The 59,911-nt window shown below is 43.8% G+C and overlaps 1 protein-coding gene across 1 annotated transcript; it reads right to left on the bottom strand.

The window, feature by feature from the left end:
* Window positions 1-16,104: 16,104 nt before the first annotated feature.
* LOC125545864 lies at window positions 16,105-27,525 on the bottom strand. The gene is made up of 5 exons (XM_048709914.1): window positions 27,015-27,525; window positions 26,609-26,718; window positions 23,775-23,921; window positions 17,338-17,491; window positions 16,105-16,579 (listed from the first exon to the last, which is right to left on the bottom strand). Exons 1-3 carry the CDS (start codon window positions 27,523-27,525, stop codon window positions 23,817-23,819), a joined length of 726 nt encoding a protein of 241 aa, XP_048565871.1. The 3' UTR covers window positions 16,105-16,579; window positions 17,338-17,491; window positions 23,775-23,816.
* Between the last annotated feature and the right edge of the window lie 32,386 nt (window positions 27,526-59,911).

Genomic DNA, 59,911 nt, shown 5'->3' with positions numbered 1-59,911 from the left:
AACTTCCTATTCAACAGATGTAGGCGCCACAGAAAACATCTTTCTGTGTTGCATCACTTTCTGGTTGAAATAAAAGTTCGACAACCTCATCAAGTTCTATCTTCCTCCCACTCAATTCTTTCGAGAGAAACTCCTTCTTGAGAAAGGACCCGTTCTTAGCGACAAACAATTTGCCCTCGGATCTGAGATAGAAGGTGTACCCAACTGTCACCTTTGGGTATTCTATGAAGATGTGTTTGTCCGCTTTGGGTTCGAGCTTCTCCGGCTGAAGCCTTAAGCATCGCAGCCCCAAACATTAAGAAACGACAACTTTGGTTTCTTGCCAAACCAATGTTCATACGGCGTCGTCTCAACAGACTTAGATGGTGTCCTATCTAAAGTGAATGCAGCTGTCTCTAACGCATAACCTCAAAATGAAAACGGTAGATTGATAAGAGACATCATAGATCGCACCATATCTCATAGTGTTCGATTACGACGTCCGGATACACCATTACCTTGTGGTGTTCCAAGTGGCTTCAACTGTGAAACAATTCCACAATGTCTTAAGTGATTGCCAAACTCATAACTCAGAAAATCCCCTTTTGATCAGATCGTAGGAACATGATCTTATTGTTATGATGATTCCTAACTTCACTCTGAAATCGCTTGAACTTTTCAAACGTTTCAGACTTGTGCTTCATTAAGTAGATATACCTATATCTACCCAAATCGTCAGTGAAGATGAGAAAATAGCGATATCCACCGCACGCTTCAATTCTCATTGGATCACACGCATCAGCATGTATGATTTCCAACAAGTCACTTGCCCGTTTCATTGTACCTGAAAACGGGGTCTTAGTCATCCTGCACATGAGGCATGGCTCGCATGTGTCAAGTGATTCAAAATCAAGTGACTCCAAACATCCATCGATATGGAGTTTCTTCATGCATCTTACGCCAATATGACCTAAGCGGCAGTGCCACAAGAAAGTGGTACTATCATTATTAACTCTACATCTTTTGGCATGAACATGTGTATTACCACGACCGAGATTCAATGAACCATTCACATAGGGTGCATGACCATGAAAGGTATTATTCATGTAAACAGAATAACCATTACTCTCTAATTTAAATGAATAACCGTATTGCAATGAACATGATCTAATCATATTCATTCTCAACGTAGACACCCGATAACATTTATCTAGGTTCAATACTAATCCCGAAGGCAGATGGAGCGTGCGATGGTGATCTCATCAACTTTGGAAACACTTCCACCACACATCGTCACCTCACCCTTAGCCAGTCTCCGTTTAGTCCGTAGCTTTTGCTTCAAGTTACCAATAATAGTAACTGAACCGGTATCCAATACCCAGGTGCTACCAGGAGTACTAGTGAGGTACACATTAATAACACGTATATACTTTGTTGAAGTTTCCAGCCTTCTTATCTACCATGCATTTGGGGTAATTCCGCTACCAGTGATCGTTCCCCTTACAATAGAAGCACTTAGTCTCGGGTTTGGGTTCAACCTTGGGTTCCTTCACTGGAGCGGCAACTGGTTTGCCATCCATGAAGTTTCCCTTCTAGCCCTTGCCCTTCTTGAAACCAGTGGTCTTGTTAAACCATCAACACTTGATGCTCCTTCTTGATTTCTACTTTTTGCGGTCTTAAGCACCGCGAACAGCTTTGGGATCAACTCCATCCCTTGCATGTCATAGTTCATCACGAAGATCTAGTAGCTTAGTGATAGTGGCTAGAGAATTCTATCAATCATCTATCAATCACTATCTTATCTGGAAGTTTAACTCCCACTTGATTTAAGTGATTGTAGCACCCAGACATTCGAGCACATGCTCACTAGCTGAGCTATTCTCCTCCATCTTGTTGGCAAAAGAACTTGTCAGAGGTCTCACACCTCTCAACACGGGCATGAGCCTGAAATCCCAATTTCAGCTCTTGGAACATCTCATATGTTCTATGGCGTTCAAAACGTCATTGGAATCCCGATTCTAAGCCGTAAAGTATGGTGCACTAAACTATCAAGTAGTCATCAGGATGTGTCTGTCAGGTGTTCACAACATCCACAGACGACGTTGTAGGGGTTTGCACATCGAGCGGTGCATCAAAGACGTAAGCCTTCTGTGTAGCAGTGAGGACACTCCTCGGACTACGGACCTAGTCCGCATCATTGCTTACAATATCTTTCAACTTAATCTTTCTCTAGGAACGTATTGAAACAGGGAGCTACAACGTGAGCTATTTATCTACAACATATTTGCAAAGACAATTTAGACTATGTTCATGATAATTGAGTTCATCTAATCAAATTATTTAATGAACTCCCACTCAGATAGACATCCCTCTAGTCATCTAAGTGAAACATGATCCGAGTCAACTAGGCCGTGTCCGATCATCACGTGAGACGGACTAGTCAATCATCGGTGAACATCTTCATGTTGATCGTATCTTCTATACGACTCATGCTCGACCTTTCGGTCTTCCGTGTTCCGAGGCCATGTCTGTACATGCTAGGCTCGTCAAGTCAACCTAAGTGTATTGCGTGTGTAAATCTGGCTTACACCCGTTGTATTCGAACGTTAGAATCTATCACACCCGATCATCACGTGGTGCTTCGAAACAACGAACCTTCGCAACGGTGCACAGTTAGGGGGAACACTTTCTTGAAATTATTACTGAGGGATCATCTTATTTAAGCTACCGCTCGTTCTAAGCAAATAAGATGTAAAACATGATAAACATCACATGCAATCAAATAGTGACATGATATGGCCAATATCATTTTGCTCCTTTGATCTCCATCTTCGGGGCTCCATGATCATCGTTGTCACCGGCATGACCATGATCTCCATCATCGTGTCTTCTTGAAGTTGTCTCGTCATCTATTACTTCTACTACTATGGCTAACGCTTTAGCAATAAAGTAAAGTAATTACATGACGTTTATGTTGACACGCAGGTCATAAATAAATTAAGACAACTCCTATGGCTCCTGCCGGTTGTCATACTCATCGACATGCAAGTCGTGATTCCTATTACAAGAACATGATCAATCTCATACATCACATATATCATTCATCACATCCTTTTGGCCATATCACATCACAAGGCATATGCTGCAAAAACAAGTTAGACGTCCTCTAATTGTTGTTGCAAGTTTTTTACGTGGCTGCTATAGGTTTCTAGCAAGAACGTTTCTTACCTACGCGAAAACCACAACGTGATATGCCAATTTCTATTTACCCTTCATAAGGACCCTTTTCATCGAATCCGATCCGACTAAAGTGGGAGAGACAGACACCCGCTAGCCACCTTATGCAACTAGTGCATGTCAGTCGGTGGAACCAGTCTCACGTAAGAGTACGTGTAAGGTCGGTCCGGGCCGCTTCATCCCGCGATGCCGCCGAATCAAGATAAGACAAGTAACGGCAAGTAAATTGACAAAATCGATGCCCACAACTGCTTTGTGTTCTACTCGTGCATAGAAAGTACGCATAGACCTAGCTCTGATACCACTGTTGGGGATCATAGCAGAAATTTAAAAAATTTCTACGCATCACGAAGATCAATCTATGGAGTAATCTAGCAACGAGGGGAAAGAGAGTGCATCTACATACCCTTGTAGATCGCTAAGCGGAAGCGTTCAAGTGAGCGGGGTTGATGGACTCGTACTCGTCGTGATCCAAATCACCGATGATCCTAGCGCCGAACGGACGGCACCTCCGCGTTCAACACACGTACGGTTGTGAGACGTCTCCTCCCTCTTGACCCAGCAAGGTGAGAGGAGAAGTTGATGGAAAACTCCGATAGCACGACGGTGTGGTGGTGATGGAGCTCGTGGTTCTCCGGTAGGGCTTCGCCAAGCACTACGGAGGAGGACGAGGTGTTGGATGAGGGAGAGGGCTGCGCCAGGGGAAGGGTGCGGCTGCCCTCTCTCTCCCTCACTATATATAGGGGGAAGGGAGGAGGGGGAGGCGCCCTAGGGTTCCCTAGGGGAGGGGCGGCGGCCACAGGGGAAACCCTAGATGGGTTTGGGCGCCCCCACCCCCTAGGAAACTTGCCCCCCAAGCCGGGAGGGGCGGCTGCCCTAGGGGTGGCGCCCCCACCTCTCCTGGTTACGTGAGATGGGGTGGGAGGGGCGCTCAGCCCCTTAGTGGGCTGATGTGCCCTCTCCCCTTGGCCCATAAGGCCCCCCAACGCTTGTGGGGCCTCCGAAACCCCTTTCGGACACGCTGGTCATCACCTGGTACCCCCGGAACAATTCCGGACTCCAATACCCTTCGTCCAATATACCGATCTTCACCTCCGGACCATTCCGGAGCTCCTCGTCATGTCCGGGATCTCATCCGGGACTCCGAACAACCTTCGGTAACCACATACTATTTCCCATAACAACTCTAGCGTCACCGAACCTTAAGTGTGTAGACCCTACGGGTTCGGGAACCATGCAGACATGACCGAGACACTCTCCGGCCAATAACCAACAGCGGGATCTGGATACCCATGTTGGCTCCCACATGTCACGATGATCTCATCGGATGAACCACGATGTCAAGGATTCAATCAATCCCGTATACAATTCCCTTTGTCCAGCGGTACGATACTTGCCCGAGATTCGATCGTCGGTATCCCGATACCTTGTTCAATCTCGTTACCGGCAAGTCTCTTACTCGTTCCTCGTTCCGTAACACATCATCCCGTGATCAACTCCTTGGTCACATTGCGCACATTATGATGATGTCCTACCGAGTGGGCCCAGAGATACCTCTCCGTTTACACGGAGTGAAAAATCCCAGTCTCGATTCGCACCAACCCAATAGACACTTTAGGAGATACCTGTAGTGAACCTTTATAGCCACCCATTTACATTGTGACGTTTGGCACACCCAAAGCACTCCTACGGTATCCGGGAGTTGCACAATCTCATGGTCTAAGGAAATGATACTTGACATTAGAAAAGCTTTAGCATACGAACTACACGATCTTGTGTTAGGCTTAGGATTGGGTCTTGTCCATCACATCATTCTCCTAATGATGTGATCCCATTATCAGCGACATCCAATGTCCATGGTCAGGAAACTGTAACCATCTATTGATCAACGAGCTAGTCAACTAGAGGCTTACTAGGGACATGGTGTTGTCTATGTATCCATACATGTATCTGAGTTTCCTATCAATACAATTCTAGCATGGATAATAAACGACTATCATGAACAATGAAATATAATATAATAATAACTAATTTATTATTGCCTCTAGGGCATATTTCCAACAGGGCTTGCTCCAGTGATTTTAGTCGTAGCTAGGTGATCCATGGACATGGTTGTCATTTTTCACCCTGATTTTTTTTGTATTATCATGATTGATTATGAATAGATAAGGAATTTCTTCCCAAAGAAAAATCATACCACTTGGTTCTAAAAAAACACTCAATACTTTTCGAAAAAAAGTATATTTTTTATCCCTCAACCTTATCAGTAGTTAGAAATGATTCGTTAAGTGAAAAACTTATTTTCTCAATTATGAAACTAGATATCTTTCGCCTCTTGGGTTGCTTTGGATGGTTTTTGCACCGATGTGGTTTGATTTTGATTGTTGACCTCGCCACATCATCGTCCACCTCACCTCTCTCTCTCTCTCTCTACATCATCGACGCTGACCTTGACATCCTCCTATAGGAAGGGAGAAGGAGGAGGGCAGAGTCAATGCACCCATTTTATGTCAATGTCGCTGAGTGCGCTTGCCAAGCGTGACATCGTCACGGATGCCTTCGTGCCGAAGGGTGCCGATGTGACTAGTATCACTACCTTGGGAGGGGGGGGGGTACTTACGACTTCATCAAAGTGTAAACTCCGCGTCATTGAACCACTTCTCGTTGAGATGTCGAGGCTCATCCCTTCCTCGTTTGGAGTTTAGGGATCTTTTCTAAACAATCAGTAAACTGAGACACAAAAAATACCAGCTTTTAGGAGACAACCAGTCCTAAGTCTAGTGGTCGCTACATTGCAGTCTATGTGCCAAAATGCGGCGGGCCCATTTAACTAGTTCGGTGCGCTCGACCAACACCAAAGGTGAGAAAAATTAGCATCAACGTCAGTGATTAGGCACGCAAATCCGCCATTCCTATTCAGCGTGTAGGTCGTTGTCTAGCGACCTAACGCATAGTCGCATACCCACGTCCACAGCATGGGCTGGCCCAGTCTGGTTTTCTCCCACTCGGCTTTCAAAGAACCGGTTTATTTTTTTTCCTTCTAATTTTTCTTTCTTTATATTTCATTTTTTCCTTTTAATTGTTTCTAAAACCGAAAACATTTTTGAAATTGGCAAACATCTTCGGAAAAAATGAAATTTTGTGAACATTTTTTAAAGTGTGAATTTTTTTAAACTTATGAAACTTTTTAAAATTGTGAACTTTCTTTTCAATCAGACAACATATTTTGAATCCATTAAGATTTAATGAATCGGCGAATATTTTTTAAATCAATAAATTTTTTTGAGATCGATGTATATATTTTTAAATGCTTAATTTTTTTGAAACAACGATCTTTTTTTTTGAATCATTGAACTATTTTTGTAATTCACGATCATATTTGAATTTTGTGAACATGTTTAAAAAATTCATGAAGATTTTCTTAATTCAAAAAAAATTGTTCAAATTCATAAACATTCTTTCTATACGGGAACATTTTTCCAAAATCATGAACTTTTTTTAATCCAAAGTTTTTTTATTTCCAGAATTTTTTTGTAATTTTATTTAAATTTGGTTGCTTTTGGAATAAAATTACGAGGCAAAAAAAACAAAACAGAAAAACAGGGGGCTTGCTGCCCTGCTCTTGAGCTGGCTCAATAGGGCGTACTGGAAGGGAGGGGGTGCGCGCTGGCTAGTTCACCAGCGCATCATGTGCTAAATATGAGCCCTCCTTAAATCCTATTCCGTATGTAGCGCGTTGGCAGTCAATAAAAGGCATACACCGAGACGTTATATGAGCCGGCCAAGTGCATGCTTTTTCTTTTCTTTTTTCTCGGCTGGTTTGATCGGTTTTCTGTCCTTTTTTCTGTTTTTATTTTTATTTTTCTCATATTCAGGTTATTTTTTATTTTACTTTTTCTTTTTTACCATTTTATAATTTTTATCTGTTAGCACTTTCTATAAATGACTACACATTTTTCAAAAATGTGATTTTTTAAATTCCAAATACAAGAACGTATTTAGTTTGCTATTTTTTCCAAATTCATGAATATTTTGAAATTAGGGGAAATTTGTTTTCCAAATTTATGAACATTTGTTTTATAAAAATTATTGACATTTTACAATTCTAAACCATTTTTAAAATATATTCAACATGTTTTAAATTTCAGAAACATTTTCTTCAAATCTGGCACATTTTTGAAAGTTTGCACACTAGCCGGTTTTCCTAGCCAGTTTTTTTAAAGCTCTAAAAAGGTCGGTCCAGTCACTTGTAGTAGTAGCACGCTATACCGAATTGAATACAAACCGGTCTGCCCTAAAAAAAGAATAAAAAGTGGTCAATGTGCCGGCCCACTAGCACGTGCCGGTTTATCTAGCGTGCTTTGTTGTCGTTGAGCGCGAAGTCACGATCAAGGTATGCCTGGTGAACAGTGCGCGCGGACGCGAGTCCGAGTTCGAACCGAACTGCCGGCTTCATATGCTGCCAAGTGCCAACCTCGACGTCCAGCCAAAACCTCCCAAACCCCATTGCTCCAACAATGGCGATGGGATCGCAGCGCGAGTCACCTTCCACGGTGCAAGTTCACTCGAGGATGACGCGGTTCAAGATGCACGCCACGGCCAGGGCGACGCCGTCGCGCGCAGTACACGGCGAGCCGCGCCCGTGCCTCGTCGTGCGCATCCGGTGCTCCGTGCGCCTGTCCACCAAGACGCACCTCGTGGGCGGGACCACCCTGCGGCAGGGCCACCGCAAGGCCGCCAACGCGAGGCGCCAGGAGAAGGCGGCCGCGCGCCGGTTCACCGTCCACGACCCCGCCGTCCTCCGGAGCGAGCCCGCCTGCCGCGCCGCCGTCCGCCGGATGCTGACGGACCTGCCGCAGCTCGCGGGGTACTACGGCTACCGTGCCGCCGACGTCGAGCTCTGGGACCGGCTCGTGCCCCCTGGGCTTGTCGCCCGTATCGTCGCCCGCGTGGCGCGTGAAGATGGTCTAGTTGTGGCCGGCGGGGGTGCTCGCCGGCGTCGGAGCTACGTGTGCGACGTCTGGATGCGCGTGCACGTGACCAGCGTGTACAGCGAGCCGAAGGCGCTGCTGCTGTCGTGCGAGGACGCGGCCGCCGGGGCACGGGCTGGTTCTGGCACTCTCGGCGGTTGCGCTGGCGCGGCTCAGTGCGCGATCTGCATGGAGGAGATGGCGGCCGGCTGTGCCGGCGTCGTGGCTTTGCCCGGCTGCTCGCACGCGTTCCACAGAGGATGCATCCTCAAATGGTCCACAGGGCGGCGTCGTGCCCGTCGTGCCGGCGCGACATGACGCACCATGTTCCCGACATGTGCCGTCTATGGCACATGTTGAAGTAAGTGTACATCTTCGGATCAACTTGCAATGAATCCACAAGATGCTCCAGATGATATGAATGAACTTTAAATCGATGTTGCTAAATCTCAGTCGGCTAAGACTAAATAATGTTTCAGTCAATGCTATATTTTATGAGATCTTGCATGAAGATTAATGCAAAATCTCCTTTTTCTTTTTATATGTTAAGTCACTCGACTGGGACTTGTAAGTCTAAGTCGATTGAAACCTACCCACATCCAATTTTAATAGCCATATGCACGTATGTGTGTGCTCCAGTAAAACAAGCATGGATGAAAAGGTAATGTGTTTAGCGATAGAAAACAAACACGCTGTAAGGACATCTCTAGTAGACCCCCAAAAGTCATATGCACGAAGATTCTTTTTCATTTGGGATTCTCTAGTTAGCAAATCTTTCCAAATTTATTTATTTTCTCCTTAAAAGGTCACCACTAGCCTATTTTTGCTTCAAGAAGAACAACTCTCAACAAATTTAGGCAGCCCGTGTTGTTCCACTCTCCTCCTCTTTCCGCTCCCTCCTCCTCCTCCAGCTCTCTCACCTTCTCTCTCTCTCTCTCTCTCGTATGTTGGCCACCATGAGCGCCACCTTGGAGCTCCGGTCTGGCGCGTCCCGTCACCGTCCGTCACAGCCCACCCCAGAGGCTGCAGTCAGATGTTTGCCTTCTTCAGACGCTGCACGAGCCACGCCGCCGTGAAGCCTCTGCGCAACCCCCGTGTTGACTAGAGCCGACGCCTCGTGCGGAAGTTGCATCACGCACGCAGCCTTGCCTGGGCTGCCCGTAGCCCATTTTGCTATGTGAAATGGTAAGATTACTGCCATACGTGATTTTTTTTCAGAGTGATTCGTGAGACATACCTGATTGTTCTACGGTCCTTGTTCTGTACCTTTACTTGTTAGAAATGATTTTGTCGAATTGAGGTTCTATGAGATACAATGGTAACTAAAATTATGTCCACATGACAATGGATTCTAGAAAAAATAAAAAAAATTGAGTTCATGCTAGAAATATATGTCCTTTTTTCTGTTCATACGGCTTCTGCAATGAATGTAAAATGGTGTGTGTTTGTTAGACTTGCAGGTTTTGATAATGACCATATTAATTGTTTGCTATTGTATCCCCCCATGGTAGCAATTTTTCCATGTGAATTAATTTGAAGTATAGTGATGCCATGGCAATTTTTATGTCATGGCCAAAACTTTGCACTCTTCCGATTCGTTTTTACACATCATGGCAAAAAATTGCATTCTTCCAATTCATTTTTACATGGCAAGTTTTGGCACACATTTCTGCTTTACAAACCATGGCAAGTTCTAGATTTTTGTTTGTAATAGTCATACACGTAATGTAGGCAAACTTACTTCATGCACCATGGCAGTTTCATTTTTTAATACCATGGGTAATTTTAATTCATGGACCATGGCAAACTTTATTCCTCGTATCATGGTAATACTACTTCAAGGGAAGTTGTAATTTTACTGAAGAATAATTTTCATATATTTTCTCTAACATGGCAAACTTATTTTCATGGACCACAGCAAGTTTAATTCAATTACCATGTCAAATTTCCTTTTTTTTCTTATCATGGCAAAAAATTAGTTTTTTTATTGCCATGGCAACTTTACCATGTCTCTTTTTCTTGTCATGGCAAATTTCTCTTTTTTCCGTATCCTGGCAAAATTTACTTTATTATTGCCATGGCAATTTTACCATGTCTCTTTGTTTCAATTACCATGTCTCTTTTTCGTATCATGGAAAATTTCTTTTCTTCGTATCATGGCAAAATTTACATTTTTATTTCCATGTCAAATTTACCATGTTTCTTTGTTTCAATAACCATGTCACTTTCGTATCATGGCAAAAATAATAATAATTCGCATCATGGCAAAATTTACCTTTTAGTGCCATGCCAACTTTACCATTTCTCTTTTTCGTATCATGGCAAATTTTACCTTTTTATTGCCATGGCAACTTTAACCATGTCTCTTTTTCATATCACGGCAAATTTCTTTTTTTTCGTATCATGACAAATTTTACCTTTTTAGTGCCATGGCAACTTTACCATGTCTATTTTCGGTATCATGGAAAATTTTACCTTTTTATTGCCATGGCAACTTTAACCATGTCTCTTTTTCTATCATGACAAAAATTACTAAAATGGTACTTACATGTGATAGAAAAAAAACCATATGCCTGGTGCGACATTGCAATATATTCTTTAGATAGAAAAAAAATCTCCCACTTGCCATGTACATGAAACAAAGTCTACACTCATGGCAACTTTTAAACCTTAATGTGTTGACATGGAACATGGCTATCTTTTTCCTTACTTATATTGCAAATTTATTCCACAACCCATGGCAATTCTATTTTTTAAGTAACATGGCAAATTTAATATACATTTTTATCATGGTGATTTGATCCTCATAACATTTTACAATTTAAGAACATGGCAAGTTTTATTTTTGCTTGCCATGGCAATTTTACCTTCATTGACATGCAACTTTTTTACATGTTTTTGCCATGCCAAAATCTACCTTCATTGCCATGGAAAATTTACTTTCACATGCATGGCAAATTTACTTTATCATACATGGCATTTTTAGTTCAATCGTTCATGGAAATTATAGTTTTTTTGCCCATGGCAAATTCACTTTACGGACTATGGCAAATTTCCTTTGTTTTGCCACGACAAAGTTTACTTTACATCCATGGCAATTTAGTTTTATGATTTCTTTTTTTTACCATCATGGAAATGGGGAGTATGTAGCATGGTGATTTTTCCATCATTTTTTGACACTAAAATTTCCATCATCACAAACTTTTGCACTTTTTTTGCATTTAATGTTGTATCTCTATCCATCACGTCAAGCATCACATATGCATCATGGCAAATTTGCCCCACTTTTTGTCACCATGGTAAACTTATTCATTTTTTGCCATTAATGCGTGTTTTTAGGACCATGGCAAATTTCTCTCTTTTTTTGCAACATGGCAATATTAGTTTTCTATGGGACAGTGGCAAATTTAGTTAATGATCATTTTTATCAAGTAATCCATGGCATTCTTTATACATATATGAATTTCTAGATTTTCTCTGGAATTCTATATATTGTAAGACTTTTCTCTGTTTTTGTATGGTTTTTTCTATTTTCTTCATTCTTTCTTATTGGTTTTTGGGCTTTTTTTATGCAACAGTAGGCAAACTGGGTTGTGCTCGAGTTTTTTTGGTATTGACCTACCTGGGTCCATTCTAGATGGGCAGGAGACATCATTCGGTCCGGGCTTCCTCCCACACTGAATGTTTTCGTGTGATTCCTTCGATCGTTCCCAGCGAATGATTCGTTCGGTCTGAGAGGTCCCAACACCGAACATTAGGTACTTATATCCCCGTCCTTTTATTTAGTTGAGATTTTTGTGATTTGATTGAGTTAATGTGCTTGTAGGATTGTATATGTAGGGAGGGTGAGGATAAATTTGATGGGAGGGAATGCAGTAACCTGCGGTAGGGGAGAAAACCGGTGGGAGGGGACCTAAGCCCGGAAGCGAAACGAACGTACCAACTACTGTGGTGGGAGGGGACCTAAGACCGGAAGCGAAGTGAACGTACCAACTACCCTTTATTAATACTAAATGATAAAGTGTAATGGGGTTCTCCTCGCTTGTGGTGGAAAGAAATTTGCAATCTTCGTGAATCGGCCATTTATCTAAATAGTAAATACTTGTGTACAATTGTGCAACCCATATTTGCACAGTTGTAAATTATTTTTAATTGGAGCTGTAATTTTATCTTTGTACAAATACAAATACTAAATTCTCAAGTACGCTAACCATATAATAATAAATAGGTGTGTCTAGGGCACATCTAGATGTGCCCTAGTTATTGCACATCTAAGTGAGTGAATCAAGCACAAAGAAGAAAAAGAAAAAATAAAAATAAAATATCTACACAAATCTCGACGTAAGATCAATAACATAGGACTTAGATGTGCAATACTTATGGCACATCTAGATGTGCTTTAGCAAAACTGATAATAAAATAGGAATAATAGAATACTCCACACACATTGTTGATGAGTTAACATAACTCCGAAGGCAGGAGCCACATGCAACCATTACCATTATCATCTTTGTAATGGTATCCCTCCGAGGTGATCCTCTCCATGCGTTGATTCATACCTTGGTTTTCCCGATAGATGTTGCAGCTGCCGAGGCCCAACTTCATCAAGCACTCCTTGTGTCTAGCAAGGCTGTCCTGTTGTCGCATATGATAGTAGATGCGGTTTTCCTCCAACCTACCATGCCGGCCCGCCGTCGACGCGTGCACCAACTTAGAGGACTGTGGCCCCAAGAACAAGGCATGTTCCCCCAATGTGGTTACCTCTGCCCATATATTTCTGCCCGGTGTATCCTCGAGCTCAAACACCTTAAAACAGCAAGCTTTATAGCCTTTGGGTGCCGCATTGGCCTCTGACACCACTGCTAGCTTGCCGCACAGCTCAAAAATGTATCTAGGGCAATAGTCCCACCCAGGCACATGTACAAAGGGGATTCGTTGCATTTGGTGAGCCGAGGTGATCACCGGAGCGCCATTTTCGTTGAGGTCGATGACGTACTTGTACAGATCACAGCCACCGACCGTGAGCCCGAAGAGTTGGCCGTTGCAGAAAGCGATGTCCACGAGCTCCCTCTCCGCGTACAGGCCACACCCTCGTGTCGTCCAGATGTTTTCGGGACAGCCAACCCGGCAAAGCGCTAATTTGCACCTCTTGGTGATGGCGGCGAGGATGCATCCGCTCGAGGTAGGGTCGTCGGAGAAGATGACTTTTACAACCGGCGCCCGACTGATGCGAGCATTGTCTGGCTCCTCGAAGGCATCCGGGCACGCACAGACGATGCTCCTTTGATTGTCGGAGAGTGCCACCTGGGCACTAGAGAAGAGATTGACGATCAGGAGTTGGGAGTGGCGCTCGCGCCTTGACGTGGCGGCGACCCAGCCGCCGTCGTAGGACCCGACGAACTTCTTGCCCCTCAGGATCTTGGGCAGCAGGACGCGCAAGGCCCTGCCGTCCACGGGATTGTACGCTCGTATATTCCGGTCACGCTTGCGGTCGCCGGTCCAGGAGAAGAGCAGCGGGAGAGGGGGCCGCGCCGGGTGCCACGACGCGGCGGCTCGCCATGACCTGCAGACGGCCGCGAAGCGCGCGCGGTCGTACGGCGGGGGGCACCTGAGGTGGATGGCGGCGAGGAGGTCGGCCGGGAGATCAGACCACGCCCGCCGCTTGACGGCGCCGCGACGGGCCATAGTTTGTTTTCTCGATGAATTTGGGAGACTGTTCGGATTCGCGTGGTGGCAAATCTGGATACGTGGAATCGATCGGCGTTATATATACGATCACGGAACAACGGGATCTCCTTACCTCTTCTGATTTCATCAGCTTTTTTCGAGTAGGACTAGGACTCCGATAGGAACTCTTATTCGGATCGGCCGGCTTCATATAACCTAACCTCCAGTTCGACGTCGAGCCATCACGAGTTCACCACTGGATCCCAAACTTTGGGTAGCTGCAACAATGGCGGTAGGATCGCAGCCGCAGCGCGAGCAGCCTTTCATGGAAATCATAGACTCAAAGATGACGCGACCGGTTGAGTTGGAGGCCATGCCGCGCGACCAGGCGTGCACCGTGCGCTTCCGGTGGTGCTCTGTGCTCATCGCCAACGAGGATCTCGTCATAGGGGGACGAAGGACGAGGAGGACTGTGCACTACGACGAACTGGACGGGAAGGAGCTCACGCTCCCCGTCGACGGCGGCCCCGCCGTGCTCCAGAGCGAGGGCGCCTGCCGCGGCGCCATCCGCCGGATGCTAATGGCGGTGCTGCCGCGCCTCATGCTGTACAACGGCGGACACCGTACCGAGGAATGCCAGTGGGACGAGTTCGTGCCCGCGGGTCTCGTGGAGAGCATCGTGGCCGGCGCGGCGGGCGGCGGGAGCTACGCCTGCCATGTGTGGATGCATGTGAACCTGACGAGCGTGTACGACGAGGCCAAGGCGCTGTTGCTGTCGTGCGAGGCCGCCGAGGCGACGACGGATGCTGCCGTCCGGCGTGCTTCTGAGGGTGGCGCGGCGATGTGCCCGATCTGCATGGAGGAGCTGGCTGGCGGCGGCCGCCGCGTCACCGGGCTGGCCGGCTGCTCGCACGCCTTCCACAGAGGCTGCATCCTCGAGTGGTTTCACACGGCGCCGTCGTGCCCGTCCTGCCGGCGTGACATGATGCAGTACCTCGATCCGAGAGCCCGCGCGTACATGACGGCGGTGCCAGCAATCAACGCGTACGAGGGAACAGGAAGCGGGGTGCCGCGGCTCGCCGTGGACGACGGCGTGGCGGCGCGGCGGCGTGCTGCGGGGGCTGGAGGCCTAGGTGTTGGACTTCATAGCAGAGGGGTCCGAAGGAGGAGGAGGAGCGGGCGACGCGGCGCGGACGTGCTCGATGCACTGGTTGAGCCGTTGTTCCGTGGCCAAGGTGGGCCCGGCATGTAAGGTCTATCCATAGGCCCGGTGTGCCCATTTTTTCGCCGCCTCGGACCCCACGGGCGGGTCCCACATATCTGTTTCCCAGTAATGAGCACCAAGGTGTCGTGGGTAAAACCGATCGCTCTCGAAGTGGTTTTGTATAATGAGCAATGCTGTTCTCGCTCTTGCAATGGTTTTGTATAATGAGCAATGACATTTTCGCTTTTGCAATGGTTTTGTATAACGAGCAACAATTTGTTGCATATATTCTCCATCATATAAAACCAATTCCCAAAAATTATGAAAGAAATCAAGACTTGAAAAGTACAGCTACAAATTCCGATCAAAGGAGCTACCCAGTTTATAGGGGTACGATTGAGTACCCTGTGGGCTCTCAGCTAGGGTTTCCTCCACCTCTTGCCGGCCGGCACCCCCACCGGTCCGTCTCTTCTCCTATGGTTGTAGGATCATCGAGGCACGATGGATCCCGATCCTTGCCAGCGAGAGGGCTTCGTTTTTAGGTGTTTCTTTCAGTTTTGTTAGGGTTTGTGCCGTGCTCAAGAAAATGATGGAGATGCGGCTTCTTGAAGATAGAATAAGGTTGTTGTTCTGTTGCACTGGTCGTATGGTGTATTAGCACGACGATTTTCTGACTATCTACCACAACAAGTTTTGCCCGACTTCGATGTGGGAGGGGCAAGGACGGCGGCACGCCTTCGACTCGGTCCAGTGCTTGTAGTTGTCGCTAGGTGGACCTAGATGTAATTTACTCGCAAAAAACATTAACACACCTTATATTTTGGAACTGGCGGATTAGATTGGCGGATTGTCATGGAGAAATTCTCGCGACGGGGAGTTATAGCCTAGCTGCGGGAATCATCGCGCTTCAACATTTGTTTTATTTCCAATGCGTTCTAGTTGGTGAGATTGACCATTGTCCGTCTCTTCATAGTGTTTTGGGTGTGGTCATGTGTGGCGATTTCTTTTATTGATGGTACATGGAAGACATATTTCAACATCAAAACGGGTAAGTTTGCATATACTAGCTTGATAAGCATCCATTAAAATTTCTATGAAAGTTTTCACAATTTGTCTAGTGGGGAAAGAGGAGAAAGAAAACGAAGATGGAACGTGTCTTGGACTCTGGATACAATTTCCGAGTTTTTTGACAACCCATGGCCGAAGGAGGGAACCGGGGCTTCTATACTTCTATTCTTCTATTCTATATCTATATCTATATCTATATCTATACTTACTATTAAAAGACCAAACATTATTTTCCCTCGGCCATCAGCCCCGCCTCGCTCGGCCAGCCGCCCCGCCGTCCTCGCCCCTGGTCTCCGCGACGTCCTCGACCCGCTGGACATCCTCCACCCAACTTGCTGCCTCTCCTCACCCCGGCATCTTCGCGATGCCGCCCTCGCCCCAGGCGCCCGCGACGTCCTCCACCCGGTGGACGGCCTCCAGCCGGCGTGCTGCCCTACCTCCGGTGTCATCACCCCTGCCAGTGCACAGGTTAGATCAGATTAATTTGCAAGGTGGAAGATGAGGCAAAAGATAGATGTAATTGCTCTTTTAATCTGACATTCTATAATTTGTACTCTGAAATGTCATACTTAAAGTACAATCATGATCAGCATGTCAAACTGAGTTGCCGAAGGGTTGAAATTCACAAAAAAATCATTGAGAAGACAATATGGCATCTTCTCAGCGTAGTGGAGTACGTACTCCCTTTCAGGATGTGACAAACAATAGCAATTCAGGTAAATATACAGTTATCACCTACTCTTGCCTACTTATATCTTGTAAATCTAGCATATGTCATTGCCCCGCAGGTCAGCCAACAGATCCAAAAGAGCGGAAGAGACAAAGGGAAAGGGAGAGGTATGCACTAAATAGGGATGCAATATTAAAAAAACGACAGGAGGCAAGGGATCATAAGAAGGCTACCACCGCTATTGTAACTGGAACCAACACTCCATCAAAGCCATCCGGGGCCATGTCACCTGGTTACTCCATTTTACCTGTCCTTTATCATGCATGTCGTGAATGACAAGTAAAATCATGTTGATTAAGTGTTATTTCTGACAGATTTAGACACTGTGGAGAGGCCAAGTGTGCAGTCTGCTGTCACCCACCAACAACACACAACAGCCGCTGAAGGTCATGTGTTGTCCTACAACTGATATTTGTGTGTCACCCACCGGCGTTTGTGTGTCAACAACTGATATTGTACATACCATTATGATGCAGGCATACCTGTTGATGTGATAATGAGTGATCTAACTCCACTTCATGGTCCAGCTTCATTAAGAACACCAGATACAGCCGTTTCTAACAAAGAAAATGTCAACAATTTTGACTCTGGCGTTGGGTCCTCCCAACTGACTGTGTTACGACCGCCACTTCAAGCCTACAGAGGAAGCAATTCATATGGTAGTCAATTGTGGCTCATATTAACTATCATACCGAGTAAAAAACAACGGTTGTTCAATTTGTCTTGTACCTAATTATCACTTGATATACAGAAGCAAAACAAGCACTCAAGAGGCAGAGGGAAAATGCCAGGTATGAGCAACATAAGCAAGGAATATTGCAAAGCCTACGTGACAAGCGGAGGCGAGCCAAATCGTCAACAATAGTCCTTACAGCTGGAGAACAAAATCAATACGAAACAGGTGATGCACAGTACATAAAACACTTTTTATCCAAACTTTGATTTCCTAACTGACAGCCACTCAATGTTTCTGTAGCTGATGAAGATTGTGATTGGCTACACACAAATGATACGTATCGGATACAAAACTCTCGAAGGAGGATGAGCCCAGACAACATACTTACTGCGCCGTCATGTGGACACAATCCCATCGACACTTATAATGGTGCTTTAATTGACTACTACTTGGTTCATTCCTTTCATTCATCGCTCAGTCTTTCCCATTTTACAAGCTGAATATTCTGTCAGGCAACGGCCACGGCAATGATGCATATGGAATACTGGAGCCGGATGGCAACACAAACAATATTGATGGTTCGCATTAATGCATACATGGTTCTGTCTTTAATATACGATATCTTCTACAAACTAATATTTGCCTACTACAGAATGTTGTGGAGACGGAAACCTTCTACAAGCTGAATACCTTGAGCCTGATGAAGAAGCTAGGATGTTCGCCCACCAAGGTACATTATTGCTATGATGAGTTACCATATAATATAATATTGTCATTTCTGTAACAAATGGTGCCTGAATATTCAAATTTTGTTCCAGATATTGAGTTTGAATCCTACCGAGTTGAACAACGTCACACTGATGGAACACACACAAATGATCCTCATGCTATGGTGTACATGAACCTATCCAAAAATCACCACGTCCTTAGAAAAGTTAGGGACTGCCTCCACTGTGGAGCATTGCGGTTTCAGTATGAGGGACCTGCATTTTGTTGCAGAAAGGGGAAAGTAGGTTTGTTTACACCTGAGGTTCCGGATGAGTTGAAACGGCTGTTCACAAGTCAAGGTGATGACGATGCTAAATATTTTCGAGACAACATACGGTATTCGAACTCTCACTTCTCATTCACAAGTCTTGGAGTCACCCTTGATCGTCGAGTAAGCACTGCGGCAGGAACCGGCGTATATACCTTTCGTGCATGTGGGGGGTTGTACCACGCTCTTGATGATCTGGTGCCGGCTGATAATGGTCCTAGGCATTTGCAGCTCTATATTTATGATACAGATCATAACTTGGTGCACAGGGCTAAGAGGTCTCCAGATCTGAATATAGAACTCATACGTAAAACTCTGCTAATACTAGAGCCGAACCCTTATGCACGGGCTTTCAAGAGCCTTGGGTCCGTTCCAAATCTAGATGAGTACAAGATCTCACTAAACATAGATATCAAGTTGGATCAACGTAGGTATAATGCCCCAACGACTTCTCAGGTGGCAGCTATATGGGTTGAAGGGAGCGACCCACAAAATTGTTTTGACAGGAGTGTTGTTGTGCATGGCAAAAAAGGCGACCGGGCCCTGTACATTAGAGCATACTATGGGTGCTATGATCCATTGTCATATCCACTGTTTTTCCCACGTGGGGAGATAGGTTGGAATCGCTGGATGCCGTATGTTCAGGAACACAATGACACAAACCAATATCCGGCGCATTATTCAGATCCGCAAGAAAACCGGGCCTCTGAATTACATACAGGTATTCTATTCATTATTGTTGTGTTATCTACATACTATCTTTATAAATATAATAACATTTGTCTTCATCCACCTATCGAGCAGATGAAAACTTGATGGGTGGAAGGGAACAAGTTGGCAACTTTGGGCCAGATGAAGACCGAGTCACTGATTTACATGCAGGTATGATGTTCATTATTAAATTGTTATGGCATTATCTACTTACTGTGTTGGTGAATAAAAACTTGTGTCTTGCTCCCCCAACAAAACAGAAGATAATTTGATTAATGAAAGGGAACAAGTTGGGAATTTTGTGCCAGATGAAGACCATGCCAATGATTTACATGCAGGTGCCGGTCATTATAGTGTACCACTTATTCTTAATAAACAAATCTTATGTTGTCAATCATTATGATTCCAGCCATTATACTTGTATTTATATTCGATATTGTAGATGATAATGAGGATAACCAAGATGAGGATTTTGGTGACAATGAGGTGAATGCAACACAATCCAGGAAATTTGTTAGTGCGAGGGAGTACTACTGCTTCAAGCTACAGGTCAGGAAGAAGCTTTTTAACATCGTCTTGTTCGGTGGACGCCTTTTCCAACAGTGGGCTGTTGACATGTATATCAAGATTGAGACTATGAGGCTGGACTGGTACTCAAAGCCAGAGAATCAAAAGGTTATACGAGCTGACCTCTACCAGGTATCGTGCTTGCGTTTATACTAATACATCCTACTACATCAACATTTTGAAAAACATGCCTTTTCCATGACCAAGTATACTGTTACAGGGTCTTGTTGACACCATCGTTGCCGGCGAGTCACGTGGTGATCGGATTGGTAAGAGAATCGTGCTTCCATGCACGTTTCCTGGTGGTGATCGCGACATGCAGCGAAGGTTCCTCAATGCAATGGCAATAGTCCAACGGTGGGGTAAACCGGATTATTTTATCACGATGACTTGCAATCCCTACTGGGAGGAGATAACACTTAATCTGATGCCTGGACAACTGCCACAAGACCGTCCAGACCTGGTGGCAAGGGTATACAGGGCTAAACAGCGAGATATGGACTTGCTAATTAAGGGTAAGCATTTCGGACAAGTCGCAGCTCATGTACATGTCACAGAGTTTCAGAAACGAGGCCTCCCTCATGAGCATATACTTTTAATCATGAAAGCAAATAGCAAGTTGGCAACCCCGGATGACTATGATCGGGTGATATCCGCAGAGATACCTGACAAAGAGAAACACCCAGTTCTGCATGAGCTGGTCGTCAAACACATTCTACACGGACCCTGTGGTGAGTTGAAAAAAAGTTGTCCGTGCATGATTGATGGACAATGTAGGTTCCATTATCCGCGAGATTTTTGTGATGCCACACAACAAGGGAGAGACTCTTATCCCATCTATCGGAGGAGGGACGATGGGCATGGAGTTAGGATCAGAGGAGCCAATTTGGACAATAGATGGGTGGTCCCTTACAACCCTTGTCTGCTTATGCGATACAACTGCCACATTAATGTTGAAGCATGCTCGAGCATCAAGGCAGTGAAGTATTTGTTCAAGTACATCTATAAAGGCCATGATCGGACGTCATTTGCTTTTGAGCAGGACATAATCAATGATGGTGGAATCATCAATGAAATCCGACAATATAGGGATGCACGCTATGTATCTCCTCGAGAGGCTATTTACAGGATTTTTGGTTTTAAAATGTTTGGTGTCAGTCCATCAGTGCTGCAGCTCCAACTTCATTTGCCAAATATGCATACAATTGCACTTAAATCTGGTGAAAATCTAGAAGATGTTGTCGCTCGACCATCTTCATCTAGGTCCATGCTTACCGAGTACTTTGAGATGAACCGGAAGATTCCGCAAGCACGGAAATTGTTGTACAGAGAGTTTCCAGAGCATTATAGATGGATGGCTGGAAAAAAGAAGTGGCAGAAGAGAAGAAATAACAGATCGCAGATTGGAAGACCTGTCTACGCACACCCTGCTGAAGGAGAGAGGTACTACTTGCGTGTGCTGCTAAGTCATGTCCGAGGTGCCACTTCATTTGATGATTTAAAAACAGTAAATGGCAACATGTGCACTTCCTTTAGAGAGGCATGTGAACACTTAGGCCTCATTGAGCACGACAAGACTCTTGATGATTGCATGACAGAGGCGGCCACATTTCAGATGCCTTGTGCCCTAAGACGGTTGTTTGCGGCTATATTGGTTTTTTGCGAGCAACAGAAATCCGACAATTGTGGGAGAAACATCTACCATCAATGTGTGAGGATTACCGTCTTAATGAATCAAATGAGTCAATACTGGAGCAGATGGTCCTTAGAGATATTAGGGATATGTTGCAATCCATGGGAAAGGATATTAAAAACTATGGACTTCCGGATCTGATAGAGACCGATGGTTCTTATGACGGTGAGTACAGAGAGGTAACAGAAGAGAGGCAAATCACCGCGGACATAGAACATCTAGATCTATTTAGCAGTTTGAACAATGAGCAGTTGGCTGGTTTCAATGACATAATGGATCATGTGATGAACAAAAAAAGCCAGATATTCTTTGTTGATGGTCCAGGAGGCACTGGGAAGACGTACCTGTACAAGGCATTGCTTGCTAAGGTGCGTTCCATGGGCCAAATGGCGATTGCAACTGCTACATCTCGTATTGCAGCATCGATAATGCCTGGAGGACGGACAGCACACTCTCGGTTCAAAATACCAATCAAGCTCACTGACAATAGTATGTGCAGTTTCACAAAACAAAGTGGTACAGCGGAGTTGCTTAGACAGGCGTCCTTGATAATTTGGGACGAAGTCGCTATGACAAAACGTCAAGCAGTTGAGACGCTTGATAGATCACTACAGGATATAATGGAATGTTCTTTGCCGTTTGGAGGAAAGGTTGTCGTCTTTGGTGGTGATTTCAGGCAGGTCCTACCTGTTGTGACACGTGGGACAAGAGCGCAGATCACGGATGCTACACTTCTGAGATCCTATCTTTGGGAGAAGACCCGCAAGATACGTCTCACACGCAATATGCGGGCACAGGCTGATCCTTGGTTCTCGGAATACCTCCTAAGGATAGGCAATGGAACGCGACGACTATGTCCGTCTCCCTGACGACATTGTCATTGGCTATACCGAGGATGAAAAAGCTATTAACATGCTCATCGAAGATGTCTTCCCATCGTTGCATGCCAATGCTACATCCAGAGAGTACATGAGTGCACGTGCTATTCTATCGACCAAGAACGATCATGTCGATGACCTGAATGACAAGATGATCTCCAGGTTTCCAGGTGAAGAAAAGTTATACCATAGTTTTGACTCAATCGAGGATGACCTACAGAATAATTACACAATTGATTTTTTGAACTCGATCACACCAAATGGCTTGCCCCCACATGTTTTGAAATTAAAGGTCAACTGCCCGGTCATTCTGCTACGGAACCTCGACCCTCATAATGGTCTATGCAATGGAACACGGCTTATGATCAGAGCCTTTCAGGATAATGCAATCGATGCAGAGATTGTTGGTGGTCAGCATGCTGGAAAGAGCGTGTTTATACCTAGGATCCCTATGTCGCCCTCGGAGGACATCTCACTTCCTTTCAAACTTAAGAGAAAACAGTTCCCCATCCGTCTGAGTTTTGCGATGACAATTAACAAGGCACAGGGTCAGACCATCCCAAATGTTGGCATTTACCTTCCCGAGCCAGTATTCTCACATGGTCAGCTATATGTTGCATTGTCAAGAGGAGTGTCGAGAGAGACAACATGGATTTTGGCCAAGCCAAACAAGGATGTCGATAAATCCGGGAAAAGCACCAAGAACATTGTCTACAAAGATGTTTTGGAGAGATGAGGCAAGTGCATTATTCCAATATTTCTTTTCCCCTACTATGTTTGTGTTGAAAACCAACTTATGAAAGAAGCTCCTTAGAAGTTTATCATTTTAGTAGCCGTAAGTCCTGCCATGCACGAATCACTTCATAATTTCTGCTGATTCAGGGTTGACAAATATTTCGTGTTCAGGAGAATTGAGGCTTTAATGTGGTTATATTGGTCTCCAAATGTGCCAACTTGTAAACCTATTTCAAATAGAAGAAGATGGTGGAATGATGCCACGTCATGGTGTCAGATCATCCATAATAAGGAACACTTTGTGTTGTATATTCTGTACTATCTAAATTTAGCAGCCAGAATTCTGTTCTATTAAAGATGTTCTTGAACGCCTAAGTGCTATGCTCTCTGATATATTTGTAATGAAAACTGGAAGAATCTATGACATTCATGGAATATATTGAAGTTAAAAGGCGTTATTACTACTATGTTGCACATATGTTGTTCCCGAATCTATAGCAGATGAGCTCACATGCTTTGTTTTTACAGAAAAAAATCGAAAGAATATACTATATAGAATTCAGAAAAGAAGATAAGGCATGTAACAGGCTAAAATGCTGGATAACCACAGTGGGCGAGAATACCTCCTCCAACATGCGACAAACTAGTTGAAAATATTCCTCCTATTAGGATTCCAGCTTCTTCATCGATTCACTATGCTGCCCCTTGGCTAGCTTGCTCATCACCAACACGTAGCAGGTACGCCGCCTGTTGGTAGTCCCCGCAGTTGCCTTAATTTCAAAAACAAAAAATTAAGTTTGACAAATATTTAAAGGGTGTGCCTTCTCTGAATTATTACACAGCCTGTAGTTACAGAAGGAAGGTGGGCCACACCCAATATTTATGCAGATAAAATGCACTACGGAAATAACTCCAGTAATTTTGGCAAACTGGGGTATAAAAAAAGCACAAGATAAGATTCTGGGCGTCAGATAAATCCGGGGATGATAGCAATCAGGAGTCCCCAATTATCGCGATAGTAGTTTCCTTTCTCCCACGATTCTGCCTTATTTCCTTTCTCTCACGATTCTGCCTTATATTTCCTGATACCATTACTTTAGACCCCTCCTCCACCCCCCTCACGATCTCTCAGCCGCATCCCAACAAACCGCCACAACAAGTCTCTCCACCGCGCCGCACACATTAGCCCTTGGTGAAGCACCGTCATCGTCCATGTCGGCGCCATCGTCATCGGTGCCCCATGCGGGTCAATCTCCAACCAGATCCGGTACTACTGCCGATGCCATCGACACGGTAATGACATATTATATCTCTCTTCTTCCTATACAAGGTTTTCTATCTAGAAATGTCATGCTTGGGTTTTCAGGAAAACATCAATAAGGTAGCAAAGGATGAGGATATAGATAATATGCAGATTGAAGATGTAAAGAAAGACGAGGATACAAACACCGAGGCGGCAGAGGTGATACAAGAAGAATCTACTATGGAGGATACAAAGAATATGCAGGTTGAAGAGGTGATAACCGTACAAGAGGATACAGATCCCGACTCCACAAAGGCTACACAAGAGTCCATTAGGGAGGGTCCACTAAACATGCTTTTTGATGCTGTGATAACACAGGATGGATTACAATCCCCGAATCAACAGAGGCAAGTTTTCTTTCCACATGTCTAACGCCAAAGATCAGTTTGTAATTATCTTAGTACAATATCATTACAAAAATATATTCACGCTCTTATAATATTATACTACCATGGGTTTCAGCTACCTAGCGATGACGAAACAAGTGAGATACTCAACAATAATGAAGTGGAGGAAAATAATTGCATGGATAGCCCAGAATATACACCTATTCTTGAAGAAAACATAGCAAACAGAGAGGATGAAGATTCTGAGCATACACATGTGACTTTCCTTTTCCAACTATATCTTCCCAAATTATTCTAATTATATTATATCCTACACACGGGTAATTCATTCAATATTGTTCTCAGAAACTAACCCACAACGAAACAAGTCAACAAATGGTGGCAGCTCAGGATGAGGAATTAGCACAAACACGGGACACGGAAGGGCTTCAGACTATAGAGGACGAGCTAACAATGCCCGTGCATATAAATAAACATAAACGACGGCATAACAAGCCTAAGAAGGCACAAGACTATGTTGTTTCTCCACAAGGCACGGAACAAAACATTCAATGTCCTTGTACTGCTACATTATTGTTTTTGTGTTATTATCATTACATGTTATCATTGCCATCGTGACAGATTATGCCTGCAGTGGCGATGATTGGTCTGTTATAGAAAATATCCGGTCTGAACCAAGCAAAGAAAGAAATTTAGTGAGCATCGGCGACGCATTTTTGAAAAAAAGACATTTACTATCTCTTCTAACTCCCGGAGAATGGGTTGGCGACGAAGTGAGTATATTATTATTATTATCGCATTACGACTAGAAGATGCTATTTGATTATCAGTATGTGTCATCTAATATACTATGTATGCTTTTAATTGTAGGTCATAAATACGTACATAAATTGCATGACTGCTACGGAGCATCTACAAGTAAGGTCAGGTGGAAGTGTGTTCTTAGAGAATGCATGCATCTCAAAGATGATAAAGATCGGTAGCTATCTGCCCTCAGATGACATGGATGCTGCACCAGCATGGGTACTAAACAGAGCCAAAACGTATTTGGAAAATGATATGGTTAGTCTTTGTGTCCTACATAATTGGATGAATTACAGCTACAATGACCGATTCATCCACGTACAAGTACAACTAAAATAATCATTTTCTTCAGGTATACTTTCCAATAAACATGGAGGACGTTCACTGGTACCTATGTGTTATAAATGCCAGAAAAAAATGTGTCCAGGTGCTCGACTCGCTAGGCCCATACATGAGCCGCAAGGACCTCACTGATACGGTCTGCACTTCATCCTACTGCCCCATCTTTTCTAATAAGCTTTTTTTTTTCTTATTTCTCACTTGTGATGCTTATACTTTTTCCATTTTTTGGTACACCAGCTAGAAGGACTGGAGGATTTATTCAAATATGCATCCAAGCACATGGAATTAAAATCCGATAAGTGGACTGATCTAGATGTTACAACATGGAAAAGAGAAGAATATATTAAGAGCAGTCTTCAGAATGATGGGTATGCCTCCTAATATAACTCAGAGCATTTATGCTTAACAGGGTACATTTGGTATGCTATTATTTTTATTTTTACCCTGCATAGCATTCCTAAAGCACATTTGATCAACAGATTTGGTATGCCAATGCAATTCTTTACCTTATTGTATGACAATGCAATTCACACAGCACCTCTCATTAGATCTGGCCTATATAATGGTGCTCAAGGCGATACATTTCATTAGGCTGCATATTATACATTTGAACAACGAATATGTTACTACACATATGGAAAGAAGCAGATATATAGCATACCTGTATATGTGTTCCGCTAACAATCTTCCAAATCTCTATATCCAATGCATCCATGCCAACATAGAGAAACAGAAACATCTCACAAATGAATGACAATGTGGTGAAGGTGCCTGTTGTGCATACAATGGCATAAGCATCAGCAAAGTTCAGATGTCAAAGAATGGACTCACATGTATTTCTGATAGAAACAGTGCAGATACCAACTTGGTTGCGACACTACAACGTCTCAAAAAGCAAAGACTCAACATCAATTAGAGCTAGCTGATAGTGAAAAATTAAGCCACCCAATATTCAAATCCACAAATTAAGAAGCTTTATCACAACATGGTTGCCTAAAAAATGTCACCTGACTAAATCCCCACTGATAATTGTAGGTGCGTTAACAACATCTAATCGAACAACATACCTTCAGCAACCGAACACCTACGCGAGCTGCGAACTCCTTCCCGGAGAGACTGTGTGAGGTCGACGCACTGGATCTCGGTCCAATTCAAGATGCCTGCTCCCGCATCGTGTCCAGCATCTCGCATCTCGATCTGCTCTGCGGCAGTATGATGGCGGCGGCAGAGTCGATCTAGGGAAGATCCACGGGGTTGGCGGCGAGACAAGTCCGCGGTGGTGAGAGGAGGCGGCGGGGCGAGGCCGTGGTGGGGATAAGAGCCGGCGAGGCGAGGCCGTCGTGGGGATAGGAGACGGGGTGAGGCCGTGGTGGTGGTGGTGGTGGTGCGGGGAGGGGGAGGGGGGGCAGAAGACGTCGTGGCGGGAGAGGATGCGCCCTGCTCGAGAGAAGGCAGCCGGCGGCGTGCGCCCTGCTCCACACAAGGCGGCCGGCGGCGTGCGGCGGAGAAAGCAAAGTGAGTGTCTCTCACCGTCTCACCACGCACACATACTGTTGTGACAAAACGACTGCTCCACATTAGTGTGCAGGGAGACTGAGATACTTTGCACCAGCTGCTCTTTTTTTTAATTTTCTTTTCGCCCGAAGCTCCTCATTAGTGTTCCTCTGGTTGCTCTCTTTCCTTTTGCAATGCAACCTCTGGTTTCTTTTGCGTGGCCAAATTATGTCGCCGAATGGATCATCGGCCGTGTCCCTTTTGTTTTATTTTTAATATCTATGATCGACAACCCATTCGATGAAGGAATAATTATATGGGTTCCTCTCAAAGAAATTATGCATTGACAAATTCATTTTTTTATTGATAGCCTTTTTGTTCAGTTGATTTATAATAAAAAATATGTGTTGACAAATTCAATTATTTTATTGATAGCCCTTTTGGTCATTTGATTTAAATTAGCGGCAAACGTTGTTCAATTCCTTTTTAATCGAGCGTGTCTGATATGACTTGTGGTTCGGTCAACATCATTTTATAATACTAATATTTTAGTATTAATATAATATTTTTGTTATTAATCATATCAAAAATTTGTAATCATCCAGGTCATCTTGTGGTCTCTGGATGTTAAATTACATGGAGTACTTCACGGGAGATAGTCTGTCTGACACTCCCGAACAGGTATAATTTGCATCATATCATGATACTAATTATTTCGTATTTTATCATTATTTGAAAATTAAGTCTTGTTACTACTTCACTTTAGGTTCATATGACAGATTTTAGAATAAAATTAGCTGTCATTTTAGTCGACTCGGAATTCAATGATGATGATATAAGAAACCGAGACTTGATGATGATGAAACCAACACGGATCCCACCGATTGTATGATCGTCGAAAGACCTCCTAACAAACCCAAAGCATCCAACTCATCATCACAAGTTGAGCTCATCTCGCAATCATTTATCCTTTCGCCGTTTCTCACTCCAACAAACGACGACTTAATGGATGAACTTTGCTTGTTCATCAGCATGGTTGATGATATCCCTTTGCTAGAGTAAGACACATTTTTCCAATTCTTTTTTTCTAATAAATTATTACTCATGTATAATTATAATTGACAGAATTCCCATTTCACAGGAGCGAATGGGTGAAAAGCTCTCAACCTTATCCTATTAGTTTGAACTTGAGACAATTAAAGAACATATTAAAGAATGATGAGTACATGGATGCTGATTGTTTTAACATGGCTGTGAGGATACTAGCATGCCACGACGTCCAGCTTGCTAGAGACGTCCCAACACACTATATGGATCTACGATTCTGTGTAAGTTATTATAATCACATTTTACAGTTTGCCTCATTCTACTCATGTTTTCTTACATTACTGTAGTCCATGTCCCAGTATGCACGAGTCCCCAAGTCATCATGATGGTATGGACATTGCTATGTTGGCACAACTATTTGATAGCTGGCCTAATAGCAACGAGTATCATATCTCAAAATGTGATACGGTAAGATTTCAATTCAAAGTCATTGTTTATTTGGTCCTAATAAATGATAATGATTGATGCGTCATTGCAGATTTTATTGCCTTGTGATATTCTTGGACTATTTTTGTTGTTCATCTTGGACCAACAAAAAAAAGTTGTTTCTATTTTGGACCCGCTTTCAATACCTATTTTTGGAAAGCATATACTTAAAACTATGGTCAACGATCTAAACCTTGCACTTCAAACTGCAAACCCTGCCTTTAAGGACGACATTTTGAAATGGGGATGCAAAGTTCCTGTTGTTCCCACAAATCCATACGGGTAAGAATATTGTCAATACATCACACTCTTAATTGATTCATTCAACTCACATGTAACATTTTATACATGCAGTCCCCTATCTGGTTATTTGATTTTCAATTTAATGCACTCATGGCATGATGGAACACTACATTTTCCAGTACCCAAGGTAAGTATTTCACACCATGCTCATTTCTACACACGTTACTCATGTTTTTTTTTCTAATAACAATGTTATATAATGCATATGTAGGATGATTTTGAACTGAGGAAGCGCTTTTTGGTTCATATTTTGAAGTATGAAGAAAATGAAGTTCTAAACAATATCCCAGTCTTAGAACGAAGCATTATAGATCGAATCAAAAGATGGCCTTCTAGAGAGGATCATCATCAAATGATGATTACTAGATAATGTTGCTTAGTTGTTATTTTTAAGTATTTTTGTAATAAGTAACAATTACAATACATTTATGTGATCGTTAATTTTATGTGAAGACATGTGTATTGGTCGTGTGTTACATGCACGAGTTTTTTCATTTTTGTATTTTGAATTTTGGAATCACAACATTTCAACAATGAAAATCTTTCACCGTCAAACAAGACCTATGACTTAATCTAAAATAAATTATTACATTAAAAATTGAGTATGACAGCACATTTAAATGTTTCGGTACAACAATACAAAAGTTCATGTTTTTATTTTAGTTTATTAGGATACGTGCGTTGCACGTGCACGCTTACTAGTATAGGTATATGACACATTTTATGTCATGTAGGAGCGCATCGCATAGGAGTCCACACGACTGGGCTGGCCCATTGGGGCTAAGCGAGCTGTGTTTTGTAGCAGCGAGATAAAAATCCCAAAAATGCAGTGCACATGCTAGGAATAAAACTCGACCTCCAATACTAAACGCGTGCTACCAGCCACTGGAACTAATAGCTACTGGTGATTGATGGGAAGCCCAAAATATTTAAGAAAGCACTGCATCGTCAAAATTTGCCACAGTTTTGGAAAATTCGAAACCTTTCCTTGAAAATGGTGAACAATTTTGAAATGCCCAATATTTTTTGAAAACCCAGATTTTTTTAAATATGAAAAAATTGGAAACATGATTTTTTAAATGCTGGACAGATTTTTAATGCAATTAAAAAAAACACGAATAGGTTTTGAAAACACAAACAATTTTTGAAAGCATGAATTGCATTGAAAATATGAACGTTGTTTGAAACTCCAAGGAACATTTGGAAAAAAAGCAAATATAGTTCGGACCTATGAACAATTTTTGAAACTCTGAACAAAAATTTGAAAACACAATCATTTTTTCAAATACACAAATTTTTTTTGAAGTTGTGAACATATTTATGAAATCAAAAATAAATTGAAATGGGTGAAGTTTTTTAAAAAGGAAAAAAATAAATAAAATGAAAAAAGCAGAAAAACGAAAAATAAAGAAATGAAAGACTAAAAGAAATCCATACAAGAACATATAAAAACGTATAAGAGAAAAGATATAGATAATACCCAGTTCTAGGAGACAGTTCGACACAACCAGCGATGAATATATGCCAATCTTTATTTTCGGCTAGCTTTGTTTCTGGCTAGAAATCGGTTTGGTGAGTCCGACTCCGGCCCGAATCCGTCCACTTGCGTGTTTATAAATCAGCCCCCCATCCATCATCACAATTCACAAGCGAGAAGGCGAGCGGAACGAGTTGGAGACGGCAGATCTTCTGGAAGGCATCGTCCACCGAAAGCTGCACCTGGGACGTGAACTCGATGGCTTCTGGCGGCGATGACGCGGCGGCGGCGCAGTGCCCGATCTGCATGGAGGAGCTGGTGGCCGACGCCGGCGCCGCGGCCAACAGAAGCGGAATCGTCACGAGATTGCCCGGCTGTTCACACGCTTTCCACGAAAGATGCATCACGGAGTGGCTCCGCGGGGCGGCGACGTGCCCATGCTGCCGGCGCGACATGACGGCGTACAAGGTGACCACGGCCGCGTCCTCGCCGGAGACAGCCGCGGCGGTTGCGCGGCCCATCCGGCGCCGTCCTCGACAACGCCGTACGGCCCCGTACACGCCCCCGGGGGTCACTTACATCCCCGTAGTACTGAATCGGGTGCGCGATGGACCGTTGTTCCGGCGTGTGGCCTCTGTCGACACCCACTGATGAGATCGGCACGAGCATGTTGGTGCACTGTCCCTGTACTGCACAGCACGGCAGTATGTTTCTCGTGGCCAGCTACATCTTCCGGTGGAGAAGGATGATTTCAGGTCTCGACAATGTAATGTGGTGTAGTTGAAACATTGTTCAGAATCAAACTGAATTCGTGAAAGTGTCATATGTCGCTCTGCTTTTTTGAACTGAATAAACACATTGTACAGATGATGGCCGATCTGTTTTGCTACGGACAAGTTCCTTTCCTTGGATAGTGATGAATGTGGATTTGCGGTATTTTTCTTTAAATGACATACTTGGCAATTTTTAAGAGAGCCTGTAGACGGACCACGGCCTGCATCATTTGTAGTGTAGAAAAGAAAAGGAAACAAAACAATTCCCAAACGATGGTACTAACAGAAAATTATGCCGCCTGCCTCCCTTTTTCTGCTTTCTTTTTCCATTCGGGGTGTAATCTATCTGTTTTTTTCTTTGTATTTTCTACTTATACATAATTACTTTGGTCCAAGAGTGTACGTACGTAGCATGTATGGACGATCAGCTCACTCACGGACAGAGTATCAGCAGTCGGTCTTCACCAAGACAGGATCACTCGGTTTATTCTTCCAGCCATAGATCCTCAAGAATTATGAGCTAAAAGAACCTATAATGGGTATTGTTGTTGTTGTCTTTGCAAAGAATCATGTATATTGCGCACATAGCTCACATCTATGAAAACAATAATAAATCAAGATAAGAGAAAGAGCAAAAAAAAAAAGGAAAGCTTATTCTAAAATGATCAGGTTGGAGAAAGACTATTATAGAGTAACATGAAAATCATCGCATGACATTTCAAAAGACCCCCTCAATCTCCGTACGAGAGCAAAACCCGGAGGCCCTACATATTTGGTATGCAGGAGAAGAAATTTACTTGTGAAAGATAATGAAAATGATCAGTCCCGCACTTTAGTGTACCAACTCCTATGAAAACATATACTACATGAATGAGGGTAGAATACCCCTTATGGTCTATCAAATTTGTACTTTGCTACCGAGAAAATGATGATTCACTAACGAACAGGAATAAACATCACTGTGCTGCTTGTCGACAATTTGGCTCTTTGGTCAAAGTGTTTGTCTCAACCACCGACGATCAAAGTATCCACTCTTAAGTAATAGGTTGTTGTTAGAACTCATGATATGTAAGTATTTAAGTACTTCGTTCTGCATTGTACGCCCTATAAGGCTAATCTGGAAGGTTCATACCATAACCATTTCAACATCCACATATGCTTGCAAAAGAAGAAGTTCTCCTGGTATTTGTTTTTTGCTCTTCATGGCATGTATTGCATAGAATTCCATGAGTATATGTCCTACACCATTTTATTTTGCTACTAAATCAAATATTAAAGATCTGAATATTAACTCACATGTTTATGCTGTGTGCAGCGTCATGTCGCGCCTTGCTAAGACACTATGTTAGAGTCATGCGAATTCCTTGGCTAATTGGTTGGTTACTACTTGCTCATTTATCTCTTTGCATTGTTGTGTATGTAAGATAATAAAAATTTGAATGGGATACTTTGTATGAACATCAAGCTATTGTTCTTGTTTGAAATAGTGAACATTTTTCAAATACATAAACACTTTGTTGTATCACAAACATTTTATAAATTTGTGAACTTTTTTACAAATTTACAAACATTTTTTTTAACATTTGCGACCAGCTATTTTGAATGGCGAACATTTTTCTGAAATTTGGGAACATTTTTTGAAATGCAGGAACTTTTTATGAATATTCTTTTAAGGCCATGAATACTTTTTTGAATCAAGGCACATTTTTGAATTTTGTGAAGTGTTTCTAAAATTTGGGAACAATTTTCGAAATTTCCCCCAAAAAATTGAATATTGTGGACAGTTTATAGAAATTCATGAAGGTTTTTAGGAATTAAAGAACTTTTTTTGAAATTTTGAATATTTATGAAAATAGATGAACATTATTTAATCTGTGGGCATTAATTTGTTTCGAACATACCCACGTTTTTCAAGATCATGAATATTTTAGGATTTTCCTAACATTTTTTGAATTCACGAACATTTTATGATTTTAAACCTTTTTTCAAAATTCATATTTTTGAATTTTTTTAAATCCTAAATTATTTTGAAAAAGAATAACGCAAAAACAATAAAAAGCAAAATGAAAAAAAGGTGGGCATCTCGCCCGGTACATGGGCCGGCCCAAAAGGGCACAAGGGGAGCCGGGGTGCGCGCTCGCTGTCTTTGCAGCGCGTTGTGCGCCAAATAGGAGGTCCCCATGCCCGGTTGGTTCACTGAAATGGGAAGCGTGACGCGGTACGTGGAGTGGGCCGCATTTTTAGTTCGTGACACCGAGGGAGCCTGCTAGGCTGGGATTAGTAAAATTCTGAACGCACCCTCACCGATGATGTCCAGTTTTGGATTTCGCCCAAAAAAATTAATTTTGGCCAAAATTCATCCTTCTTGTTTGGGCCCGGTATTAGTACAAACCGGGCCAAGAATTTTGGCCATATTTGAATTTTCAGGTCGAGCCCCAGTTCAAAATAGCCCACAGACATCGCAGTGGTATATAAACCGCAACCAACCTTTTGTAACCCTAACTTTCATCCCCTCTCCAAATCTCCACCCCTAGCGCGGCGGCCTTGGCAACCAGCAGAGGGAAGCAGCGCCGATCCGCCTCCGCCCTCCCTCCTACAGTGCTCTAGGTGCGTCAAGCCTCCTTTCCTCCGGTGCTCCACCTCCTCGAGCACTCCTCCCCATTCTTCTCTTTCCCATGGAGGGCGAAGGTTGCGACTGTCACTGCTCCGTGTACGGGGCGACTCTGTTGATGAGCATGCCCACATGAGGTTGAGGCTAATAAATTTTTGGGTCAAGGCTATCTCACGCCCACTTGACCACGGTCGATTTTCGAGAGGAGCATCTTTCCTTCTGTGGCATCTGTTGTTTATTCCTTTTCTAATCTGCACAAAAATTCATATGTGACTGGTTCACCTTTCCTCCGTAACATCTGTCCCTGGCTTAACATAGATGGAATGTTTAGAGAAAGACAACGGCCCCACGATTGAATTTAGGAGAGAGGGATTTATTAGAGGAAAGGCACCGAGCCCCACAGTTGAATTCAAGGTGGGGGATACTTATTAGTAGAAGAAAGGCACCGCGCATGCAACCATCCAATTTTTTTTCCTGCATGAACTGTATAAATTTTACACGTATATTTGCTAAAGATTCTACATACACTTCTGCTCTGGTTTATGTCAAAATTTTGGGAAATTTCGGTCAATTTTCATTCTTGGTTTGTCACTTTTGTATGAAATGTACTGAAAAAAACAGATTTTGCCCATTTCCCGCAGGCCCCCGATGGCACCGGCGCATGCTCCTGGAGGCGGCGATGACGTGACCGTGGCAGAGTGCCCAATCTGCATGGAGGAGCTGGTGGACAACAACAACCGTGGACTTGTCACAAGATTGCCCGGCTGCTTGCACTCCTTCCACGAAAGCTGCATCGCACAATGGTTCTGCAGGGCGGCCACGTGTCCGTGCTGCCGGCGCGACATGCCAACGTACAGTATGTGCACGTACCCGCTGCCATCTTACTACCCGGAGAGGGTCATTACGATTGCGCTGCCCATTCCGCGCCGTCCTCAACAATGATGAGATCGTTCCCCTGTACTGCACAGCAGGGCAGTATGAACATTGCTCAGAATCAACCTATTTCAACAATGTATTATTGTGGTGTAATTGAACATTGCTCAGAATCAAACTATTTTTCGACAATGTAATATGTCTCTGTGCTTTTTTGAATTGAATGAAGACACACATTTGGTTGTTTAAACCGGACGACTGAATTCACAGATGGTGATGGTTGATATATTTTTGATAGTTCCTTGGATACTGAGGAGGTGTTTGTTTCAGAAGTCCTAGAACTTTTTCTAGTCTCAGGTACTAGTCAAAAAAGACTCTTCAATAGAGTCTTTTTCTAGTCCCTGTAGAAAAAGTCCCTCCCGTTTGGTTCCTAGGGACTTTTTCTAGTCTCTGGGACTAAAAAGTCCCTGAACCAAACACCCCCTGAATGTGGATTTGCGGTATTTTTCTTTAAATGCCATACTTGGCAATTTTTAAGAGAGCCAATTGAAAGACCACAAGATGCATCATAAAGGAAATTTGCCCATACACCTGAGGACTACAAAAATAGAAACATTGATAAGGGAAGATGATCATACTACTGAGAGTAAAATACACCTATATGTGCTTGGGCATCAATGAGCGGACATTTTATCAGTTTAAGAAAGAATTGACAGAAGTACAATAGCTACCTGTGTGGTTTATATCTGGGTTTTCTGTGACCCGTGATGCCTTGATATACTAGTTTCCTAGAACCTTGCGCACAGTCCTTTCAACAAAGTCCATTTCTAAAAAAATCCTTTCAACAAAGTTCTTAATAGGTAGAGTCCCCATGGTTTCAATGAGGCACGCGTGGCAGAAATCATCAGTAGTGCCAGCCAAAGTGCGAAGGGCCCAAGCCCGAGGTAATTGGTTTATGTCAGATAATCCTTGTGGGATAACTTGATAGAAAGCATTTGATGCCTGCAGCAACAGCAAGAATTATTTACAATCACTTCGAACAGCAAATGCCAATTGATCAAGGAAAGAAATAAGCTTCTTATTCAAAATCCAGTGGTTCCAAGGCCAGAGATTTCTTGCAGTCTGAACTAGTGGAGAACTCGAGATGCAGCACCCATTTATATGGACTGTGGTTTTTACAAGGATGCTGAGCATGCCTTACGTCACTTCATTAGTCTTGTTTTCATGTTGAGATGTACGTAATGAACAACCATCTTTCCGGCATTTTTGTCGGGAGGGAAATTTCGAGTGGAACCAAACCAAACCTGTGGGATGAGCAACAACAAGAATTTTCTTACAATCACTTCCAACAGCAAATGCCCATCGACTAAGAAAAGAAATGAGCTTCTTATTCAAAATTCCGTACTTTACTCGAAGATTGAAACTTATGCAGTACCATCGGTTCGTCCTTCACGACCTCCCATGCTTCAATCTTCCCGGCCGAACCACTCAATTGCGGTCATCTTGTCCGGTGACGCGACCTGCATATGATGCGGTTAGCTCATAACGTAACTTGGGCACGATGCGGTGCGCCGACCACAGTGCAGGGGCCAAGGAAAACGCCATGTACAAAGCTAACCTTCCAAGAGGGTTAATCGATTTTGTCCAGGTGCTCTAGCTTGCCCGTCTGTATTTTCTTATTCAGTCAATGCCGATGAGCGATCATGAATGACTTCCATAGTTGATGCAGTCATAAACTCGTAATGCATGATGCCACTTCTCCTAACTGACTTTCTGTTTTCTAACTAACCACTTATCTTTTTTTTGAAAAGAAGGTTATCCCCTGCCTCTGCATTAGAATGATGCATGCGGCCATTTTATTAATAAGCAAATAGTCCAACAAAGTGTCCAAGTCTCAAAAAGCAAAAGGGTTTTCAAAGAGCTAAAAATATAAAAACGGGATAGCCACAACCAGCAGAATAAAAATAGATAGGAAACTAAACTATCATATTACATGACCGTTATCCAAACCGGTTGAAGATAGCTTGCGCTACCGTCTCCCAACGGATAGACCCAATAACCATACGCTCCCTGTCATCCGTTTGAGTGAGTAGCGGCCACATACGGATGACAACTAGAACATCAAGCCATGGTAAACTGCCAAAGCTTCTGCTGTAGTGTAGCACCAGGGTTCAGCCTTCTCCTTGCCGAGTTGCATCGCCCGCATCGTGTTCAATTGGAAAGTCTGGCAAAGGCGCTTCCAACTCCTGGTTCAGGGTCTGAGGTTACCAAACAAAGATGAATCCTGCGCAATCAGAGATTAAGCCATAAGATCCCACCCAGAAACTGGAAGAGTCGGGGCAATATAGTGGCCCGAAAAATTACCTGCAAGAAATGAATATGTGTTGTTCTGTTAAAAACCAAATTGTTCTTGCAGTTCCATATAGCCCATAATAAAGCACATATTCCTACACGGATATGTTTCGCTATTTCTGACTCAACTCCATCTAGCCACGTCCCAAATAACGTGTGGATGGTATTTCGAGATCCTGTCCAGTTACGTTTTGTCAAATTGTCCTTAGTGAGAATGACTTGTTTGTGGACAAACCACATGAACACTTTAAATATTAAAGGTACTTTGACTTTCCAAATATGCATAGATCAAGGGATAGAGCCAGAGTTGATGATATTCAAATACATAGATTCTACCGAAAACACTCCATTCTTGAAACTAACCACTTATCTATTGGATCAATTTATTATGTGTAACTTGTAGCATGTCCCAATAACAATATTTACAGAACGTACAAATAGCTGAAGACGTGGATATGAATATATAAAGAGTAAGGAGCTATCGTCATGACACAGGTCAGGTATAAGAAGTATCGCCTTCATTTCTAGAGCAGTGAGCTCATACACAAGGAGACTACTTGCAAAGAAATCCCATTGTATTTACTTAGCTATCTCCAAGGCCTTCAACTTTACCCTGAAGGTCTGCGTCCATTTTAACATTCATGGACCATTTAGAGCACCGATCACATGTGCAAACAAGGGTGCCAACATTACCTGTGGATTTATAGTATTTCCTTTTCTTTAAATTTCAGACCTGGCAATTTTTAAGAGAGCCAGTTGGTGGACCGCAGCTTGCATCATGAACGAAATTTGTAGTGTAGAAAAGGAAACAAACTAATTCCCAAACAATGGTACTGATAAAAAATTATGCGGCATTCATCAAATATAACATAGAAAAGGGTTTGCAGTTATTCTACGAAGTATTTAACAAAAAACTACCACAATTCACCAAACCATGCTCATAAGTTATCACCTTACAAATTTATGCCAAAAACTACCATTTTTCTCTTATCTTTAACTAAATACTACCACATCAACTTAATGACTGATTAGCCAAAAATTAAACCTGATTAGTGCCAGGTGGTGGTAACTTCTCCCTGCCCGCTCACCCTCAATCGGGACCACGCGGCCAGCCGGAGCTAGCTAGCTAGCTCACGCGTTTACCGCGGCCAGCCGAAGCTAGCTAGTTCACGACGGACGCAACACTACTAGGAAAAGACTTACTAGTGGCGCACCAGTTTTGCCTACTAATGGCGCACTACTGGTGTGTCACTAGTACCACACCACTAGTATTTTTTACTAATGGCGTATCATTGGTGCGTCATTAGTATCTGATATACTAATGACGCACCACGCCATGCATCATTAGTATAGACCACCATGCGCTATTAGTATGCCTCCCAGGGGGGCATATTTACCCACGTGCTTTGGCATACTAATGGCGCACTGTGGGGTGATGCGCCATTAGTATCCTTTGGCATACTAATGGCGCACTGTGTAGTGATGCGCCATTAATATCCTTTGGCATACTAATTGCGCACTTTGAGATGATGCGCCATTAGTATAAATATTAGGTTTTATTTTTTTTACTTTTCTGATTTTTGCACAGGTTATAAAATATATTATTGGACAGAATATAGACAGCAGCACACAGCAACAGCAGATTCATCGAATACAATAGAAGATTAGTCTCCGAATACAATTCATCATATTAGTCTCCGAATTCAAAAGACCGAACAAAGATAAAACATTACAAGTCTCGAGACCGCGAGTAGCGAGTTTGTCTTTACATTACAAGTCGACATCGATCATCTAAACTACCATCACATAGAAGAGAGCTGCGGTCATCACGATGAGCATCATCGCGATAAAACTGGTCTTCATCCGGTTCCTCCAACGCTCCATCCTCTCTCCCGCTAGATAGTGGGCGTATCTAGATTCCGCCTCCGCCCTAGTGGTGTATCCTTTGTAACTGTTACCGCTGAAACGGTGAAACTGTCTCCGACACTCCTCCTAGTCGTCGTAGACTCCGGGAACCTTACCCTTGTACACGACATACGACTACATCTCTATGCACAAGCCAAACAACAGACAATACATAAGCAATATATAAGTATGCAACAAAAGGATCGGAAGAGAAAATCAAGACATTAATAGCACGATTCATGGTCCTACTAATAAATAGCATCGATTACATCTAAGTTGAACGACTGTCCAAACCAAAGAGACATACAATTCATTGAAGTTTAATTACAACATGAGCCAATCAATGTTTCAGAACTACACGTAGCATCACTACTTTCGACTCGACTCATGGGACCGGAGCGTGGATGAAGCCGCCGTCTGTCGTGATGGTCATGAAATCGCGGGCGTTGTCAGCCTGCATTTGTAGCGTTGTGTCTATCTCACTGTTGGACGGTTGATATCTGAGGTAGAACTGCTCCGAGGTATGAAGGACATCTTGATGGATGATTTCCGCTAACTCCGACTGGATGCGAAAGAATTCTTGTCTGATGTCCGCGTCCTGGATTGCCGAAAAGCTCGTGGCCCAATCTTTGAGATTATCTGGTAGCAGAAGGTGATGATGATCCCGTACGATCGCCTGCATGTGATGGAGGGTGTAGTAGGCATCCTTCTGACCGCCAGGCGGCTGCTTGACGCAGCAGAACTTAGTATTGTGGGCGAACACGTGCCTGTCGTACCTACGAACTGGCCTGGTGAAGGTGCCTCCAGATTTGGCGTAGCCGGGGAGAACATCATCAAGAACTTTATTGATATTTGTGTAGTCTATCTTGGAGTCACGGTTCGGGTCGAAATACGTGGCCATGGAATATTTCGGGCTTAAGAGGATGAGTGTGCAATGTGTGTCACTGCATAGAACACAAAATGTTAGAAAAAAGAAAGAACGATCGAAATCTAAGAAATCATTTGTTTCAGGGTGGTTAAGGGATGACTTACTCGGGAAAGTAAGACACGAGGAAGTTATCCTTATCTGGGTTTGCTAGAATGACGCCTTCGAGGTGTGAACTCGCGACTTGGCGGTCCCCAGCGCTGCCCAAGAGCTTGGCACGAAGGGGTCGACTATCACAATGTCCGGGGTCTTGTCTCAAATGATCCGCATCTCCATACTCAGCAAAAACAGCCGAACGAAGGTGTAGTGCAGCGGATGAAGGTTAAACATAGCAAAGATGTCATCAAACCGCAGGACGATCGTACCCCCGATGGCGCCATCCACAAAGCCCTTGCCCTCTGGCACCTTGGCCACGAAAACCGGGTATGCCACATCATTCTCTCTGAAACGCCGCTTCTCCAAAGAAAGAACACTGTCATGCAGACTCCGCATAGCACCGGTTGCAGCATTGAGCATATTTGTCGGTAGCATCGCCCTACCCACCACATGCACCCTCCTCGAGATATCCTTAGGTGAAGGTGGCCCGTCCTGAGCACGGATCGTACTCGGTGCCGGCTGGCTCGCACCGGCGCCCTTTTTAGCCTTTCGTTTCCGTCCCTTCTTCTTGATCTGCTGTAATGGGACCGAGTTCTGCTCACAGACCACCTTCTTGAGCGTGTTGGGGCTGATAATATTTGGCACCTCAGCTATTTGAGGCTCGGTGAAGGCGGCAGCTGGAGGCGTCTCCTGAGAACTGAATGCCAGATGACGCCTGTTGCAATTGGGTTTCTCCGCCGTACCAGCTAGATCGCGGTCGTCTTGGTTGGGTTCTTGAGAAGGAGGCCCGCAGAACTCATCACCGTACCCATGTTCGGCAAAGTACTTATCAACGTTGGTAAATGTACCGTCGTCGTTGTCGTCGTCATCCGGATCCTGTGCCATATGCATGTCCGGATCCTGTGCCATAGGGATGTCCGGCATGTCCGGTAGCGTTGCGGCGTTCTTGCCATGGCTTGGCGCCGGCACGACTGGCGGTCTTGTCTGTGGGGTGGTGTCCCCCGTCCCCAAACGAATCTGGCTCTTCGGCCAAAGCAGGGGCCAGCTTACGCAGGCGCTGAGGGTCATCTCATCTTCTTTGTCAGCCCCAGCGGGTCGAATCGGAGGTAACAGCCTGTCGCAGCCTGGCAGCACCCGAACCACTTCAACCCTATATACTGTGGGTGGCATCGGATTACCGTGGAACACAGGGTTGCCCGGTTGAACGATTCTGCCTTTGGCGACATCGACCAACTCGCCGCCCACGAAGTGCAGTAGAGTGCAAGGAACGTCGGCGGCACCCTGCGAAAACATGTAGGGCGTCAGGGATGCCCAGTCAAAGGCAAGGAGATGAAGTCATCGACCGAGAGGCTTAGTTACCGTGATGCCGTCGAGCTCGGCTAATGTCGAGGCACCGCCAACGGCGGGCGTGCAACTGACGGAGGGGCCACTTGCTGGTGAGGTGCCGGCCGGCGTACACCCGGGTGCATTAAGCTCCAATGCTCGTGCCGGCGTCGGAGACACGAATACCGCCTCCGCCGGAGACACCAATGGCGCCGCCTGCGCGTTGTGCGAGTTGCTGGCCGTGAAGCTGGGAATCGGGGGAGGCCCCTGTTGGCCACCCGCAATCCATGTCGTCAGCCGATGAATCAACGTAGACACCATGGCGTTGAGCGTCGTTCCCAGTTGTTGTTGCACTTGCTCTTGGACAATCTCCGGAATCCGCGCCACTTGTGCCTTGAGTGCTTCAACCTCGCATGACTAGCTTTCCGAGCTGGTCTTTTTCTCCTTTCGCCCACCAGCGGTATAGTATGACGACCATTTTGTGGACAAGCCTTTACCGGCCACACGACCAGCTGACGTCGGCTTACTGAGCTTATCCTTGTTTTTCATTACGTTCAACGCCCTATTTAAAGGGGTGTCGAAAGGGGAGTTCTGAGACGACCCCGTGCTACTGCTTTCATTGTCCTGCGGAAGGAACGTGAACCATTTAGAAATATTGGGGATTAATTAGAATGCAACCATATGGAGCTAATTACGCGGGGGTGTATTCCTTACCAGAACAAGCTCAAGCGCCTTGGTCTTCGGATCCATGGTAACCTCCTTTGTTACCGGGTCCTCCTTGTACCGGGCCCTGAGAAAGTTCCTGGTCTGCTTGTCACGGTATTTCTCGAAGCGGGGCGGTAGGCCTTGCTCGGCACGCTCCGCGTCCTCCTTGTCCCATATAGGTTCCGCCACTCTGTAACCGTCGCGACCGAGTTGGTGGACCCCTAAGTTCAACTTCCGCATTTCTTTCCCCCACTGACTTGATTCGGAGGTTGCGCTGCTCTCGCACTTGATCTTGAACTCCTTGTAGTCATCTTTGCTCATCAAAGGATATTTCGCCTTGATCTTCTCATAACTATCACCTTTTTCAATCATTGCCTTCACCGTGCTTTTCCAAGTAGACAGGGCCATGCTCATCCTTGTGAGGGCGGCACCGTTCACTTTATTCCCTAAGAGACGTGTGTTTGCAAACTCAGCGGGGAACTTGTATCGTTCGTGCAGCTTCGTGAAGAGGAGGCTGCGCAAATTCCCTCGGTCCTTATGCCTTAGGTTCTCGGTGTTGATCGAGACGGTGCTCCGGAGAATGCACCCGAGCTGAACCGAGTACCCCTTGACTACGTGTTTGGGCGCCGTCGGATGCCTGTCGGAGTTCACTTCAGTAAATTCCTCCCTGACGGTGCCGAGCACGCTCGGGCACCGGTCCTTCCGTTGCCTCTTCGGTTGGCTGCCATCTGTGCATGCGCCACCATCATCAGTGGTGGCATCCGCGGCGCCATCATCAGTGGTGTCATCCCCGACGCCACTAGGGGTTGTGTAGTCAGGATCGGTGTCTTCCGCGGCGCCCTCATAGCGGTGAGGTTCTTCCTCCAACTCCTGGGACAGCTCCCAGAATTGCTTGCCGCCCAAACCGACGGCCTCATCGTTGTGGGCCATGTTTCGCTCTAAATAGGGAGGGACGAGGGAGGGAGCGGCGCGGTGGAGGGAGAGGGACGAAGTGTCTGGCGAGAGGGAGGGACAAGGGAGGGACGAAGTGTATGGATGGGAGAAGATTACTAATGGCGCACCCCCTGGCGGTGCGCCATTAGAATGTTTTTTTCATAGCAATGGCACACCAGCGGGACCGTGCACTATAAGTATTGTTTTTTTAGATAGCAATGGCGCACCAGCCAGCCGTGCGCCATAAGTATTCTTTTTTTAGACAGCAATGGCGCACGAGCCAGCCGTGCGCCATAAGTAAGATTTTTTTATTATTATTTTGTTGCATCTAATAATTTTTTAGAAAATGAATATGAATATGAATATGAAATAGTAATAATTTTTTATAGAAACAGTAATAATTTTTTAAAAAATATCATCAGATTTGTTATATGAAAATATTTATGAATATAAAAAATATCATCAAATTTGTTATTTGAAAATATAATCAAATTTGTTTTTTGAAAATATAATCAAATTTGTTTTTTTGGATTTTTAGTTGCATTCATTTGTGACGGTGGAGCGGGGGAGGGTGCGGGGGTCGTCGGCGGTGGTGGAGCGGGGGAGGGTGCGGGGGGTGCTCGGCGGCGAGGGGGGATAGCGATCGAGATGGAGGGGGATCGAGATCGAGTGTCCTCATGAATATTCAATATTTTTTCATGAATTCAAAAAGTGCCCATGAAATTTAAATATATTCATGATAGTTCAAAAAGTGCCCATGAAATACAATCGAGAAATGAAGACTACAATTTAAATACAATCGATCTTAGCTAGCTAGCTAGCTATCTGTTCACAATCTTCTTGCCCTTCTTTTTCGCAAATGGAGTTCTTCTGTGGAACGGACGTCCTTTAGGTAGGGTGGTCCTGCTTCTTTTTGTGGTGTATGCTGCTACTTCATCGTCGTCGTCATGTTCGATCTTCGGGTCGCCATACTTGTCGAAGTCTTGCTCATTAGCTACTCCATCCATTCCGATGATCTTCCTTTTGCCTCTCCTCACAACAACACGACTGGGCTTTGACGGGTCGGTAATGAAGAAGCATTGGTCCACTTGGGAAGCCAGTACCCATGGCTCATTTTTTGCGGTGACGTTTGCGCCCGCGGTCTTGGATTTGGCTTCGGGTATAACCATGGTGGTGAAATACCGATCTTCTTTTAGGACACTCTTGGCCCATCTGACACGGAACATCGGGACCTTCTCTCCAGTGTAGCTCAGCTCCCAGATCTCCTCGATCCTTCCGTAGTATCTGTCCTTGTTGTTACCGGTGTAGGATTCCATCGTTACCCCGGAGTTCTGATAACCATCGCTCTTCATGTCCTTGTCCTCGGTGTAGAATGTGTAGCCGTTGATATCGTACGCCTCATAGGTCAGCAGGTTGTGCTCGGCGCCCTGTGACAAGGCGAATATGAGTTGTTCTTCCGCGGAAGAATCCTCATGTAAAGGGTACGACAGAAGCTTCTGCTTGAACCAACGCGTGAAACATGAGTTGTGCTCTTTGATTATATCTCCGTCTGTCCTCTGTTGGCCTCGGTCATTGTACGTCTTCTCAATAAAGGTTTTGTGCTCTACCACCCAAGGATCGACCACGTCTATGTGTTGTAGCACGACTAGGTTTTCTCTTTCAAAGTCGGCGATTCGACCCTCGAAGTCGGCATGCATTTCGCGGCGACCCTCACGGTGACCCCATCCAGCGAGCCTGCCGTGGTGCCTGTTGACGGGCAGACCAACGGGGTTCTCGATGCCTAGATAATTCGTGCAGTAGGAGATGCACTCTTCGGTCAGAAAGCCCCTGGCTATACTTCCCTCTGGACGTGACATGTTGCGAACGTATCCTTTGATGACACCATTCATCCTTTCAAACGGCATCATGCTATGTAGGAACGTCGGCCCGAGTTGGATGACATCCTCCACGATATGGACCAGCAGATGCACCATAACGTCGAAGAATGCGGGCGGGAAGTACATCTCAAGCTCGCATAGTATCACCACGATCTCTTCCTGTAGCCTTCTGAGATGCCTCACGCCAACCGACTTTCGAGAGATGACGTCGAAAAAGTTGCATAGGCCAAATAGCGTTTCACGGACGTGCGCGTCCATGATCCCACGAATTGCAAGTGGAAGTATCTGCGTCATCAGCACGTGACAGTCGTGAGACTTCATCCCGCTGAACTTCTGCTTCGCTGGGTCTAGGCATCTCCTTATCTTCCCCGCGTAACCGTAAGGAAGTTTTACTCCTACGAGGCAGGTGAAAAACTGCCCGATCTCCTCCTGACTTAGAGTGAAGCACGCGGGAGGGTAGTCATTTCCGGTCTTCTTGCCCTTTTTGCCTTTGCGACGACTTTCTGTGTCCTGCTTCGCCTCATCATCATCATCATCATCATCATCATCATCATTAGCGTGAAGCTCCTGCCTGATCCCCATTGATTTCAAGTCTGCCCTTGCTTTTGGCCCATCTTTGGTCCTCTCTGGCATGTTGAGCAGGGTACCAAGCAGACTCTCGCACACGTTCTTTGTGATATGCATGACATCAAGGCTGTGAGGCACACGGTGGATCTTCCAGTACGGCAAGTCCCAGAAAACAGACCTTGTTTTCCATACCTTCAGCAGCGGCTCCGGCGCCTTTCGCTTCTTTCCCGGCTCTGGCGCCTTCTGCTTCTTTCCCGGCAGTGGGCAATCTTTCCAATTTTTCAACAGCTCGTCTATTTCCGCGCCGCTCCTCGTACGCGGGCGTCTTCGGGGTTCGGTTTCACCATCGAACAGATCCTTGCGTTTCCTCCATGGGTCATCGTCGCGAAGCCACCTTCAATGTCCCATGAACACGGTTTTCGAAGACCCGGGATCTCTATCTAGCTGGCGATACGTTGTGTCATCCATGCACCTGACGCATCCAGAAAATCCGTGGACCACCTGCCCCGCGAGATATCCGTAACCGAGATAGTCGTGCACCGACGTGAGCAGTGCGGCTCTCATAGGGAAATATTCTTTCTCTGCGGCGTCTCACGTATTGGCTGGCGTTTTCCACAACGTGTCTAGCTCCTCTTTCAGTAGCCCCAGATACAGATTGATGTCGTTCCCTGGTTGTTTCGGCCCTTCAATTAGCATACTCATATGAATGTACTTCCTCTTCATGCACAACCAGGGGGGAGGTTGTACATCCACACAAACACAGGCCAGGTGCTATGTGTGCTTCTCTGGCTGCCAAACAGATTGACTCCATCAGTGCTCGCGCCCAGCACGATGTTCCTTGGATTGTTCCCAAATTCTGGGTCTTCGAAGTTCAACGCTTGCCACTGGCTCGCATCCTTAGGGTGACTCAGCATCTTGTCTTTTTTATTTATCTCCGGATCATTTCCATCATCTTCCCTCTTCTTCTCCTCCCTATCCGCGTGCCAACGCAGGAGCTTTGCTACCTTAGGGTCCGCGAAATACCGCTACAGACGAGGAGTGATCGGAAAGTACCACAGTACTTTTCGAGGAGCTTTCTTCCTGTTCTTGTATCGAATGACGCCGCACACCGGACATATGGTAGACTCCGCGTGCTCGTCCCGATAAACGATGCAATTGTTCATGCACACATGGTATTTCACGTGCGGTAAATCTAGAGGACACACGATTTTCTTCGCCTCCTCAAAACTGGTAGGGCACTTGTTCCCCTTGGGAAGACGTTCGTGCCAGAATGACATGTTCTCGTCGAAGCATGCGTCGGTCATTTTGTGTTTTACCTTCATCTCCAGAGCCATGAGCGTTACTTTCAGGCGGGTATCCTCGGGCCTGCATCCTTCATACAATGGAGTAACCGCGTCTATCTCCAGTTGATCTAGCTTGGCTTTCTCTCGGGCGGCAGCTCTTGCGTTATCCGTCTACTTGAAAAGCAGCTCTTGAATATGAGGGTCCTGCACCCAGCCTCCATCGTCATCTGCTCAGGCATCTTCATCTTCATGATCATGCCCTTCGTCTTGATCTTCCTCATCATCATGTCCGGCATCTTCTACATGATGACTGTGTAGAGCATCACCGTCGTGATCATGTCCTGGAGATTCTTCGTCTTCTTGCCCGCCCGAGCCGCGGTGGTTGTTTTGCTGCCCTTCCTCATTTCTTGCCCGGCCCCCATGGACGACTTCATAGTCATCTTCATCACCTTGCCACCGATAGCCATCCATGAAACCATGCAAGAGCAGGTGGTCCCGCACCTGCCCGGAATCCGGGTCCGCAATAAGGCTCTTCAGCTTGCATCTTCGACACGGACATCTTATCTCCTTCTCGTTCTTTTGAAGCATCTCGGCCTTCGCGGAGCTCAAAAACCTATTCACGATGCCTTCGGTCATCGTGTGGACCATGGTCACCTGCGGGGTAGAGCAAAACGATATTTTAGAAGTAGAACCAAGAAAAAATTTGGCATGACTTTCCCTAAAAATAGGACCAAAAAGAATGCATAGTGCCAAAATTCTCGCCGCATCGTAAATGAATCAACATTCCGGCAAAATATTGGCAACTATCGCAATTCAAATACTGGTACCTGCAAACACAAACATATATGCAACACCACAAACATATGCAACACCACAAACATACATAGATCTAGCTAGGCCACAAAAAGTGCATGTGCACGTTGTTGGAGCGAGCTAGGGGAGAAAAAAAGTAGATCTACAACATAAAGATAGCTGTCCCCTTACTTACCTATTGAAAAAGGTAATTTAACCACTTAATTTTGATGAATCTATGGTGCAAATGAGGTGAGGAGGAGGCAGCCGACAAGCTTGGAGAAGGAGGTGGAGGGAATGAAGTGGGGAAAGTGAGTGTGTAGGTGTGGCTGTCCAAAGTATCTAGCTGGTCTCAGGTTACTAATGGCGCACCACCCACACATGCGTCATTAGTAACCCAACACACTAATGGCGCACCTGCTGGCAGTACGCCATTAGTAGTTTTGCAAAAAAAATAAAAAAAATAAATATATACTAATGACACGGTGCGCCATTAGTAGTTTTGCAAAAAAAAATACAGTAGTGGCGCACTGTGTGGCTGGTGCGCCATTACTAGTTAGAACTAGTAATGGCGCACTTTGCCTGGATGCGCCATTAGTATGTTTGGAAAAATGAAAAAAGAATTGTTACTAGTGGCGCATTGTGTGTCTGGTGCGCCATTAGTGTCTTCCACACTAATGGCGCATCAGCACATGGTACGCCATTAGTATATACTAGCGGCACACCACTTGTCTGGTGCGCCATTAGTGTCAATTTCATCTATAGCCCTTTTCCTAGTAGTGCAGCCAGAGCAAGCTAGCTAGCTAGCTCACGTAGGCACCGCGGCCAGCCGGAGCTAGATAGCCATCTGCGACCGCCGCTTGCTGCTGCTGCTGCTTGTCGTCGCTCCCGCTTGCCGTCCACAGCTGCTGCTTGCTTCCGCCACTGCTTCCCGTTGCTCCTGCTTGCCGCTGGCTGCTGTGGCGTTGGGGCTACGGGAGAGAGACCGGCCATCGCCCACAGAGTCGCTGACGAGCTCCGGTGATGAGCTCGCCGGCGGGACCTGATTGCTTTTTATTTTATTTAACAGGGACTCGATCGCTTTAAAAAATTCTATGGGGACCTGATCGCATTTAAAAAAAATATTTCGGCCCTGACTTGTCATAACATGTCAACGGTCAACCTGGCGAGTGGACCTTACGATGCCATGCCAGCACTTACATGCGGGCCAGGCCTGTCATAAGCGCGTTTAAAATGGATGAATCGGCCGATTTACAGACATGGTAATTTTTAGGGGAAAATTAGTAAGAAAGTGATAGTTTTCGGCACAAATTTGTAAAATGGTAGTTTGTGGGCACGGTTTGACGAATTGTGGTAGTATTTCGTTAAATACTCTATTCTACAAGATTAAATAGAACTTACTCTATATCAGACCTTTGGGTGATCCATTCTAGATTGAACAAGATGCTAGAATCAGAAATTTCAGCTGACATGCTCCACTTGCTTTCATCAAACACTAGAAACATGCCGGCTGGTCCACATTCACACACTAGAAATGAGAGGAACCATGGGGTGTAGCAAAATTTGGCAATGATATGTTCATAGGTGATAGGTTGCATCACATGCACACACTAGAAACAAGCCGGTTGCTCCACCGAATACCAAGTTACCAACCACGGCTCATCGCAAGGCATCATACATAGAGGGACTGAAAACTCCAAGGGGGCTTCTGGAAGGAGTTCTCAGTTCGAGGGCTGAAATAGATAAGGAGCAATTCAGTCGGGATCTGCGGACGAGCGAGCGTAGGGGGATTCAGTCGGGATCCGAACCTTAGCTTGGGGAAGATGTGGGAGGCGAAGACGCCCTACACGCTGGTGGCGACTGGCGAGGAGCCACGCTTGGCGCTTGAACCGACCTCATCAGCGTCAAAGCGCACTAGTAGAAAACAGGGCTTTGGTTCGGGCATGGCAAGCCCATTAGTCCCAGTTTAGTCGCGAACCGGGATCAATGGGGGCATTCGTCCCGGTTCATGAGCCCGGGGGGTGGCCGGGGCCTCGTGGGCATTGGTCCTGGTTCATATGGACCCATTTGTCCCGGTTCTAGGCACGAACCGGGACCAATGGGCCTCGCTCCTGGCCCAAAACCATTGGTCCCGGTTCTTGGCTTGAACTGGGACAGAAGGCAGGGCTTTAGACCCGGTTCCAGCCACGAACCGGGACAAATGAGTTGCCTATATATACCCCATTGCTGCAGCAGAGCACTCCGCAGTGCTTTGCTTTTTCTGGCCGGCGAGGAGAGGGCATTTGGGTGCTCTAGCTCACCTCCTATGCACATGAGGTGTTTGATGAAATGCCCGAGCCACACTAGTTAAGCTTTCTCCTCTCGAAGCTCGACCTCCAAACTCCATTTTCCCCAAGATTTGCATAGGTTTAGCGGTCCGTCACGTCCCGTCCCCGTCTTCACCACCGTCGATCGCCCGCGCCGATCTCGTCGCCGGCACCACCGTGGTGAGCCTCTTGTTCTTATCTTCTTTCTGAAAGAAAATAATTCTTACTTTAGATAGATACTTGTCTAATTTTCTAACTTTTATTATTGCTTGTTATTATATAGTGCGATGGTTTTGGTATCCGCCGCTGTCGGCCCTCGTCATGTCTATGATTCAGATATGGTATATATTATGTTTTTATAACTATTTGGTTCATTTATTGTTTATGACAATTATGCCGACCAATGTGACATAGATTTTATTTATGTAGGAGGTAGTTGAACCGGAAATTCCAACCGACCCTATTGTCGAGAGGTTAAATTTAGTTGAAGAAGAAAACAATTACTTGAAGGAAAAAATAAAAAAATTGAGGAGGAGAAGATGATACTGGAGTTGCATGTTGCGGATGTCGTCGATGATCACAAGATCAAGAAGGATGCAATGCGGTTGAAAATTAGAAAGATTACAAAATATGCCATTCATACCGAGGCTTGGTATCATTATACCGTTGGATCAATTTTTACCTTGGTTATGATTATGATCGCATTTGTTGTTGCATTGAAAGGTTTTACATAGTTTCATTGTATGGTTTAACTAGATGCTCTGGAGAGCTATATCTTGTTCAATGAGAACTATGTATGTACTTGTTTTTAATGTGATGATGAACTTTTATTAATTTGGTCACTTATCTATTCATGAGAGCTATCTGTTGCCTTCAATTTCAGGGTCTTATAGCTCAAAATAATCAGTAAATGCACGAAAAAAACAAATGAAGTCAGAAAGGGTTAAAAATTGATGATGTGGCTTTAAATTGTGCATTTTGAACACAGAAAAACTATGGAGTTCAAATAAGTTAAAAAAATGAAATCCCTTTGTAACAGAAGAGTTTCGGTATGAAACCCTGATACTTCAAAAGAGATTGTCCGTTTTGTACATGAAGTGCATCCAGTTTTTGCCGTAACCCTCTCTATTTTCTTGCACATGCTATGTGGATGAAATGATGATACCATGCCAACTTTCAACCTTTTCAGAGTTCATTTGAAATGCTTTTCAATTTCAGGGTCTTATAGCTCAAAATAATTAGTAAATGCATGAAAAATAACAAATGAAGTCAGAAAGGGTTGAAAATTGATGATGTGGCTTTGAATGGTGCATTTTGAACACAGAAAAACTATGGAGTTCAAATAAGTTAAAAAAATTAAATCCCTTTGTAACAGACGAGTTTCCGTATGAAACCCTGATACTTCGAAAGAGATTGTCCGTTTTGTACACGGAGTGCATCCAGTTTTTGCCGTAACCCTCTCTACTTTCTTGCACATGCTATGTGGATGAAATGATGATACCATGCCAACTTTCAACCTTTTCAGAGTTCATTTGAAATGCTTTTCAATTTCAGGGTCTTATAGCTCAAAATAATCAGTAAATGCATGAAAAATAACAAATGAAGTCAGAAAAGGTTGAAAATTGATGATGTGGCTTTGAATGGTTCATTTTGAACATAGAAAAACTATGGAGTTTCTGTTCAAAATCATTAAAAGCAAAAAGAATTTTCATAAAGAACTTTTTTTGTTACAAACTTTAATAGAAAAAAGAATTATCATAAAATAAAATAAATAAGTAATTAGAAACAAAAAAAATAAAAAAAATAAGTATTTTGTTATAAGTAGAAACAAAACAAAATAAATAAAGTAAAAAAGAAAACAAAAAAACTGAGAAAAAATAAAAAATTGCCACCTACTCGGCCACCACGGCCTGAATACGACTAGGAACCCATCCATGGAGTTTCTGTTCAAAATCATTAAAAGCAAAAAGAATTTTCATAAAGAACTTTTTTGTTACAAACTTTAATAGCAAAAAGAATTATCATAAAATAAAATAAATAAGTAATTAGAAACAAAATAAAATAAAATAAAATAAGTATTTTGTTGTAAGTAGAAACAAAACAAAATAAATAAGGCAAAAAAGAAAACAAAAAAACTGAGAAAAAATAAAAAAATTGCCACCTACTGGGCCACCACGGCCTGAATATGACTAAAAACCCATCCATGTGCCAGGATTCAGGCCCGTAGAAGGCCCAGTAGGCCCATAGGCATAGAAGTGTTAGATTTGGCCTATAGGCCTGCAATTCAGAGGAGTTCGAAAGGGAAGAAGCAACCGAGCTTATAAACAGGTGTCGAACACTCTCAACTAGCGAGGTGAGACTAAACTCCCACCACCACGCCGATGTTCAAGGCCTTTGGTCCCGGTTGGTGGCACCAACCGAGACTAAGGGGGGAATTGGTCTTGGTTCGTGGCACCAACCGGGACCAATGCCCACCCTTTAGTCCCGGTTGATGCCACCAACCGGGACCTGGGCGAAAGGTCCGTGTGCACCACTGGACTAAAGGGGGCATTGGTCCCGGTTGGTGCCATGAACCGGTACCAATGCCCTGGGTATATAATAAAACACTTAGCAGTTTCGACGAAATCCATCACTTCTTCTCCCCCGACGCCCCTGTTCCTCCTCGCCGTCACCGCCCGACGCCCCTGCTCCACCTTGCCGTCGCCGCCGCCACCGACGCCGTCAGGCTGCTCAACGTCACCGTCCCCGCCGCCACCGACGCCGTCAGGCTGCTCAACGTCGCCGTCGCTGCCGCCGCCGCTGACGTCCTTTGCCCTGCTACCTCTTGAGCACTTGCGTTGGTTTTCCCTTGAAGAGGAAAGGGTGGTGCAACAAAGTAGCGTAAGTATTTCCCTCAGTTTTTGAGAACCAAGGTATCAATCCAGTAGGAGGCTACGCGCCTGTCCCTCGCACCTACACAAAACAAATAAATCCGTGCAACCAACGCGGTAAGGGGTTGTCAATCCCTACACGGTCACTTACAAGAGTGAGATCTGATAGATAAGATAAGATAATATTTGGTATTTTTATGATAAAGATGCAAAGTAAAATAAAAGGCAATGAAAATAACTAAGTGTTGGAAGATTAATATGATGGAAGATAGACCCGGGGGGCATAGGTTTCACTAGTGGCTTCTCTCAAGAGCATAAGTATTTTACGGTGGGTTAACAAATTACTGTTGAGCAATTGACAGAATTGAGCATAGTTATGAGAATATCTAGGTATGATCATGTATATAGGCGTCACGTCCGAGTCAAGTAGACTGACTCCTGCCTGCATCTACTACTATTACTCCACACATCGACCGCTATCCAGCATGCATCTAGAGTATTACGTTCAAGAGAACAGAGTAACGCTTTACGCAAGATGACATGATGTAGAGGGATAAACTCATGCAATATGATGAAAACCCCATCTTGTTATCCTCGATGGCAACAATACAATACGTGCCTTGCTGCCCCTACTATCACTGGGAAAGGACACCACAAGATTGAACACAAAGCTAAGCACTTCTCCCATTGCAAGAAAGATCAATCTAGTAGGCCAAACCAAACTGATAATTGGAAGAGACTTGCAAAGATAACCAATCATACATAAAAGAATTCAAAGAAGATTCAAATATTGTTCATAGATAAACTTGATCATAAACCCACAATTCATCGATCTCAACAAACACACCGCAAAAGAAGATTACATCGAATAGATATCCACAAGAGAGGGGGAGAACTTTGTATTAAGATCCAAAAAGAGAGAAGAAGATATGTAGCTAATAACTATGGACCCGAAGGTCTGAGGTAAACTACTCACACTTCATCGGAAGGGCTATGGTGTTGATGTAGAAGCCCTCCATGATCGATGCCCCCTCCGGCGGAGCTCCGGAACAGGACCCAAGATGGGATCTCGTGGATACAGAAAGTTACGACGGTGGAATTAGGGTTTTGGCTCCTGTTCTGATCGTTTGGGGGCGCCTGGGGGGGTAGGCGCGCCCCCTACCTTGTGGCTTCCCTGTTGGTTGCTTGACGTAGGGTCCAAGTCTCCTGGATCTTGTTCGTTCCAAAAATCATGTTCCCGAAGGTTTCATTCCGTTTGGACTTCGTTTGATATTCCTTTTCTTCGAAACCCTAAAATAGGCAAAAAAACATCAATTCTGAGCTGGGCCTCCGGTTAGTAGGTTAGTCCAAAAAATAATATAAAAGTGTATAATAAAGCCCAATAATGTCCAAAACAGAAGATAATATAGCATGGAGCAATCAAAAATTATAGATACGTTGGAGACGTATCAAGCATCCCCAAGCTTAATTCCTGCTCGTCCTCGAGTAGGTAAATGATAAAAACAGAATTTTTGATGTGGAGTGCTACTAGTCATAATTTCAATGTAATTCTTCTTAATTGTGGCATGAATATTCAGATCCAAAAGATTCAAGACAAAAGTTTAATATTGACATAGAAATAATAATACTTCAAGCATACTAACTAAGCAATTATGTCTTCTCAAAATAACATGGCCAAAGAAAGTTCATCCCTACAAAATCATATAGTTTAGTCATGCTCCATTTTTGTCACACAAGAATGCTCTCATCATGCACAACCCCGATCACAAGCCAAGCAATTGTTTCATACTTTAGTAATCTGAAACTTTATAAACCTTCACACAATACATGAGCGTGAGCCATGGATATAGCACTATGAGTGGAATAGAGTATAATGATGGGGGTTATGTGGAGAAGACAAAAAAGGAGAAAGTCTCACATCAACGAGGCTAATCAATGAGCTATGGAGATGCCCATCGATTGATGTTAATGCAAGGAGTAGGGATTGCCATGCAACATATGCACTAGAGCTATAAATGTATGAAAGCTCAACAAAAGAAACTAGTGGGTGTGCATCCAACTTGCTTGCTCACGAAGACTTAGGGCACTTGAGGAGGCCCATTGTTGGAATATACAAGCCAAGTTCTATAATGAAAAATTCCCACTAGTATATGAAAGTGACAAAACAAGAGACTCTCTATCATGAAGATCATGGTGCTACTTTGAAGCACGAGTGTGGAAAAAAGGATAGTAGCATTGTCCCTTTTCATTCCCTTCTTTGGGCCTTTTTTGGCCTTTCTCTTCTTTTTTATTGGGACAATGCTCTATTAAATGATGATCATCACACTTCTATTTATTTACATCTCAATGATTACAACTCGATACTAGAACAAGGTATGACTCTATATGAATGCCTCCGGCGGTGTACCAGGATATGCAATGAACCAAGAGTGACATGTATGAAATAATTATGAATGGTGGCTTTGCCAAAAATACGATGTCAACTACATGATCATGCTAAGCAATATGACAATGATGAATGTGTCATGATAAATGGGATGGTGGAAAGTTGCATGGCAATATATCTCGGAATGGCTATGGAAATGCCATAATAGGTAGGTATATGGTGGCTGTTTTGAGGAAGATATAAGGAGGTTTATGTGAGAAAGAGCGTATCATATCACGGGGTTTGGATGCACCGGCGAAGTTTGCACCAACTCTCAATGTGAGAAAGGGCAATGGACGGTACCGAAGAGGCTAGCAATGATGGAAAGGTCAGAGTGCGTATAATCCATGGACTCAACATTAGTCATAAAGAACTCATATACTTATTGCAAAAATATACAAGTCATCAAAAACCAAGCACCACGCGCATGCTCCTAGGGGTATAGATTGGTAGGAAAAGACCATCGCTCGTCCCCGGCCGCCACTCATAAGGAGGACAATCAAAGAACACCTCATGTTTCAAATTTGTTACATAACGTTTACCATACGTGCATGCTATGGGACTTGCAAACTTAAACACAAGTATCTCTCAATTTCACAACTACTCAACTAGCACAACTTTAATATCACTACCTCCATATCTCAAAACAATCATCAAGCATCAAACTTCTCTTAGTATTCAAAACACTCATAATAAAGTTTTTACTAATCTTGAATACCTAGCATATTAGGATTATTTAAGAAAATTACCATGCTATTTAAGACTCTCAAAATAATCTAAGTGAAGCATGAGATATCAATAGTTTCTATAAAACAAATCCACCACCGTGCTCTAAAAGATATAAGTGAAGTACTAGAGCAAAACTATATAACTCAAAAGATATAAGTGAAGCACACATAGTATTCTTATAATTTCCGAATCATGTGTGTCTCTCTCATAAGGTGTGTAAAGAAAAGATGATTGTGGTAAACTAAAAAGCAAAGACTCAAATCATACAAGACGCTCCAAGCAAAACACATATCATATGGTGAATAAAAATATCGCTCCAAGTAAAGTTACCGATGGAAGTAGACGAAAGAGGGGATGCCTTCCGGGGCATCCCCAAGCTTTGGCCTTTTGGTGTCCTTAGATTATATTGGGGGTGACATGGGCATCCCCAAGCTTAGGCTCTTTCCACTCCTTGTTCCATAATCCATCAAATCCTTACTCAAAACTTGAAAACTTCACAACACAAAACTTAAAGTAGAAAATCTCGTGAGCTCCATTAGCGAAAGAAAACAAAAGACCACTTCAAGGTACTGCAATGAAATCATTATTTATTTATATTGGTGTTAAACCTACTGTATTCCAACTTCTCTATGGTTTATAAACTATTTTACTAGCCATAGATTCATCAAAATAAGCAAACAACACACGAAAAACAGAATCTGTCAAAAACAGAACAGTCCGTAGTAATCTGTAGCTAGCGCAAGATATGGAGCCCCAAAAATTCTAAAATAAATTTCTGTACGTGAGGAATTAACTATTAATAATCTGCAAAAAGAATTAACTAAATAGAACTTTCCAAATAAAAATGGGAGTAGTTCTCGTGAGCGCTAAAGTTTCCGTTTTTTACAGCAAGATTAACAAGACTTTCCCCAAGTCTTCCCAACGGTTCTACTTGGCACAAACACTAATTAAACACAAAAAACACAACCAAAACAGAGGCTAGATAAATTACTTATTACTAAACAGGTGCAAAAGGTAAGGAATAAAAATAAAATTGGGTTGCCTCCCAACAAGCGCTATCGTTTAACGCCCCTAGCTAGGCATAAAATTTCAATGATGCTCACATGAAAGACAAGAATTGAAGCACAAAGAGAGCATCATAAAACACGTGACAAAAACATCTAAGTCTAACATACTTCCTATGCATAGGCATCTTATAGGCAAACAAATTATCATGGCAAGCAAAAACTAGCATATGCAAGGAAGCGGAAAGAAACAATAGCAATCTCAACATAACGAGAGATAATTTAGTAACATGAAAATTTCTACCACCATATTTTCCTCTCTCATAACAATTACATGTAGGATCATAAGCAAATTCAACAAAACAGCTATCACATAAAATATTTTCAACATGATCCACATGCATGCAAAGTTGACACTCTTCCAAAATAGTGGGATTAACATTAACTAAAGTCATGACCTCTCCAAACCCACTTTTATCAAAAACTTCATAATATTGAACATTATCCAAATATGTGGGATCTAAAGTTGACACTCTTACAAACCCACTTTCAATAATATTGCAAACACTATTATCAGTCTCATATTCATCATGGGGCTTAAATAAATTTTCAAGATCAAAAGAAGAATCACCCCAATCATGATCATTGCAACAAAAAGTAGTCATAGCAAAACTAGCATCCCCAAGCTTAGGGTTTTGCATATCATTAACACAATTGACATTAATAGAATTTATAATAACATCATTGCAATCATGCTTTTCATCGAAGGAACTATGAAGTATGGGTGCAATAGCAACGATCTCATGTTTAACATAAGGAACTATAGCAAATTCATATTCATAAATGTTGGCATCATGGCCACAAGAATAGCAAGTGTCATGTTCATCAAGGGATATTTCAATCAAATCATCGGAATCATAATCATCTATAGATTCATGCATATCATTATTTTCTTCCGACGCAACGGTCATTCTTTCAATAAATTCTTTGACATAGACATTATGAGCATAGTTTTCATAGCAATATTTAAGTATGTCAAAATTTTCACTCGTAGAGAGTAATATCATACTTTTCAATCAACGAAGCAACTTTTTAAGCACCCTTAAAAGCAACAAATTCTTCAATTTGTTCGATATCGTAGTAACTATAAACACCCTTTGCATAAGAAGATAAGATTTCAATATCATTAAACTCACATAGGTAGGGGAGGTGTTTTTTTAGGGTTCTTAGAGCAACAAGTAAAATCACAAATGTCACAAAGATTCCAAGCATAACACAACAATCTGTTTATTTGATTCCATAAGAGTCTCCTTTTTTTAGACAAACGGTGACGCACAAAATGAGCATGCTCATCTAAAGATTTCCCATCAACTAGGCTAGTTGGGGTTTCAGCACAAGCGCATAAGGATCGAAGATGATCTAAGTAGAACACTTTAAGTGGATCCATATCAATAGATTTTTAGCAAGCAAAGATGCAAGCAAATAGAAGGCACATGGAAACACAAACAAGGATACATACGGGAAGAAGGCAAACAAAAGAAGAGGCAAATAAAACAGCAAGGGTGAAGTGGGGGGAGAGGAAAACGAGAGGCAAATGGCAAATAATGTAATGCGGGAGATAAGGGTTTGTGATGGGTACTTGGTATGTTGACTTTTGCGTAGACCTCCCCGGCAACGGCGCCAGAAATCCTTCTTGCTACCTCTTGAGCACTTGCGTTGGTTTTCCCTTGAAGAGGAAAGGGTGGTGTAGCAAAGTAGCGTAAGTATTTCTGTCAGTTTTTGAGAACCAAGGTATCAATCCAGTAGGAGGCTACGCGCCAGTCCCTCGCACCTACACAAAACAAATAAATCCTCGCAACCAATGCGATAAGGGGTTGTCAATCCCTACACGGTCACTTACGAGAGTGAGATATGATAGATAAGATAAGATAATATTTTTGGTATTTTTATGATAAAGATGCAAAGTAAAATAAAAGGCAATGAAAATAACTAAGTGTTGGAAGATTAATATGATGGAAGATAGACCCGGGGGCCATAGGTTTCACTAGTGGCTTCTCTCAAGAGCATAAGTATTTTACGGTGGGTGAACAAATTACTGTTGAGCAATTGATAGAATTGAGCATAGTTATGAGAATATCTAGGTATGATCATGTATAGCCATCACGTCCGAGACAGGTAGACCGACTCCTGCCTGCATCTACTACTATTACTCCACACATCGACCGCTATCCAGCATGCATCCAGAGTATTAAGTTCAAGAGAACAGAGTAACGCTTTAAACAAGATGCCATGATGTAGAGGGATAAACTCATGCAATATGATGAAAGCCCCATCTTGTTATCCTCGATGGTAACAATACAATACGTGCCTTGTTGCCCCTACTATCACTTGGAAAGGACACCGCAAGATTGAACCCAAAGCTAAGCACTTCTCACATTGCAAGAAAGATCAATCTAGTAGGCCAAACCAAACTGATAATTCGAAGAGATTTGCAAAGATAATCAATCATACATAAAAGAATTCAGAGAAGATTCAAATATTGTTCATAGATAAACCTGATCATAAACCCACAATTCATCGGTCTCAACAAACACACCGCAAAAGAAGATTACATCGAATAGATCTCCACAAGAGAGGGGGAGAACTTTGTATTGAGATCCAAAAAGAGAGAAGAAGCCATCTAGCTAATAACTATGGACCCGAAGGTCTGAGGTAAACTACTCACACTTCATCGGAAGGGCTATGGTGTTGAAGCCCTCCGTGATCGATGCCCCCTCCGGCAGAGCTCCGGAACAGGCCCCAAGATGG

This window comes from Triticum urartu, chromosome 3 (assembly GCF_003073215.2).
Source record: "Triticum urartu cultivar G1812 chromosome 3, Tu2.1, whole genome shotgun sequence".
Lineage (NCBI taxonomy): Eukaryota > Viridiplantae > Streptophyta > Magnoliopsida > Poales > Poaceae > Triticum > Triticum urartu.
The sequence above is the reverse complement of the archived record's forward strand: the minus strand, read 5'-3'. Positions and strand labels throughout refer to the sequence as shown.

Excerpts from the sequence above, each read along its gene's own strand:
- LOC125545864 (XM_048709914.1), bottom strand. The coding sequence starts at position 27,525 with ATGTGGAGCAGTCGTTTTGTCACAACAGTATGTGTGCGTGGTGAGACG. Across the intron at positions 26,719-27,014 it reads TAGGTGTTCGGTTGCTGAAG|GCACCTTCACCACATTGTCA; the intron begins GTATGTTGTTCG and ends TATGCACAACAG. Across the intron at positions 23,922-26,608 it reads TTAGCGGAACACATATACAG|GCAACTGCGGGGACTACCAA; the intron begins GTATGCTATATA and ends TTTGAAATTAAG.